This window comes from Accipiter gentilis, chromosome W (assembly GCF_929443795.1).
Source record: "Accipiter gentilis chromosome W, bAccGen1.1, whole genome shotgun sequence".
Taxonomy (NCBI): Eukaryota; Metazoa; Chordata; class Aves; order Accipitriformes; family Accipitridae; genus Astur; species Astur gentilis.
Window position 1 is genome coordinate 34101545 of NC_064918.1, and position 72089 is coordinate 34173633.

A 72089-nucleotide genomic window follows, 5' to 3' on the forward strand; every position below is an offset into this window, starting at 1 on the left:
CCCCATCCTCAGCTGGATAGGGGAGAGAAAATATAACAAAAGGCTCGCGGGTCGAGATAAGGACAGGAGAGATCATTCACTATTACCGTCACGGGCAAAACAGACTCAGTTTGCAAAATTAACTCAATTTATTACAAATCAACCAGAGCAAGGTAATGAGAAATAAAATGAAATCTCAGAACACCTTCCCACCACCCCTCCCTTCTTCCCGGGCACAACTACCCTCCCGGATTTCACCACCAAGCCCCCCCAGCGGCACAGGGGGACAGGGATGGGGTTTATGGTCATCAGACGTTATTTTCTGCCGCTTCACCTCCTCAGGACAAGGGCTGATCACACTCTTCCCCTGCTCCAGCGTGGGGTCCCACCCACAGGAGACAGTCCTCCACGAACTCCTCCAACGTGGGCCATTCCCACGGGCTGCAGTTCTTCACGAACTGCTCCAGCATGGGTCCATTCCACGGTGTGCAGTCCTTCAGGAGCACACTGCTCCAGCGCGGGTCCCCCACGGGGTCACAAGTCCTGCCAGAAAAACCTGCTCCGTGGGCTCCTCTCTCCACAGATCCGCAGGTCCTGCCAGGAGCCTGCTCCAGCGCGGGGTTCCCACGGGGTCACAGCCTCCTTCGGGAACCCACCTGCTCCGGCGTGGGGTCCTCCACGAGCTGCAGGTGGAGATCTGCTCCACCGTGGACCTCCCTGGACTGCAGGGGGACAGCCTGCCTCACCAGGGTCTTCACCACGGGCTGCAGGGGAATCTTCGCTCCGGCGCCTGGAGCATCTCCTCCCCCTCCTTCTTCACTGACCTTGGTGTCCGCAGGCTTGTTTCTCTTACATGTTCTCACTCCTCACTCCGGCGGCAGTTTCTCTCCGTCCCAACTTTTCTTTCCTTCTTAAAAATGTTATCACAGAGGCGTTACCACTATCACTGATTGGCTCGGCCTTGGCCAGCGGCGGGTCCGTCTTAGAGCCGGCTGGTATGGGCTCGCTCTCTCTCGAACACAGGGGAAGCTTCCAGCAGCTTCTTACAGAAGCCACCCCTGTAACCCCCCCCCCCCCCCGCTACCAAAACCTTGCCAAACAAAACCAATACAGAGAAAAATAGAGCTGTTCCCCAGCAGTAAGTAACATGGCAGTGCCACGCTGCCAGTGGGTACCCCTCTGAATTGCTGCTGTTGGCCTTGGGTGGGGGGCACAGCCTTCCTGTGGCAGGCCTACCCAGCAGCCAGGAGCATGCTGAGCAGAAGCTCACCCCATGGAGAGGAGCCTTCCTGTGTGGGTCCTCAAGCAGCTGGGCATGGCAGCTCTGCAGCCAGAGTGGAGGAAGGCCAGAAAGAGGGCAGTGGCCAGGCAGGACAGATAGCTCCCACACCAGGGACATGAGCACAGACAGGACTCCTAGCAGGTGCAGCTTGCTGTACTGGTTTTGGCTGGGACAGAGTTAATTTTCTTCATAGTAGCTTGTATGATGCTATGTTTTGGATTTGTGCTGAAAACAGTGTTGATAACACAGGGATGCGTCAGTTATTGCTGAACAGCGCTTGCACAGTGTCAAGACCTCTTTTGCTTCTTAGACTGCCTGATCAGCAAGTAGGCTGGGGGTGCTCAAGAAGTTGGGAGGGGACACAACTGGGACAGCTGACCCCAACTGACCAAAAGGATATTCCATACCACATGACACACTTTTCCTCTGCTTCAGCATAGGTCCTCTCCACAAGCTGTAGCCCTTCAGGGACAATCTGCTCCAGCATAAGTTCTCTACTGGCTGCAGTTCCTTCAAGAAACATCCAACTACTCCAGTAGGGGGTTCCCCACAGGCTACAGTATAAATATCTGCTCTGATGTGGTCTCTTTAATGTAACCAGCACCACTGCTCGAACCTTCAAGTTTACTCTAACTCCACCACCTTCCCCTTGGCTGCCAGAAGAAGAGCCCAAACCAACCTACCCATTGGCTAGAGCCAGTGTCTGTATAATCCCTCCACGCACTCCGATTTGCTGCTTCCTGGCTGCCCCTGCCTATCCCCGCTCAGGTGGAGCTTCAGTGGCCAGAGCTGAGCTAAGGGCCTGTGTTCTTATTGGCGTGCTGCAGTCGGTTGCTAGTTTCTGCAGGTCTCTTCTTCCTTCACTGTTCTTTTAGCTGCTGAAGCAGTTACACAATTAGATGCATTCTTTTGATGGGGCTAGAATAGCTCTCCTTGGGCTTTGTTTTCTCTTCTAAAGAGTGTGGCTGGGGAACTGCAGGTGTTGGTTGGGGTCATGCCATTACTCAGCACAATCAATTCCTCCGTCGGTCTAGGTGTTCAAGCGGTGGCTGCTGGGGAAAGTGCGGGGCCGTGTGCGCTCTGCCTGTCGCTCAGCGAGGGAGATGGAGGTGGTTGCGCGCTATCGAACGAGCATCAGGTGTAGGTACGGGTTCTTCTACCGCTCTCGTGGTGTACGCGCGCTGGTGAGCTCCCCTTTCCCTTTCTTCCCCACCACCTGCTGGAGGTGGTTGCGAGGCTCTTTCAGCGGCGCCTTAGTGCAGTGGAGGTTGTGGGACCAGCAACGCCGCCAGTTGCGGTTCGTGGATCCGCTTTCAAGTTGTGGAGGTGAGTTAGTTTCTTGTGATTCAAAGAAATTAACTCAATAGTTTGATTAACTGTTAAGTAGGTATTCTTTATTGGCAGCGCTGGATGCACGGGGGATCGCTTCACCTGTCGTGCACACCATCGGGTCTAATTGTGCAGGTTAAGTACATGCTCTACATACATATTCACTAGATTTCCGAGAAATGTTATACATATTCATTAGTTTCCCGGGAAACTATTAGCATATGCAAATGTCCTTTACACAGGCGCATTGAAGGTCTCTGGTGGTCTTCAGGAGTCCTCTGGTGGTCTTTCATAGTCTTCCTCACTTGTCCACTATTTGACCCTCCTCAGGTGATTCTGCGCAGTATGGTCTTTTACTTGTTTTGGTACATCAGTGTTTGTTAGTGTTCTTATTATCTAAGTTTTAATTAGTGGTGTAGAATCATATGGTTAGTTTAAGCTAAATTATCTACAAGGACGAAAACAAAGGCAGGAGTTCTTATCTTTTCTGGCCCTATCTATTCAAGCAAGGCCTCTACTTGTGCCTTCTCAACAAGATTGTAAGTTCATCAAACATTTAATTAAGTTTTGTGATTGTTCATGGTTCCTTCTTGCTCATCACTCCCAAGTACCAGTCTCAGACAGGCTTAATCCTTGACAAACACCAGTCTTTGGTATGTTAAGTTACAGAGAGACAATCATTAAGCAGTTAGTATTTCCTTCTCTATATCACTTGGCAGCTCTGACCATTTATTTCTTTTCTCACTTTTTTTATGTGCCCCCTTCCTGCACCTTCTCCATCACAGGGCAGGTGAGGGGAGATACCCACCCCCGATAACTGTTGAGCAGGCCCAGGAGGAAAGGCCAGGGTAGGTGCTGAGCCTTCCATGAGGCCCTTATTAAATACAGACACTTGAAGAGCTTTCAGTTTGTCCAGCCTTACTTAAATTAATTTCTTCAACTTTGGCTATTGATGGTGGGGTGATGTGTGCCTTAAAATTGCATTGGAATGCATAGTTTAAAAGTATTTGGCCAAAAGGTGATTATCGAAGCATGACTGCAGAAGCTAAAATAGAGCTGCTTGAACACAGACTAGTTTTAAAAGCATAGCTTTTCATTATTGATACACTGGTACAGTGAAGCACCAGGCTGATGCCTCTGAAATACAATAAGGGGCTTAAGTGTCTGTCAATGTGCAGATTGTTTTAGCAGGGCAGTTCTGTAGTGCAGTGTTTTTCCTGGAACATACAGAACATTATGTAATCGAACATAATCCCACATTTGTCAATCTGGGATTTTATGAAGGTTTTTCTTTGGTTTTGGTGAGTTTGTTTTTTTGGGGGAGTGGGGGTTTGGGGGTAGGTTTTTGGGGGGTTTGGTGGGTTGATTTTTTTTTTTTTTGTGAGAAGGAATGGCTAGATTTTTGCAATCTATTTTCTGTGTTCCCTTTCCACTTTCAAGTGTGACATAATGTCTGTTTTGAAATATACAAAGTAACCAGCAAAAGAGATCGTGATACAATTAAGAATGTTTCTGTATTAGCATAAAACCAAGTTAGGTTTTCTAATATTGTTAGAATTTGTGAGACTAGTAAATATATATATATATGTATAGCTTTTCTTTTAAAATCTGATGATTCCAAAATGAAATTTTGGTCATATCAGGCTAGTCAGTCTTTGTGGGTTGTTTTGCTCTTTGAGACATACTTGCAAGGTTAGAGTTACTTCACAGTATTTCTGGGTATGGTTTTTTTGTTATTAAATACACTTCATCTGTGTTCTTTTCCATATCTACTGTGTGTTCTTTTTAAATTCTTAGTTGAACCCTTTTATATAATATTTGGTTGGACACTTATTTTTTTGTTTGTTCTGCATGTTTTGGTTCTTTAACTGTTAGACTAGTTGGAAAATGTTTATGCCTTTCTGTTCCATGATAATATAATGCAGATGTTGAAATGACTATGAGTGTTTCAGTAGTGAACTCGAGCGTTCATTGAATTGTGCTCAATGAAAGGGTCAGGGGAAACTGTTAGAGTTTCTTACTTCAGCAGTATATAATGAAAAATTATTATCCAAAAAAAACCCCTCAACAATGTTAATATCTTGCCTGTTGCACAGTTAGAGCAACACCAAAGATTTACAAATTGACAGCTGTGTTTACAAGTTTAACTTTGTTCTAGATAAGTGTTTGCAAGGGTTAGGCTTCTGAGGCTAAGCTGCTAATATGGAGTGAAGTACTTGGTGACATAAATAATGGGAGCCACTCTTGTTATGGCTTGCAGAGGAAAGAGGACAGGAATGATTTCTTATATGAAAGAACAACATTTGTGTTATCATAGGAATCCCAAGATAACTATTTGAGGTATTTCTGATTAGACAGGTTTTGTTTGTTTGTTTGTTTGTTTCCCTCCCTCTTCTATCAGCTTTAATGAAAAGGTTAATTGCTAAAGAGTGGACTAAACCTACTGCCTGTAGGCACTTTTAATTTTGTCATTCTCTATGTTACTTTTTTTATTCATATGAGAGTTAGACATAAGTTTGATAAAGTGACTGCTTTCCTTTTAAAAACTTATCCTGCTGTACTGGTTTTGGCTGGGATAGAGTTAACTTTCTTCATAGTAGCTTGTATGGTGCTATGTTTTGGATTTGTGCTGAAAACAGTGTTGATAACACAGGGATGCGTCAGTTATTGCTGAACAGCACTTGCACAGTGTCAAGACCTCTTTTGCTTCTCAGACTGCCTGATCAGTGAGTAGGCTGGGGGTGCCCAAGAAGTTGGGAGGGGACACAACTGGGACAGCTGACCCCAACTGACCAAATGGATATTCCATACTATGTGACATCATGCTCAGCAATAAATGCTACAGGGAAGAAGGGAGGACATTTGGAGTTATGGCATTTGTCTTCCTGAGTAACTGTCATGCTTGATGAAGCCCTGCTTTCCTGAAGATGTCTAAACACCTGCTTGCTGGTGGGAAGTAGTGAATGAATTCCTTATTTTGCTTTGCTTATGCACGTGGCTTTTGCTTTCCCTATTAAGCTGTCTCTATCTCAACCCATGAGTTTTCACCCTTTTACCCTTCCAATTCTCTCCCCCATCCCACTGTGGGGGAAATGAGTGAGTAGCTGTGTGGTGCTTAGCTGCTGGCTGGGGCTAAATCACAACAGTCACAAAGGCTGGGTAATGCCACTTGGGTCTGTTTTGTTTCTTTGCCTGTCTTGGTACAATAGTAAGTTTTATGCATTTAAGTTTCTTGAACAGAATTTTATTTATTTTATATATATGTGTGTGTGTGTGCAAAGCTGTGTATCATTTTTAAGGGTTATATACATTTCTTAGTATACTTTTTTGTTTTTGCTGTTAGTAACTTTACCAACTTCCAGAACTGTATTTGCAGAACAGAACTGGCTTCTTGATTAGTACTGAATTAACAAACAGAAGTAGTGAAATAGGTATGTTTTTGTGATGTGTTGATCTCTATATCTGAAGATGTTACTGTAATGAGGGCAGAGATTTGCATCGTAAATGCTGAAAAGGTTTTAGATGATAATGGGAGTCTTTCTCTAACATACATTTTGAATAGATGAGTTAAAACCGTTCATCTGTACCTGTGGATCTGTCTCCTTAAGGTAATTTGTGGTGGGTGTTCTTTTCCTCCCAGTTTTAGTAACAGTTCAGGTAAAGCATTCATTGACCCTGTTTGTTATTAGAGTGATTTTTAACACAAGTTCATTTATGATACTTTGTTCATGTTCCATAAACTATATTTTAGACTTAATGAAATTATTGGTCTTTTAAGACTGATCTCAAAATGAGAATATTTGAACTGCTTTTGCCAAGGCTGGGCAATGCTAAATGAAGGTGTACTTGTGACTGTGGTTTTTCTGTGTAGTTTTTCTCCTCTCTCTCTCTCCCCCCTCCCCCCCATTTTTTTTCCCCCCTCTTTGTATCTTAATAGATGGAGAATACCTCTGGAATCAGAATCTTTAGATTCAATAGAGATAGTTTCTATTGGATTAAGTGGATGTTACATTAAATTTGCATTACAGTCTAGTATAGGAGAGAAATAGTACTTTAGCTATATTCATCAGCATAGGAAGTTATTTGCCGTATGTGGCAAACCCCCATTTTTAGCAGATTTAAGCTGTCTTGGGGTACTGTGCCCACTGCAGCTGATTTTAGTTAACAGCCTAGTGTTGCTTGAAATGTTCACTGTAGTACTACCCTGTGTGTGAATTCCATAGACCAGATTCCAGTCTTCTGAAACTATTATGACAAATATATTTTTTTTTTTTTTGTGAAATCATATTTGCAGTGCTGTTGGGTTGTTGATAGTGTGAAATGTGTTCATCTGATTCGTGTCAATATAAACAATGCTAGGACCGCATAATAAAATGTGACCCTCACTGTATATGTAATCTGTAACCATTTTGTTGGTCCTCGTATAACCGCAGGCCGGGAGGAGACAGATGATATGTATATAGTTCTTTTTTGCCATCCCAAAACTGGTTTTGTTGTTAACTGCACAGTGTTAAACAAGAGATCCTAGGGGAGAACTGAGGCATTTATCATAGTATTAAGCGAGGTTATGAACGGGGTGATCTTTAGTATGTATAAATAGAAGGTGTGTATAAATAGAGGGTGTATTGAAATGACAGTGTATGGGCAATTTGTTGTATGCATTTGTTGAGGGGGAGGTGTCTGTTGTGAACTTGTTTGGGTTCTGGTGATCGCAGCTAGTGTTGTGCAGGGTGTCGGCTGTTGCACAGGATGTCTGCTGTCTGGCCCAGGCAGTGGGGAGCCTGGTCGGAGATACATTGTATAGAAGACCCCTCAGCCAATGAGGAGAGTTCGAGAAGTTTCTAGGAGAACTAATGCACCTGCACAACCTGGAGGTGGAGAGTCTTTTAGAAGAACACACCTAGTATGAATATGTAACTAATGTTAGACTATAAAAGAAGCTGGGTTGTTTTTCACAGCACGCATCTTGGTAGAGCAGAGGCTCCCGCCGTGCCCAGCACTGTTTGCTTGCCTTTATTAATTTAATAAATTGTAAACTTTGATTGGAATCCTGTTTGAGACTAAATTCATTTATCACAATAGTTATAGTGAAAACTGTTATTTGCTTCTCAGTGCACTTGTCAGAAAGAACTAAGAAATTCTGTAGCTACTGTCCTATTGCTGGCATGAAAGGCAGCCTGTTGTTCCTGGGCATAACGGGCTATTTGTACCTCGCTTTCTGTGTAGCTTTTCTCGTGCATAAGACAGTCTAAGCCTTTTGCAAATCCCTGGTCCTTTTCAATAGACCTCTTCCACTGCAAATTAAGGTCAAGTTTAATGTCAGATAGTCTCACCTGATAGGGAAAAGATGAGCCATTACAAATTTGAGTGTCTACTTGTGTGGAGGCTGTTGTTTCTTTAGCTAGCAGAAATATAGTCATTTTTATTCAGGATCTATCATTCAAGAGATAATTTACTCTTTTACTGCTATCTCCTCTAAATTGGTAGTGTTGGCTACCCATATCTAAGAATCTGTGGCTTCCCTCTGTTTTGAAGAAAGCTAGAGACCTTGGATGAAAGCACTTGGCTGTAGCAGTCTCAGCAAAAATACTCTGTGAACTATGAAGAGCAGTAGTATTCTAAAAATCCTCATGTTTATCAGGCTGTCTTGTGTTGCTTGTGTTTACTGCTCTACAAGATACTTTATTAATGTGACATATGTCCATACCCTACCATAGGAAAGAGACTACTCATACATCCAAAATGAGGTTAACTGTTCTGTGATCTGTATTCAACAGTTCCTGCAACAGTGCCCTATGGAGCTTTTTTTTTTAAAAAAAAAAAAGAGAGAAAGAAATGCATGCAGGCATGAAAATTATGCTTCTCTACAAGTTAGAGGATTGACTTTGAGATCAGTTCTCAATATTGTCAAGTGTTACAGTTACAGTGTATTGGGTTTATGTGGCAAAGCTTTGATAATGGGGAGGCTGCAGGGGTGGCCCCTGTAAAAAGAGGTAAGGGGCTGCCCCCAGGTTGGACAGAGCCAGTTCCAGACAGCTCCAAAACAGACCCACTGCTGGCCAAAGCTGATCAGCAAAGCTGGTGGTGCCTCTGTGATAATGCATTTAAGAAAGGGTAAAAAAAAACCCAAACAAAAAACCAAAATCAACCCCCCTGTGCAGCAGTTGTGAGAGAGAAGAGCAAGGGGAAAAAATGTGAGAAAAACAATTCTGCAGATACCAAGATCGGTGAAGGAGGGGGAGGAGGTGCTCCAGGTTAACCCACCACATATAGTTAGAAATAAGATTTTTGTTGTTGTTGGATCACATAGGTATTTCTAAAACAGCATGGGACTGTGGACATCAGAAGTTAGCTTGTTTTGTTCCTGACTGTAAACTTGAATCTAGCATTGAAGGTGGTGCGTGAAACTATAAGAGTGTTTCTGTTTCCATGATCTGATAAGAACTGAACTTGAGACCTGTGGATAGAGTTGGGATGGAAATGTATAAGTTGACACACCTTAGCATCATTAAAGTAGTGTAAATGCTTATTTTAGCTGCGCTGGTGTGGCTAGCATGGGTCTTGGCAGATTTCATCACCCCTCCTCTCTGGGCGGGGGGGGGGGGGGAATATTGTTGACAAAGGAGATTGCCCTGCACCCCACCCCTGTTGTAAATTAAGAGGACAAAGTACCTGTTTGTCAAGGCAGCTGTATCTTTACCTAGCTTGCTTTGGGTGTATGTGCAGTTATTGTTTTGTTTTTTCTTCCCCACTCTATTAACCAATGGTTTGAATAGGTAGCGTGGCTTATATTGATTTGCAGAATATCTGCATTAGAGCATTTGGGTTTGGGATGTTTTTGTTAAAGCATAGCATAAAAATAGTTTTATCATTAAAAAGAATAATATCAACATAATCCCAATTCCTACTTGCAAGACAGGAAACCTTGGTTAATTTCTGGAGGGCTTGAAAAGACTCATGTCAGCCAGTGTGGGAAGAGTTTATGTCTGGATTTCAGTGCACTGAAGGCCTATAGTGCTCTGTAGGCCAGTAAATCATCTCATTTTGCTTCTTAAAAGTCTTGACCTTCATGCACCTTTCCTACTGCTCATAGTGTTTGCAGGGGCCCATAACTTATGCTTGGCCATACTTTCTCTATAGTTGGGAAACATTGTAGCAGGGGTTTTTTTTTTTTGTTTGGTTTGGTTTTTTGCTGCAGATCTCTTCATTGCCTTATTACCCTGCAAATGCTATAACATATTCTAATTGTTCTTTGACATGTATATTTGTCAAGGAGGTGAATGCTTCTGTTATTGCCTTAAGGGGAGGGACTTTATTTCCTCAAAAGAAACTCCAAAACTCATGCTTGTTATTGTTCTGGGTAAATTTTTTTTGTTTTGGTTTGTAGTGTGGTTTGGGTTTTTAGCTTTAACATCTGGCAGGGCTGTAGTTATCACTGTTTTTATAGCATGCTTATTTTAAAGCAGTTAATATCAAATAAACTATTATATAGAAATTTGCTTATATGTTTAAATACATTTTGTTAAATGTTTTCATGGAAATTGCTTATTTACTGGAGAGATGAAGGCTTTTTTAATATCAGATTTTAACTAGAAACTGATATCATTCTTTCTTCCTATTTCAGACTATAAGATGAATAATCTTTCCTTTAGTGAACTGTGTTGCCTGTTCTGTTGTCCACCATGCCCAGGGAAAATTGCTTCCAAACTGGCATTCTTACCTCCTGATCCTACGTACACACTGATTTGTGATGTGAGTGGTAGTTGCTGGACTCTACATCTCTCAGAGCGAGCAGACTGGCAGTATTCTAGAGAAAAAGATGCCATCGAGTGGTTCGTGACTAGAACAAGCAAAGGTAACAGGATTGCCTGTATGTTTGTGCGTTGCTCGCTTAATGCCAAAAATACTTTGCTCTTCTCACATGGAAATGCTGTTGACCTAGGTCAGATGAGCAGCTTTTATATAGGACTGGGTTCACGGATTAATTGCAACATAGTCTTATATGATTATTCTGGATATCGTGCAAGTTCTGGGAAGCCAACAGAGAAGAATCTGTATGCTGACATTGATGCTGCTTGGGTGGCTCTTAGAATAAGGTAAGACATCTGTGGCTGTTTTTATTTTTGTGGTAGGTGACCCTGGCCAGCAGCTAAGCACCCACCAGTGCGAGCTGCTTGCTCGCTCCCATTCCCCAGCAGGATGGGGGAGAGAATTGGAAGAGCAAAAGTGAAGAAAAACTCATGGGTTGAGATAAAAGTTTAATAAGTGAAGGGAGGGGGAACGCAAGTGATGCAAAGGCAATCACCACCTCCCACAGGCAGACTGATGCCCAGCCAGTCTCCAAGCAACAGCTACCTCAGAAAGGCTAATCTCCAGTTTTATTGCTGAGTGTGATGTCATATGCCATTGACTGATCTTTTGGTCAATTTGGGTCAGCTGTTCTGGGCTTGTCCCCTCTCAACCTCTTGCTCACCCCCCCAATCTATTCACTGGGGGGGAGGGCAGCAGCAGAGTGAGAAACTGAGAAGGCCTTGACATTGCACAAGCACTGTTCAGCTATAGCCAAAACATTGGTGTGTTATCAGCACCAAATAAATACAGTGCTGAACACAGACTTCTTAAATTTGAGAGCATTTTTTTCACCATGGCTTATTCCATTTAAAACCAAAATTGTTCTACAAATGCCCAAACTATGAAAAGATTATTTTTGAAAATACTATGTGACCATAACAATAGATATTCACAAAATTACCATCATATTGCATATTTAGTAATAGAAAAGCTGTGGAAAAACTGAATTTTAATATTGTACAGCTTATTATGGTTGGATCATCACAACTTGAGTATTTATTAATATCAGGGATGTGACTTAACGTAGAGGTATGTGTAGAGATTGTGCAAATCTTGGGGCCTGGTTGTCACAGTGAATTTTGGATTTGTTCCATGTAATTTTAACCATTTCTCTGTTACTTTGGAGGGGTCTATCCCTTTTCTGGGTTTTAAGTGCACACATTGTCTTGAATTTTTATTACATTATAACAAGGGCTTGATGCTTCCTTTTTAAAGCAGCATATATTTTAATCATATATTAAACCTCATACAACCAGAGGGGGCAGGTATTCAACCTCAGATATTATTCTAAAACACTTGTTCTGTGTAGTTAGGCTAGTTTTGGCATTTCTCTTGATGATAGTAGAAAGTTGGGATATAACTAGACATCTGTTCTGTAAACAAAGAGCTACAACAGGTGCATTGGTGACTGTGGTCTGTAGTTGACAGGTTATCTGGAAGATAGCTACCTGATGAAAGACCCAGTAACATTGGCTGCAAACAATGTTATGTTTTTGGTCAATGTGGACAACAATCAATTGTTTATATGTATCAGCAAAACAGAAGCAAAGTAGATGATGAAGCTTAATTGCTTGTTTATATCAGTTATATATCAGGCTCTGTTATATGAACTAATTAGTAATTATCATATCCCCCTGCAAATAACATCTGATTGAAAACATTAAAGGAAATGTGATTGCAAGTTGAATTCTCTCCTCTCTATTTCAACAACCCATGCTATATCTTCCCCAATCAAATAAGATTATTGATCAGAATAATATCCCATCTGAATATGCTCTTAATACATTCCATTGGAATATACCCTTTTCTGAAGAGCCTTTGGGGGAGACGGACTCTAAATACATGCTCCGTATATTTGCTTTTCCCTTTCCAATTCAGGAATGATTTCACCTCAAGCACATCTATTGCCTGCATTTGGTTTTGTGTCAAAAACATCTTTAGAAATATGTAATAGGGTGTACAAAGCTTGGATTGTTCTGCCCAGTTTGTGGATTTTGCAAACACAAACTTAAGGGTTTTTTCATTAATTAAAAAGTGGTTGGTACTACTAGTTTCCCCTGTGCTACTTTCAGCAACTTTCCAACTGGTAGACCTGGTCTTGTCTTTGTATCTGAATATTGAATGGAGAGGGGACAAATCTAGCACATGACTTTAGGTATACTGGCTCCTATAGTTTGGTTACCAGTCCATGGTATTCTCTTGAGCCCTGAAACACAGTGCTCAGCTGTGTTTAAATACTTGATTAATATGTGGACCAAAATACAGCCTTTGAGCATTTGCTGCAATATTGATTCCTTTTTCTAGCATAGCCTGTTTTGTCAGTATTACAATGATTACATAATCAACATTTATGATGTCAGTGTTCTACAAAAACAAATCTGTGGATTGTTTGCTGGATGGACATAAATATAGTTGTAACTCCTTTGAAATTCATGTTAATGGGATGAGAGAAGAGGAGGGCTCCTAGGCTTTCAAATCATGTCTCCCAGGTTATGTGATGGGACAAAGAAAGGGACAGAGAAATTATTACTGTGGGAGGTTGATCACAGCCATCCACAGCTCTCTACGTTCCCTTTTGTGAGAAATGGGATCATAGGACCAAGCATTAAAAGGTGTTTCTGGGCAATTGAAATACTGATGTGGATTTCATTTTACAGTCAACACAGCTGCTTGTGGTGGAGATGTGTTACTGTTTTATGTGGTATTTTGGAAGGACAATCCTGATGGCCTTTTGTAAATTGACACAACTTTCCACTGGGGACTGAAGACCTGAGATGAAATAGTCTGTGAACTAATATTCAGGGGGATGGTGAGGTTAGTACAACACTGTTTTCTTAAAAGTGGCTATAGTAACAGTATGTGAATATTGTCATTCATGTAGATGTATATCAAAAGCTAATTTGGTGGCCAAATGCTTCCTGAACATATACAGGTAAAACATTAATATCTCTTCTTTTCACAGCCTTGAGTGCAAAGGGCACGTGAGTATAAATATCCCCCCACACACACCCCCCCATGTGATTCTTGCAAGTTAACTTGTAGCCCTTGTGCTGGAGGCTGCTTTAATTTGTGAGGCAGCAGATCAGAAAAGGAAAAAAAACAGATGCAGCTTCTGAGTTATCCCCATTTTTCACCTGCTTCAAGTATTTTAATAGGAAGCAGTACTTAGCTATGTGGATGCTGACTCTGGAAGATGACAAGATAATTCATTGTCGTCATGTTTGGGAAAGGTGCACAGTGTTCCCATATTCATGCATGTGGGACTATATAAAAGCTGCAAGTGAGGACGTTCTTTTTGACTGTCACAGCTATGAAATGCTGAAATGCCAGTAGTCATTCTGGGACATACCCGTCTTCTGCTGCCCTAGTCTGTGAAGGCCTTTGACATCCTAGCAAGGAAGATGTTTAATCAGCCCCAGGCAAATGCAGGGTGAGGGGTGCTCAAACAGATACCTGAAAGCTTGCCAGAGTTGCCTTATGACCTAGATCTAACTTTAGGAAGCCAAACAACCTTGTCACTGTTGCTTACTGTGGACCCTGCCTGGATCCTGGGCCCTCTTACTTGCTTCACAGGTCTCCTATTTGCCAGATAGTCCAGCTTGATGCTTGCTAGCCAACAGATGCATGAATTCATGTACTTGCAGATCCCCTTGAATACCAGCATGGACCCTCTGCCTGTCTGATATCCCTACCTGGACCTGGGGCTTACTACTTGCAGGCTAGTCCAGCTTTAAGTTCTCTAGTGAATTGCAGATGGACACCAGGTTGAGGGAAGATGCAATCACTTCCCCCCTGCCCAGGTACATGGGCTTGTGACCTAAAGCTCTGCTCCAGTTGCTGATGCTGAGCCCTATACTTGCTTCATTCACCCTGTTCCTTCCTAGTAGCAGCTGGTTCTCAGGACACATGCCATTCCCACCCCAGTGGCTGGTGGCCAAGACTCTTACTCATTCCAGTGGCTGGCACTGAGACTTCTACTTGCTCCAGTTGCTGACACTGCAGGCCCAGGGATACTTACACCCCTGGTCTGACACAAGTTCCTGACCCCATATATGCTCACACTGGTCTCACCAGTAGCTGACACTTAGTCCTTGCAGTTAAGAAAAGTTTTAAGAAGATAGGACAGACTGCAGTGATCAGGTGCAGGGCTCAGTCAGACAAGCATACTGACCAGCCCCATTTTACACCCAACTGGCCTCTTTTATACCCTTTTCTGTCTGTTCCTCCCAGATTCCCTTCCCCTGCACGTTCTCTCATCAGTTGGCATAATTCCACTGCCCCCCCTCAAATATTCCAAGTCTTCTTGTTTCCCACTTATCAGTTACAAAATCTAGGTGTCCTCAAAAGCTGTGCCTGGAGTTTAATGGCCCATTAATTAGTAACTGGAGACTTTTGGTCTTTGGCATTGTCTCCATTATCCCTTGTCTACCAGCTTTGTGTCTTTATGTTCTTGTTTATGCCTTCCCCCTTTACTTATTTTACCCTTTTGCACTGAAAAGGTCCTTGATTAGATAGCCTCAATGAAGCAGAGGCTCTCACCTTCCACATACCCTTACAGGGAAAAGCAGTCTCAATTTAACATGAAGAGAAATCTTGCCAATAAACCAAATGTACCAGTACCTTTGTAAAGTTTAGAAAAGGCCAAACTAGTGTGAGAGGCTGAGATGCAGTTTGTTGATTAGTACATGTATGGACTATGGGGGGGGGGGGGGGGGTTGTCTTTTTTTTTTTTTTCTCCTGCCAGAAGCTGAAAACTCAGGCAGGAACATTCAGGGTTGCCTCCATTACAAGAAACCATCTATATCTAATCAATGTATATAAGCTCATAGAAGAGGATACTAGCTTTATCAGTGGCACTGTGTTAGCTTGGATGCTGATACTAGGGAGTGGTCTGATGGTACAGTTAAAATGGTATATTGGCTTGCTACTTCCTTCACCCTACCAGTGTGTTGTGGTTTAACCCCAGCTAGCAACTAAGCACCACACAGCTGCTCACTCACTCCCCCCCCCATCCAGTGGGACAGGGGAGAAAATCGGGAAAAAAGAAGTAAAACTCCTGGGTTGAGATAAGAACGGTTTAATAGAACAGAAAAGAAGAAACTAATAATGATAACACTAATAAAATGACAACAGTAGTAATAAAAGGATTGGAATGTACAAATGATGCGCAGGGCAATTGCTCACCACCTGCTGATCGACACCCAGCTAGTCCCCGAGCGGCAATTCCCTGCCCCCACTTCCCAGTTCCTATACTAGATGGGACGTCTCATGGTATGGAATACACCGTTGGCCAGTTTGGGTCAGGTGCCCTGTTTGTGTCCTGTGCCAACTTCTTGTGCCCCTTCAGCTTTCTCGCTGGCTGGGCATGAGGAGCTGAAAAATCCTTGACTATAATCTAAACACTACTGAGCAACAACTGAAAACATCAGTGTTATCACCATTCACACATAGCACTGTACCAGCTACTAGGAAGACAGTTAACTCTATCCCAGCTGAAACCAGGACACAGTGGCATGTCCTTTCTTGTTTGATCCTGAAGATGGCCAAGACAAAGGAACAGAAAACTAGTTGCTACCCCGTGGACACATATTTAGCTAACTGTAGGGTTTAGGGATTAATCCGTGCGGGGCCCGGATGACGGAACACCAATGTGATGATTAAAGTCGCCAGTTTATTGAGCTTAGCTAATCATTTTTATACAATTCTCTAAGTTGTTGAGAGACTTTGATTGGCTACTACATGCAAGCACTTGGTGTCCACACGCACAAGCATAAGCGGTGATTGGTTACATCGGTACTGTCCACGCGCACAAGCATAAGACATAATTGGTTGTGTTAATTAGAGCATACAAGACTTGTCTTAGTCCAATTGGTCAAGATAAGCCCCTGAATTGAGGTTGTTTGTGCCAAGTTCCCTTTATCGTGGAATGTGCACCTGTGTTTTCCTAATTGGGATCTTCTTCTATCTTCATATTTATTCTGTTCAAGGCCTTCTAAAGGCGCCTGGAACAATCTTGTGACCATGAGCTATTTTCAGGTCCAATAACTAACTTCCATATAACTGAACCCTACAGCTAACGGTCACAAGAGCATTCCAGATGCCTTTAGGAGGCCTTGAACAGAATAAACAAGAAGACAAAGAAAGATGCCAATTAGAAGAACACAGGTGTGTATTCTACGATAAAGGGAACTTGGCACAAACAACCTCAATTCGGCAGTTTATCTTGACCAAGTAGACTGAGACAAGGTTTGCATGTTTTAGTTAGTATAACTGTTGCCGAAAAACTCGGAATAAAGAACTTATCAACACCTATATAGTGTAGATAAGCAGACACTTCTTTATTGACGGCCGGGTGCGCGGGTGAGTCCTCTCACCAACCACGCACACCTGAACACCAAAATCATACACCTTATATTGAACTTATTCATACATATTCATTAGATTTCCGAGAAATGTTATGCATATTTATTAGATTTCTGGGAAGTTATTATCATATGTAAATGTCCTTTAGCAAGCGCATTGAAGGTCTCCGGTGGTCTTCTAGAGTCCTCTGGTGGTCTTTCATAGTCTTCCTCATTTGTCCACTTCTTGACCTTCTTTAGGTGATTCTGTGCAGTTTGGCCCTTGGCAGGTAACTAACTGTTTCTTGGCAGATAACTACAAGTTGCTTCATTCGACTCTTCTCAGTTTCCATTAATTTGAAATTCTAACATCTTATACATTCTTCTAGGTTATAATATACTCCTACAAATAAACACTATATCCAAATTATCTTAAATCTTAAGTGTTGAGAATGTCTTGGCTGGGCGAGGGCATGTGAGCAATTGAGCCTTTAGCTGGGAACGAAGCATAAGTTTACAAAGTGCTGGAGCAGACAAGGACACTGTGCCCTTGTACGCTGGGAAAAAGGAAGATAAGAAGAGCCTGACAAGCAACTCCTGGATGCCGAAGAATGAGATAAGTAACTGCTGGACATCTCGTGAAGAAGCTTGCACAGCCAATAGAGGATAAGATAGTGTCGCGTGAACCGGGGTATTCGACCAATTAGAGTATTGTATAAGGTGCGTGCACAAGCACATAAGGTATATAACTGTGCTAAAAGTTGTAGTAAATGGACTTCACTTGATCACATTGGTCTGTGCGTGATTTCCCCTGTGGATCCTCCGCAACATTTGGCGCCTGAACAGGAACCCTCAGGTCAGCACTTTATCGTCTCTATGGGAATTTCTGGTGCAGCTGAATCGACGAGGAAGTGGAGGAGCCGGCCGAGAGTGTTCCTGCTGCCCCGGCAAGATGGCATGAGCTTCAGCTAAGCTGGGAAGCACGACATGAGCTTCAGCTGAGCTGGGATGCGCCTAAGTTTGAATCTCGCCCTGAGCTGGGAAAATGAGGAGACGCGCAGAAGCTTGAATCTCACCCTGATTAGGTGAGTGGTCGGAGAAGGAGATGGGGTTGGACAAAAGGCAGGAAGCAGTCCTAAAGCTCCTTCGTTATTTTCTCTCTCAGAGAGGACTGAAATTCGTTAATTCTGTGTTAAAGGGGTTACTTTTATGGGCCTGGGAGAAAGAACTTATCCCGAATGTAAATGTCACATTTGAAGAAGTGACCTGGGATAATAGAGGCAAGGCACTGTGGGATGCTCCTAACTGCAAGGGGGGTAAGGTAAAGGAGATGAAAAAATACACAGCGCTCTGGAAAGTAATTTGAGACATGCTGGAGGCAATGAGGGCGGACCGGGAGGTAGCCGCCACTGCCCGCGAGGCGGTTGCCCCCTCTGCTGCCTCCACGGCTGCCGCGTCAGCCTACCCCACTGGAGTTGGGGGGACATTCTCTACACAACTATCTCCACCCCCCCGACATCCATTTCCATTAACGCTGAGACGCCTGCACAGACGCAGCCTTTGCCTATACCCAGCCAGGCCGTTGGCGCCGAAAAAATTCCCCTGTCTGTTACTCCGCAAGAAACAGGGGAATTAGAGGGGCCCGATTGTCACCCGACAGATCCGAACCCGACAGACTCGGGGGTGACTAATGCGGATAAACAGATTGCGGGGGTGAGGAAACCATCTCCATCGGGTAGTGCGATGGAAGAGCTAAGGGAGGTGGTGAACCAATTACAAAAACTGACAGTACAGTCGGAAGAGCTCCTAAGGGAAGGTGGTGAACGAAATACAAAAAATGACAGTACAGTCGGGAGACCCAGAAGTGAGGGAGAAACGTTCACCCTCCCGAAAGGATGAACCGAGAAGGCAAGAGAATGAAGATTCTGGCTGTGTACCAGTCCCGCTCCCTCTTTCCCCCTTCTCACCACCCCCTCCGGCACCTCCCTCGGCCCCTCCCCTCCCGCCCCCTCCCCCGCCCCGTCCCGCCCCCTTCTCCCCGCCCCCTCCCTCCGCTCCCCTCCCGCCCCCTCCCTCCTCCCCTCCCTCTCCGCCCCCCCCCTCCGCCCGTTTGCAGCGGCGCGTGTCGGCCAGCCGTGGAGCGGCCGCCGCCAGCCGCGGCCGCCGCCCGCCCCCGGGCAGAACCGTCCGCGCCCCCGCCACCGCCCGTTCATCCATCCCGCCTCTCGGGACCAGAGACGGGGAAACCAAACGCGCCCGCGATAGATGCGGAGCCGCTTGTAATAGCCGCTGCAGAAGAAAGGCAGAGACATTGGAGGGGAGTAATAAAAGATGCCATTATAGAAGGGACTATGCTCCAAGCATTCCCAGTTATTGCATCAAATGGACAGAAAAAATGGGAGGCGTTTGACTGGAAGGTCATTGAGAGATTAAGGAATGCTGTAAGTCAGTACGGAATCAAATCTGCGTTAACACACCAAATACTGCAATTCATTTTTTCTGCTGATATGCTGATACCTCAAGATATTAAACAGCTAGCACAGTTGGTTTTGACACCTGCCCAAATGTTAGTGTTTTTCCAGCAGTGGGAGACGTTCTGTGATAGGGAACAAGCAACACCACGACAACAAACAGATCCCTTATGGGGAGTAACCACGCAGATGCTGATGGGTACTGGACCCTTCACATCAGGGAACGCTCAGTTACAATGTGTCACTGAGGTTCATCATCTATCACAGATCTTGGCGTATCAAGCTTTTCTTACCATACCAGACAATATGCGCAGCCATGTTTTACCCAGGAGTATAACAAAACATTTGCACCGTTTATTAATAGACTGCATAGGGTAATCTATGACCACCCTGACATGAACGAGGGCATGAAAGAAAATATGTTCAAAATACTCACTTTTGAAAATGCTACTGAAAAGACACACAAAGCATTGTGTAATTTGCCGAAAAATGCAGACGTCGTTGATATGATAAAATACATGGATTGATCAGTGGTCTCACAGAAAGTAGCCTATGCTGCCACAGTTCTACAAGGAGCTACAAAGAAAAACAAGGCCAGTAAGACATCCTTGGTCAAGTGTTTTAACTGTGGCAAACGTGGTCACATTAGGAGCGAATGTACAGTTACTGCTAACAGTAAGTACTGCAACAAGTGTAAGAAAGATAACCATACCACCAAGAGTACAGGAAGCAGGGAAAATTCACACTGACCGGAAAGGCCCCTCACGCATTGACACAAATGCAAAGGGCTTGGGCTGCCAGCCCTCAGGCAGCCTCGCAACCACCAGATCCGCTACTGCAGGAAGCTCCGGAGTGGATGTGGAAACCGCAGTACACATTACGTTGGTGGATGCAGGAGTCCACTTGGTGGATAGCAACATAAAGGGACCATTGGGGTTTGGGCTTAGTGCATTTTTAATGGGGCGATCTTCAACAGCTCTAGAAGGAATTCTGGTAGTCCCAGGGCTTAGTGATGCAGATTATTGTGGGACTGTGAAAATTTATGATTCATGTTTTAATCCCTCCTGTTTCTATTCCTAAAGGTACCAGAATAGCACAATTAGTTCCATTCAGGTCGTGTGTTCCGAACCCAGGTGAAGTACAACGTGGATATGGTGGATTCGGCTCCACAGGGAAACCGCAGGTATACTTTGCCATGGACATAACAAAAGGTAAACCAGAAAAGGTAGTGCAATTGGAAGGGTCTGACGAAGTTATCGTCAAGAAACCAATGACAATCAATACAGGAGCTGATGTTACGATTATTTCACGATGCACTTGGACTCCATCATGGCCATTGATCAATCCAAACTTTGGTATTGCAGGGATAGGGGGCACACAAGCCAACGTAGTAAGTCAGCTACCGATTACCCATTTGTGTTCCCCGACGGTGAACACATTACGATGCACCCGTATATCATGACTACCCCAACTGAATTGTTTGGCCTCATAGGCCGTGATTTATTGAGCCAAATGAAGGCAATGTTAGTGACCCATCCTTTTTAGGAGCGGTCACTGAGGGGTAGCCAATCCTGAAAATTAGCTGGAAAACAGATGACCCTGTTTGGATTGATCAGTAGCTGCTAAATTCTGAAAGGCTGCTAAAAATACAAGGGTTAGTTGAGGACCAGTTGAGAGCGGGACATGTTGTCCCTTCTACTAGTCCATGGAATACATCAATATTTACCATTCCCAAGAAAAGTGGGAAATGGAGACTGTTACATGATCTCAGAGCTATGAATGCGGTGATGCACAGTATGGGAGCACTGCAGCCAGGTTTGCCGTCTCCAGTTATGCTTCCAGAAGAATGGGATTTGTCAATTATAGATCTAAAAGATTGTTTTTTCACCATTCCCTTGCACCCAGATGACGCTGAACGGTTTGCCTTTTCGGTACCATCGATTAACAAGGCAGAGCCCTATAAGAGATACCATTGGGTCGTGTTAACGCAAGGAATGCGCAATTCCCCCTTGATGTATCAGGTGTATGAGGCCTGGGCATTAAAGCCTGTAAGAAAGCAGTTTCCTCAGTCAATTATTTATCATTATATAGATGACATTTTGATAACAGGAAGGAACTTGCCACAGGATGAAATTTTAACTCAATTGCAGGACATCTTAAGCTATCACGGATTAATAATCGCTCCTGAAAAGGTGCAAAAGGCAGCATCTTGGAAGTATTTGGGGTGGCACATAGATGCTAGCAATGTTAAACCTCAGAAGGTTCAAATAACATGAGAAATTTCAACGTTACATGATGTCCAGAAGCTTGTGGGAGATATCCAGGGGGTGTGGAATCTTTGCGGTATCACTAATGACAATATGGCCCCTCTGGTAGAACTCTTGGGTACGAGCGCACTGTGCAGATGAGAAAGGGGAAATGACAGAGCTGACCACTGGGTTGCAGCGCCATGGGAGCCTCCTCCAGGGAATCGTTTTCAACAAAGCACGGCAATCACATGCGTTCTTGCACCAACCCGCTAGGATGTTAGCAAAGCAATTTGACTTACCACTTACTGATGCCCAAGGTATCGTTAAAGCATGCCCTGATTGTCAAAAGGAAGGGCTGGGCTTGGGCTGTGGGGTTAACCGATGAGGTCTTTTGCCATTGCAGTTGTGGCAAATGGATGTCACCCATGTCATGTGGTTTGGTGCAAAGCGTTCTGTGCATGTGTGTATTGATACCTATCCTGCTGCCATGTGGGCCACGGCACGAACTGGAGAAAAGGCCTTACATATTGAATGACATCTTCACGCTTCTTTTGCAGTGCTGGGTGTGCCTAAAGAAATTCAGACAGACAATGGCCCAGCCTATGGTTCTACAGGATTTGCTCGATTTTGTAATTTGTGGGGAATTCACCATGGTACCAGTATTCCACATCTTCCCACAGGACAGGCTATTGTCGAATGGGCCAACCAGACCATAAAGAACATGCTGCAAAAACAAAAGGGGGGAACCCAGGGCTTACTCCCAGAGGAACAATTGGCCAAAGCCTTATTTGTGCTAAATTATCTTAGATTGACAGGTGATCACAAAGACCCACCAATGGTAGTGCATCATGTTCTTTTACAGGCAGAAAGGACGCAACAAAGTACAGGAATCATGGTAATGTATAAGGACCCAGAATCCGGGAAATGGTGCGGATCAGCAGAAGTAAAACTTACTGGGAGATCCCGGCTAAGTGGGTCAAGCAATGGCTTCGCACTGATGCTAGACCCGGAATTGTCCCAGTGGCAACTGGCACGGCACTGGCGGGTGCTGGAGCCGCTGATCCGACAGATTCCAACTAATAGAGTATCACTTGTAGGGGACATAGAACAGCGTGCCTTATTGTATGTAGAACTTGCTTTAGGTAAAAAGTGTGTTAAGCATAATTTGATTAAACATAGTGTGATTACGGGAAGACAGTGTGGGGTAAATGTAAAAGTTAGTTAAAGCCAAAATCAGGGGTAAGGTCTATTTCCATTAATAACCTGGGAACGAGGTTGATTGTGTTTCCACAGATACAGGCCCACGATGGACTCCTGTTCGATTTGCACGACCATCATCATTTGGAGCATCATAGATGATGTGTCAATATGAATACTACCTCAGCCGAAAACTAATGTATAGGTCACCTTGGCTAACATAACAGGTCAAGATTCTCTGTGCATCGCAACTGTATCGTAAAGCCCATGAACCAATAGACAAGATGGCTATGACTCGTGCAGCGCGCCTGGCCAGCGAGCACATGTGTCGTAGATTGCAACCGAGGCAGACTTTTGGCACCCGCTGGCCACGTGTGCTAAACCCCGTTCCTCTGCAAATGTATAAATACCGGGATTTTCCGAAGAACATCGGGCTGGTGTACAGTGAGGCCATCGTTGCCTCTGTGGGGACGCCCACGGAAAGCTGGAACCTACCGATTGCTGGGCTGAGTTCGTGGAGCAAGATGGCACAAGAATGTATGGATGGTTCATCTTCCTCATAGTCTTCATGGTCTGGGTCATTAGGGTAACAGGTTGGCTCAAAGAATTATGGGCTTTGTTCTAGTTATTGTGATTTTAGCTATTGTAATAATTTTACCTTGTTCAGCTTGTTAAGAAAAAATGGCATCCCAAGTTATTAATCAAGCCTAGATTGCTCAAAAACAAAAGGGGAGAATTGTTGAGGATTTCTTGGCTGGGCAAGGGCATGTGAGCAATCCAGCCGTTAGGTGGGAACGAAGCATAAGTTTACAAAGTGCTGGAGCAGACAAGGACGCTGTGCCCTTGTACGCTGGGAAAAAGGAAGATCAGAAGAGCCTGACAAGCAACTCCTGGATGCCGAAGAATGAGATAAGTAACTGCTGGACACCTCGTGAAGAAGCTTGCACAGCCAATAGAGGATAAGATAGTGTCACGTGAACCGGGGTATTGGACCAATTAGAGTATTGTATAAGGCACGTGCACAAGCACATAAGGTATATAACTGTGCTAAAAGTTGTAGTAAATGGACTTCACTTGATCACATTGGTCTGTGAGTGATTTCCCCTGTGGATCCACCGCAACACTTAAGCTTTTTATCTAAGTTCTTAATGTTCCTACTAGATGATTTTGACCAATTCCTCCAGCCTTGGTACAGGGCTATACATAGGATTTCACAGCAGCTGTTGGTTGGTTGTTAAATGTTTTAAATGCAATAGATATATATAGTTTTTGCTAAAATATTTCTTATAATTCTATATTCCTATTAAAATCAAATATGATTAATTCTAACTTATAACAAATCAATAACAAATCAGTAACATTAATTCTAACTAATAACAAATCAATAACAAATCAGTAACATAACTGTCATATTTTCAGCCTGGCCGGTAACAAAAGACCACGCAGCCGCTCTCTCACTCCTCCGCCCCCCTCCGGTGGGATGGGGAGGAGACGGAGGAGAGAAAAGAAAAAGAAACTGGAACCTCGAGGGTTGAGATAAAGGCAGTTTACTGGGCCAAACACAAAGAGATTACAACAACAACAACGGCACTAATGAAAAAGTATACAAAAAGAGTGATGCACAGTGCAACTGCTCACCACTCAGGACCCGACGCTCCGCCACTTCCCCCACCGAAAACAGAGACCACCCCCCGGACCGCTCCCCATTTATATACTGAGCATGATGTCACATGGTATGGAATAGCTCCTTGGCTAGTCCAGGTCAGCTGCCCCAGCTATGCCCCCACCTCCCAGGTTCCTGTAAAAATTAACTCTATCCCAGCTGAACCCAGGACATTATCCACCCCTTATTCTATACCATCTACATCATGCCCAGATCTTACATTTTTTCCCTAATCAACCACTACAACTTTCCTTGTCTTATATATAAGTATATGGACTCCACCCCCCGACCTCGCACACACACACACATGGTGTTCCTTTAGCCTATGGGCTATCCCTCTAATGTGTCCATCGATTTTGGGGCTCTATCTGTTGTAACAGTTCTTCAGGATAAGAGAGAGATGGTGTGAGATGTTGGGCTGTTGTATGCTGCCTCTGGAACTTGTGGCTAGTACATTTGGTGCAACTCATGCCCTTGGTCTGCAGGTCGAAGATGTTGATCTTGAGGAAATTGCTGGGTGCCAGTTCAAGTTCTATCGCTGTTGTACTTGGCTCAGTTTCAAAAGTCCATCCTGTAGTCATTTGGATAATTCTCACAATAATACCCTTGATATGGCATATAGACACTATAGATACAATGACATGCATTGGCAGGTTATTTAGCAGTTAAATATCATACAGCCCAATTCACTGGCTATTCTCTCCCAAAATCAAATCTCCCTGAGGTACACATCGAACCTCCCCATCCTTCTGCATCACCCACCAGGTGTACCCAGGTCCTTGAGCAAAAACAACCCCTTGAATGGGTTTGCCTCTGCTTGAGGGAGGACTAACCCAGACTGTCTTTCCTAACATACTCCTCATGCGCACTACAGGGACTTTATCCCCTTCTACAGTATGTGGAACTCTTGGTTGGGCGGGGCCAGCCCGATTGGCGGATCCTCTAGTATTAACTAACCAGGTGGCTTTTGTTAAATGTGTATCCCAATGCTTGAAAGTTCCACCCCCCATCGCTCTCAATGTAGTTTTCAGCAGTCCATTGTACCGTTCAATTTTTCTGGAGGCTGGTGCGTGATAAGGGATGTGATACACCCACTCAATGCCATGTTCTTTGGCCCAGGTGTCTACGAGGTTGTTTCGGAAGTGAGTCCCGTTGTCCGACTCGATTCTTTCTGGGGTGCCGTGTTGCCATAAAATTTTCTCTTCAAGGCCCAGGATAGTGTTCTGGGCAGTGGCATGGGACACAGGGTATGTTTCCAGCCACCCAGTGGTTGCTTCCACCATTGTAAGCACATGGCACTTGCCTTGGCGTGTTCGTGGGAGTGTGATATAGTCAATCTGCCAGGCCTCCCACTGTTTATATTTCAGCCATCGCCCTCCATGCGACAGGGGTTTTTGCCGCTTGGCTTGCTTAATTGCAGCACATGTTTCACATTCATGGATGACCTGTGAGATAGTGTCCATGGTCAAGTCCACCCCTTGATCATGGGCCCATGTATATGTTGCATCTCTTCCCTGATGGCCTGAGGTATCGTGGGCCCACTGAGCCATAAATAGCTCACCCCTACGTTGCCAGTCCAGGTCCACCTGAGACACTTCAATCTTGGCTGCCTGATCTGTCTGCTGGTTGTTTTGATGTTTTTCAGTGGCTCGACTCTTGGGTACATGAGCATCTACGTGACATACTTTCACCACTAGCTTCTCTATCCGAACAGCAATATCTTGCCACAGTGCGGCAGCCCAGATGGGTTTACCTCTGTGCTGCCAATTGCCCTTCTTCCATTGCTGTAGCCACCCCCACAGGGCATTTGCCACCATCCATGAGTCAGTATAGAGATAGAGCACTGGCCACTTTTCTCTTTCAGCAATGTCTAACGCTAGCTGGATGGCTTTCACCTCTGCAAACTGACTCGATTCACCTTCTCCTTCAGCAGTTTCTGCGACTAGTCGTGTAGGACTCCATACAGCAGCCTTCCACCTTCGATGTTTTCCCACAATGCGACAGGACCCATCAGTGAACAGGGCATATTGCCTCTCATTTTCTGGCAGTTTATTATACAGCGGGTCTTCTTCAGCCCGTGTCACCTCTTTCTCTGGCGGCATTCCAAAATCTTTGCCTTCTGGCCAGTCCGTGATCACTTCTAACATTCCTGGGCGACTGGGGTTTCCTATGCAAGCTTGCTGTGTGATCAGTGCGATCCACTTACTCCACGTGGCGTCTGTCGCGTGATGCGTAGAGGAAACTTTCCCTTTGAACATCCAGCCCAGCACTGGCAGTCGAGGTGCTAAGAAGAGCTGTGTTTCAGTACCAACCACTTCTGAGGCAGCTCGAACTCCTTCATATGCTGCCAAGATCTCTTTTTCAGTTGGAGTATAGCGAGCCTCGGATCCTCAATATCCCCGACTCCAAAACCCCAGAGGTCGGCCACGGGTCTCCCCAGGTGCTTTCTGCCAAAGGCTCCAGGTAGGGCCATTCTCCCCAGCTGCAGTGTAGAGCATATTTTTAATATCTTGTCCTGTCCGGACTGGCCCAAGAGCTACTGCGTGAACAATCTCCTGCTTAATCTGTTCAAAGGCTTGTCGTTGCTCAGGCCCCCATTTAAAATCGTTCTTCTTCCGGGTCACTTGGTAGAGAGGGCTTACAATTTGACTGTAATTTGGAATATGCATTCTCCAAAAACCCACAACACCTAAGAAAGCCTGTGTTTCCTTTTTATTAGTCGGTGAGGACATAGCTGCTATTTTGTTGATGACGTCCACAGGGATCTGACGACGCCCATCTTGCCATTTTACTCCTAAGAACTGGATCTCTTGTGCAGGTCCCTTGACCTTACTTTCTTTTATGGCAAAACCAGCCTTCAAAAGGATTTGGATTATTTTCTTCCCTTTCTCAAAAACTTCTTCTGCCATGTTGCCCCATACGATGATGTCATCAATATATTGCAGGTGTTCTGGAGCTTCACCTTTTTCTAGTGCAGCCTGGATCAGTCCATGACAAATGGTGGGGCTGTGTTTCCACCCCTGGGGCAGTCGATTCCAGGTGTACTGGATGCCCCTCCAAGTGAAAGCAAACTGAGGCCTGCACCCTGCTGCCAAAGGAATGGAGAAAAATGCATTAGCAATGTCAATTGTGGCATACCACTTAGCTGCCTTTGATTCCAGTTCATATTGAAGCTCTAACATATCTGGCACAGCAGCGCTCAGCGGTGGCGTGACTTCATTCAGCCCACGATAATCTACTGTTAGTCACCATTCCCCATTGGATTTCCGCACGGGCCATATGGGACTATTAAAGGGTGAGCGAGTCTTGCTGATCACTCCTTGGCTCTCCAATTGGCAAATCAGCTTATGGATGGGGATCAGGGAGTCTCGGTTGGTGCGATATTGTCGCCAGTGCACCGTCGTGGTAGCAATTGGCACCTGTTGTTCTTCAACCTTCAGCAACTCCACAACCGAAGGGTCTTGGGAGAGACCCGGCAGGGTAGACAGCTGTTCAATCTCCTCCGTCTCCAATGCAGCTATACCAAAGGCCCAACGGTACCCTTTTGGGTCCTTGAAATACCCCCTCCTGAGATAATCTATACCAAGGATGCACGGGGCCTCTGGGCCAGTCGCAATGGGGTGTTTCTGCCACTCATTCCCGGTTAGACTCATTTCAGCTTCCAATACGGTTAGCTCTTGGGATCCCCCTGTCACACCAGAGATACAGATGGGTTCTGCCCCTTTATAACTCCATGGAATTAGGGTGCATTGTGCACCAGTGTCCACTAGAGCCTTATATTCCTGTGGGTCTGATGTGCCAGGCCATCGAATCCACACTGTCCAGTAGACTCGGTTGTCCCTTTCCTCCACCTGGCTGGAGGTAGGGCCCCTCTAATCCTGGTTAGAATATCCGTTACTCACTTTCTGCACACGTAAATCAGAAGTCCCTTCAAGGGGATCAGAAATGAGATCAGCCCATCTACTGCGTCTGGGGGACTGCTCACAGGAAACTGGAGCAGCAGTTTTCCAAGAAGAATCCTCTTTCCTGGTTGCTTTTTCTCGCAACTCCTGTACCCGTGCATCCAAGAATGAAGTGGGTTTTCCATCCCACTTCCTCATGTCCTCTCCATGGTCACGCAGGTAAAACCACAGGTTAGCCCGTCGAGTGTACTTTCTCTCTCCTCTCTCTTGGGCAGAGGAACGCTTACTCCCAATAACTGCGATGCGGGCCTGTACAGGTGAGGAGGAGGACAGATCCACTTTGAATTGCTGGAACTCTCGGGACAACTCCTCTACAGCTGAGACACAGGCCCGTAGGGAGGAAGAGAGACTCCCTTCGTATTGCTGGAGTTGGACAGCCAATTCATCCACCGTTTGTCCATAGCCTTCTCTCCAGGACATTACTGCCAATGAGTTGGCATAGGTTGGTGGTGCACTTTGTAGAAACTTCCGCCACATGGGTTGTGTGCATTGGACTTCATCTGGATCTGTGGGTGACTGCGCATTTTCTGGATCATTATAAATCACCTCCAGCACGGCTAATTCTCTCAGGTACTGGATACCTCTCTCCATGGTGGTCCACTTGCCTTGGTGACATGTAACTTCATCCCTGAAGGGGTATCTTTCCTTTACACCTAACAGAAGTCGCCTCCAGAGGCTGAGGACTTGTGTTTTTCTCCCAATCGCCTTGTCGATGCCCCCTTCCCTAGACAGAGATCCCAACTGCTTGGCTTCCTTACCCTCTAATTCCACACTACTAGCCCCGCTATCCCAGCATCGGAGCAGCCAGGTAACAATGTGCTCACCTGGGTGGCGGCTAAAATCTTTTCGCATGTCACGCAACTCACTCATGGATAGAGATCGGGTAATTATTTCAGGTTCTGCCTCTACCTCCTGTTCTCGCGATGACCCTGGTTCATCTTCATCTCTCGCTAAGCGAACTGATTTCTTTGTGTGTTTCTTTTTCTGTACAGGGGCGACTGATACTGGCACAGGTTGGTTCTCTGGTTTAGCTGAAGTGTCTGTCACCGGGGTAGGGGTAGTCACGGTACCTGTTGTCAGGGTAGGGGCAGCCACGGTGCTTGTTGTCGGTGTAGGGGCAGCCACAGTGTCTGTTGTTGGGGTTGGGGTAGCCACGGTGCCTGTTGTTCTGTTTTCCATCTTTTCTCCCTGAGGGTGCTGCCTAGTATCAAGCAGTGTTTGGTAGATACTGGCCAGGGCCCAGCACAGTGAGGCGAGTTGTACGTCTTGGGAATAGCCACAGCATTTTTCTTTCAAATATTCTGTCACGTCATGAGGGTTCTGTAGTTGTTCGGGAGTGAACTTCCAAGTCACTGGCGGTGAGAAGTTCTCTAGATACTTGCCCATATCCTCCCACATGCCGTGCCACCCATGAGTATCCAGCTTTGGGGGAGATCTCTGAGTGGTACTCTTAAAGAGCCTTTTTGTAGCCCTAAAGAAGACCTGAAACATATTCGGGAGGCATAGCACTAACAGCACACTGGCTTGCGCATCCCAAGGATATTCTCAAAATCTGTTGTAATTAGTCGGAAGGAGAAAAGGGAGGTGAACGGACGGGGGGAGGTATCCCCCCCTAATTTCCCCATGGATTGGGTGTAATTACCAATAAAATCCGACAGAAGGTGCCCAAAGTATGGAAATGTTATCACTGCCTCATACAGATACCAGCTTAACCTCATGACCAGTGATGTAATCATTTCATAAGTCGACATTGCCCAGTACAGCAAAATGATAATCCCAATCACTCTCCCAGAGATGAGATATGCAATTACAGGCAATACATAGAGCATATAAGAGCTTACAAAATGCCACCATGTAAACAAATGAAACAACATTGTGACTAACATCTATATATCTAAGAAATGCGTTTGGCAAATTTGTTTCAACACGCTCTGGCCAGATCTGTCGTTATCTCAACCCTTCTGCCCCACGTTGGGCGCCAAAAAGGACTGTCGTGGTTTCAGCCCGGCTGGTAACAAAGGACCACGCAGCCGCTCGCTCACTCCTCCGCCCCCCTCTGGTGGGATGGGGAGGAGACGGAGGAGAGAAAAGAAAAAAAAGAAAACTGGAACCTCGAGGGCTGAGATAAAGGCAGTTTACTGGGCCAAACACAAAGAGATTACAACAACAACAACAGCACTAATGAAAAAGTATACAAAAAGAGTGATGCACAGTGCAACTGCTCACCACCCGGGACCCGACGCTCCGCCACTTCCCCCACCGAAAACAGAGACCACCCCCCGGCCCGCTCCCCATTTATATACTGGGCAGGATGTCACATGGTATGGAATAGCTCCTTGGCTAGTTCAGGTCAGCTGCCCCGGCTATGCCCCCACCTCCCAGGTTCCTGTAAAAATTAACTCTATCCCAGCTGAACCCAGGACAATAACCAATTATGTCTTATGTTTATGCGCATGTACAATGTTGATATAACCAATCATGAAGTGTAACTAGGCACGTGGACAGTGCATGAATAATGTGTGTAACCAATATTAAAATACCTAAACGCATGTATGGATGTAACCTATGTATAAAAATGTCTGATGCTCTAGTAAAGGGACTTCAACTATGTTCATATTGATCTATTGTTGAGTCCATGATTATGCTCCCGCAATTGGTGCCCGAATAGGGACACCCAAATTCTGCACTACGTTTGGAGAATGAATGGCAGGATAAGAGGATGATGGGAGGATCCCAACTGAAAGACGGGCTGCCCCGGCTGGTGTCCCCATAGAGGCAGATAAGACAGCACTGTTATTTTTTTTGCCCGTCGAGGTGAGGACTTGCCCGTAAAGGAGGTGAGCGGTTGGGGGAGGAGATGGGGTCTACGCTTTCCAAAGAAGAAGAAGTAGTAGTTAAGCTCCTCAAACATATACTCTCAAAGAGAGGCAAAAAAATATGATAAAGCTTGTTTAAAGCGGCTTTTACAATGGAGCAAGGACAGAAACCTTTTAATTAGTGCGGGTACAGCTTTCGAGCTTAGTACCTGGGAAGCTATCGGAACCTCCCTATGGGATGAAATTAGTGACGGGTCTAAAGAAGCTAAAGGTCTTGCAACTTTATGGAAATTAAGACATGATGTCTGATGCTCTAGTAAAGGGTCTTCAACTATGATCATATCGATCTGTCGTTGAGTCCATGATTATGCTCCCACACTACCCTATTTCCCAAAGAGATTAGTTCAGTTCACTAAGGTAGTTGGCAAGCCCCAGTGAAGGGGAACAGGTGGTGGAAGATGCAAATAGGAAAGTGGTTTTGTTCTCCTTGACAATATATTAGCTTAACAGGAACATTAACCTGCATCTTTAGTGTACTGATAGGTCAGAAGTTTGTGAGCTCTCAGATGCTCTATGTAGATGCTGGCAGACTTGTGTCAATAGAGGTACATTTAGTTCTACATAAATACTGTTCTTAAAGTTCAATGTGTTTTTGATGAAGGCAGTCCTAGGTGCATAAACATAAAGAATGAATTAGGTGTTGAAAGGAGTTGAAATCTCAGTTGCTGTGAGAAGGAAGAATGTTGTGCATATCCTTTACACTGCAGAAAATATCTGCCTAAATTTTATGCCAGATACAGTCTAGGGTAACTTGTCCCTGGCATTGCTTTCTTTGAGAACGTACATCTGTGCACAACTACTTTCAGATTTTTTTTGTTCTAAGGTCTGGTCAGGTGAGCACAGCTTTAAAAACAAACAAAACAAAACCAACAACAAAACACCCCCAAAAATGAGAGTCTCTCTATCCTGGCACAAGATACCTAACATTACTTGAGTGGATAGTAGTGTTTTCATTTGCATTGTTATGATCAACGTAATGAGTTTTCAAAGATATCAACAGGTTTTGCAGCATATATTTTGGGCTCCTGTTATCTGAAATTCAACTTAGAGTATAGCCCCTTAACTGTCACTTTTTCTTTCTTGAGGATGCCTTGTAATTCTAAGGCCCTGTTTAAGTGACCAATACTGATGTCACTTTTTTCTGTTGTGTAGTGGGTTGAACTTGGCTGGTTGCCAGGTGCTCACTAAGCTGTTCTATCACTCCTTCTCCATCAACAGGACAGAGTAGAAAAAACAGAACAAAAAGCTTGTGGGTTGAGATAAGGACAGGGAGATCACTCACCGATTACCATCATGGGCAAAACAGATTCGACTTGGGGAAATTAAATTCATTGCTAATTAAACAGAGTAGGATAATGAGAAATAAGAACAAACCTAAAAACGCCTTCCCCCACTTCTCCCTTCTTCCTGGGCTCAACTTTACTCCCAAAACTAACTCCTCCCCCCAAGTGGTGCAGGACAATGGGGGAATGGGGGTTGGGGTCAGTTCATAATGCTTCATGTCTGCTGCTCCATCTTCCTCATGCTCTTCCCCTGCTCCAGTATGGGGTCCCTCCCCCAGGAGACAGTCCTCCACAAACTTCTCCAACGTGGGTCCTTCCCAGGGGCTGCAGTTCTTTACAAACTGCTCCAGCATGGGTCCCTTCCACAGGGTGCAGTCCTTCAGGAATGGATGGTTCCAGTAAGAGGGTCCTGGTTTCAGCTGGGATAGAGTTAACTGTCTTCCTAGTAGCTGGTACAGTGCTATGTTTTGAGTTCAGTATGCGAAGAATGTTGATAACACTGATGTTTTCAGTTGTTGCTCAGTAGTGTTTAGATTATAGTCAAGGATTTTTCAGCTCCTCATGCCCAGCCAGCGAGAAAGCTGAAGGGGCACAAGAAGTTGGCACAGGACACAAACAGGGCACCTGACCCAAACTGGCCAACGGTGTATTCCATACCATGTGACGTCCCATCTAGTATAGGAACTGGGAAGTGGGGGCGGGGAATCACCGCTCAGGGACCAGCTGGGTGTCGGTCAGCGGGTGGTGAGCAATTGCCCTGCACATCATTTGTACATTCCAATCCTTTTATTACTACTGTTGTCATTTTATTAGTGTTATCATTATTAGTTTCTTCTTTTCTGTTCTATTAAACCGTTCTTATCTCAACCCACGAGTTTTACTTCTTTTTCCCGATTTTCTCCCCCATCCCACTGGATGGGGGGCAGTGAGTGAGCGGCTGTGTGGTGCTTAGTTGCTGGCTGGGGTTAAACCACGACAGAGGGTACCCTATGGGGCCACAGGTTCTGTCAGAAAACCTGCTCCAGTATGGGCTCTCCACAGGCTGATGCTTCCTTCAGGGCACATCCACCTGCTCTGGCGTGGGGTCCTCCACGGGCTGCAGATGGATATCTGCTCCACTGTGGACCTCCATAGGCTGCAGGGGGGCAGCCTCCCTCACCATGGTCTTCACCGTGGGCTGCAGGGGAATCTCTGCTCCAGCACCTGGAACACCTCCTCCCCCTCCTTCTTCACTGACCTTGGTGTCTGCAGAGTTGTTTCTCTCATATATTCTCACTCTTCTCTCTCTCATCTGCCGTTGCACAGCATTTTTCCCCCTTTCTTAAATATGTTATCATAGAGGCGCTACCACTGCCTCAACAATGATATACATTCATCACACAATCTTCACAAACTTCACTTACATCAACAAAAAGAATTCCCCATGCTAAAATCCAAATAATATCAACACAATACTGACAATGGTGGACAATTTATGCACACTCTACCCCTTGTCCCTTCACAATTCTGATGACAACAATTCCTCACAATTATTTTGCTCTCTAGCAATTTTCAGTCCGTGTTTTGTCTGCCACCTCTCCCAATTACTTTTCTTGTATTGAATTCTTTATGCCCCTTGTTGGGTGCCAGGAAGGACTGGCTGCCAGGTGCCCACCAAGCTGCTCGCTCTCTCCACCTCCTCAGCTGACAGGAGGGAGAAAAAAGAAGATTAAAAACTTGTGGGTTGAGATAAAGGTAGTTTAATGAAGAAAAGCAAAGGCTGCATGAGGAAGCAAAGGAAAACAAAAAGATTTATTCTCTACTTCCCATCAGCAGATGATGTCCAGCCACTTCCTGGAAAGAAGGGCCTCTACATGTATTGGTTGCTTCGGAAGATAAATGCCTTAATAACGAATGCCCCCTCTTCCTCCTTTCTCTTAGCTTTTATTGCTGAGCATGATACTATATGGTATGGAATACCCCCTTAGTCATTTTGGGTCAGCTGTCCTGGCTGCCTCACCTCCCAACCTCTTGCCTGCCCCCAGCCTACTGGCCTTTGGGGCAGGGGGGTTGGAGGAACAGCCTTGATGCTGTGCAAACTGTATTGGGTTCACATGGCAAAGGTTTGGTAGTGGGTGGGTTCTGTGAGAAGCTGCTAGAAGCTTCCTCTATGTTCAATAGAGCCTATGCCAGCTGGCTTCAAGACAGACCCACTGCTGGCCAAAGCTGAGCTGATCGGTGGTGAGGCAGGCTGTCCCCCTGCAGCCTATGGAGGTCCACAGTGGAGCAGATATCCACCTGCAGCCCGTGGAGGACCCCACATTGGAACAGGTGGATGCACCCCAAGGAGGCTGTGACCTTGTGGGAAGCACACCCTGGAGCAGGCTGCTGGCAGGACCTGTGGCCCCATGGAGAGAGGAGCCCACACAGCAGCAGGTGTTCTGGCAGGACCTGTGGCCCCATATGACCCCCATGCTAGAGCAGTCCATTCCCAAAGGACTGCACCCTATGGAAGGGACCCATGCTGGAGAAGTTTGTGGAGGATTGTCTCTTGTGGGAGGGACCCCACTCTGGAGCAGGGGAAGAGTGTGAGGAGGAAGGAGTGGTAGAGACAGTGTGTGATGTACCGACCACAACCCCCTTTCCCCATCCCCCTGTGCCACTCAGCAGGAGGAGGTAGAGAAGTTGGGAGTGAAGTTGAGCCCAGGAAGAAGGGAGGGGTGGGGGGAAGGTGGTTTTAGATTTCATTTTATTTCTCATTACCCTACTCTGATTTGACTGGTAATAGATTAAATTAATTTCCCCAAGTCAAGTCTGTTTTTCCCGTGACGGTAATTGGTGAGTGATCTCTCCCTGTCCTTATTTTGACCCATGAGCTTTTTGATATATTTTTTTTCCTCCTGTCCAACTGAGGAGGGGGCGTGATAGAGCGGCTTTGGTGGGCACCTGGAGTCCAGCCAGGGTCAACCCACCACAGTGAGCACCACTTAGCAGTAGCCAAATCATTGGTGTGTTACTGACACCACTCTAGCTACAAATACAAAGCACATGGGTATAAGGGCTTCTATGGGGAAAGTTAATTCCATCCCAGCCAGACCCAATATATTTTGATTTGATGCTTCTTCATTCTTTGCCAGCAAGTTGGCTGACTTGGTAAGAAGGGCTTTAAACTAGGAACTGGGGGGGGGGGGGGGGGGGGAGGCAGAGAGTTACCAGCAGCCCTGTGTGGGAGTGATGGACAAGATTGACAAGTAAAGAGCTGGAGTTGATGAAATTAAAGGGAATACATAATCAACAAAACAGGGCTTAAGTGGGATCACCTCCAGTATTTGCATGTAAGCAAGGAAGTGTCTACAAGGCACCATTATGGGAAACACCCCCCCACACACACACACACACATTCTGGGAAATGGGCATGCGTGGTGCCTCTCTGAAGTGCTGCTATGCTAATGCATGCAGCATGGGGAATAAACACAAGGAATTGGAGCTCTGTGTGCAGTTACCAAGACTACAGTCTTGCTGAGATCACAAAGACATGGTAGGATGGCTTGCATGACTGGAGTGCTGCAATGGAAGGATACAGGCTCTTTAGGAAAGATGGGCTGGGAAGATGAGGAAGTGGAGTTGCCCTTTATGTGAGAGAACAGCTGGAATGTATGGAGCTCTGTCTACGGATGGATGATAAGCAACTTGAGAGCTTATGGGTAAGGAATAAAGAGCAGACCCATATGGATGACATTGTATTTGGTGTCTGCTATAGGCTGTCTGATCAGGAAGAACAAGTGGATCCATCCTTTTACAGACAGCTAGGAGCAGCCTCACCTTCACAGGCCCTGGTCCTCACGGGGGACTTCAACCACATTGATATCTGCTGGAGGGACAACACAGCAGGGCATAAGCAATCCAGGAGGTTCCTGGAGTTCATTGATGGCAAATTCCTGACTCAAGTGATAGAGGAGTGTTGTGGATTAACCCTGGTATCCAGCTAAGCACCACACAACTGCTTGCTCACTCCCCTATAAGTGTGGACTTATCCATGTACCACAGCCCCTTAGGGGTGTACCTGCTCCAGTGTGGACTTATTCATGGGCCACAGTCTCTTCAGGGGTATACCTGCTGCGGCCTAGACTTATCCACAGCCACAGATGCCTTGAGGTGTATCTGCTCCTGCATGAACTTATCCAGAGATCATAATCTCTTTGACTCGAGTTTATACTGGGGTTCCAGCCTGTCCAGTACAGCAGCACAGAAAAAGCAGTGATGCCCTGGCAATCTGCCAGCCCAGGCACATTGCCATTGCTGTTATAAAAATGTTCCCAGGCACAGTAGAGTAAGATGATAAGCAGTACAGCAGCAAAAACCAGCCACTAACAAGCACTAGACTCTAATATACAGTAAGGCAAGGAAGCCCCATGGCAAGTACATGAGCCTGCCAATTAATACCTAAACAATTATAACGGCTATAAATTCAGTCTAGCACACTCCAATAAAATCTGTTGTTATCTCAAATCCTTTGAGACCCATGCTGGACACCAAAATGACTGTTGTGGTTTAACCCCGGTAGGCAGCTAAGTACCACACAGCTGCTCGCTCACTTCCCCCACAGTGGGATGGGGGAGAGAATCAGAATAGTAACAGTGTGAAGTCATGGGTTGAGATAAAGACAGTTTAATAGGTAAAGCAAAAGCTGTGTGCTTAAGCAAAACAAAATAAGAAATTCATTCACTGCTTCCCATTGGCAGGCAGATGTTTAGCCATTTCCAGGAAAGTAGGGCTTCATCACACGTAACGGTTACTTGGGAAGACAGATGCCATAACTCCAAGCATCCTTCCTTCCTCCTTCTTTTCCCTGGCATTTATTGCTGAGCATGATGTCATATGGTCTGGAATATCCCTTTGGTCAGTTGGGGTCAGTTGTCCCAGCTGTGTCCCCTCCCAATTTCTTGTGCACCACCAGCCTACTTGCTGGTGGGGTAAGAAGCAGAAAAGGCATTGATGCTGTGTAAGCACTAAAGCATCCTTGTATTATCAACAATGTTTTCATTGCAAATCCAAAACATAGCACCATACAAGCTACTGTGAAGAAAATTAACTCTATCCCAGCCAAAACCAGCACAAAGAGCCAACAAGGACAGGTGCTTTGCTGGACCTCGTACACCTCCTCACCAACAGGGAGGGGTTTGTTGAGGATGTGAAGGTTGAAGGCAGCCTTGGCTGCAGTGACCATGAGATGGTGGAGTTCAGGATTCTGAGGGGAGGGAGCAGGTCAAAAAGCAAGCTCACAACACTAAGATTCAGGTGAGCAGACTTTGGCCTCTTCAGGGATTTGCTTGGAAGAGTCCCATGGAATAAAGCCCTGGAGGGAAGAGGGGTCCAAGAAAGCTGGTTAATATTCAAGGATCACCTCCAAGCTCAAGAGCTGTCCATCCCAATGAGCAGAAAGTCAAGCAAAAATGTCAAGAGGCCTGCATGGATGAGCAAGGAGCTCCTGGCAAAACTCAAACACAAAAAGGAAGCATACAAAGGGTGGAAGCAGGGGCAGGTAATGTGGGAGGAATACAGAGACACTGCCCGAGCCTGCAGAGAAGCAGTTAGGAAAGCCAAAGCCCACATGGAGTTGAATCTGTCCAGGGATGTCAAAGGCAACAAGAAGGGCTTCTATAAGTACATTGGTGACAAAAGAAGACTAGGGTACATGCAGGCCTGCTGCTGAATGAGGCAGGAGACCTGATTACACAGGACATGGAAAAAACTGAGGTACCTGTTGTGGTTTAACCCCAGCTGGCGACTAAGCACCATGCAGCCACTCGCTTGCTCCCCCTCAGCAGGATGGGGGAGAGAACTGGAAGGGTAAAAGGAAGAAAACTCGTGGGTTGAGATAAGAACAGTTTAATAATTGAAATAAAATAACATAAAATAATAATAATAATAAATTGTAGTGGAAAGGAAAATAACAAAAAGAGAGAGAGAAATAAACCCCAAGAAAAACAAGTGATGCAAATGAAAAACAATTGCTCAGCACCATCTGACTGATGCCCAGCCTGTTCCCAAGCAGTGGCCCCTCAGCCAGCTTTCCCCCTAGCTTATATGCTGAGCATGACATCATATGGTATGGAATATCCCTTTGGCTAGTTTGGGTCAGCTGTCCTGGCTGTGTCCCCTCCCAGTTTCTTGTGCACCCCCAGCCTATTCACTGGCAGGGCAGCATGAGAAGCTGAAAAGTCCTTGACTTAGTGTAAGAACTGCTCAGCAACAACTGAAAACATCAGTGTGTTATCAACATTATTCTCATCCTAAATCCCAAACACAGCACTATACCATCTCCTAGGAAGAAAATTAACTCTATCCCAGTTGAAACCAGGACAATATCCACCCCTTATTCTATACCATCTATGTCATGCCCAGGTCCCACACTTTCTAATATATCCCAGTTAATCACTACCACCTTTCCTGTCTTTTGATATATACACACAGATATCATTCCCTTAGTCTATGGGCCATCCCTCTAAAATATCTGTTGAGTTAATTTAGTCCATGACTTTGGGCTCCATCTGTCATAACAGTCTTTCAGGGCAGGTGTTGTGGTTTAACCCCAGCCAGCAACTAAGCACCACACAGCCGCTCACTCACTCCCCCCCCCCCAGTGGGATGGGGGAGAATATCAGGAAAAGAAGTAAAACCCATGGGTTGAGATAAGAATGGTTTAATAGAACAGAAAAGAAGAAACTAATAATGATAATGATAACACTAATAAAATGACAACAGCAATAATAAAAGGATTGGAATGTACAAATGATGTGCAGGGCAATTGCTCACCACCTGCCGACCAACACCCAGTTAGTCCCCGAGCGGCGATCCCCTGCCCCCACTCCCCCCAGTTTATATACTAGACATGACGCCACATGGTATGGAATACCCCGCTGGCCAATTTGGGTCAGCTGTCCTGTTTGTGTCCTGTGCCCCTTCAGCTTTCTCACTGGCTGGGCATGAGAAGCTGAAAAATCCTTGACTTGAGACTAAACACTACTTAGCAACAGCTGAAAACATCAGTGTTATCAACATTCTTCGCATACTGAACTCAAAACATAGCACCATACTAGCTACTAGGAAGACAATTAACTCTATCCCAGCTGAAACCAGGACATATGACAATAATAATAACAATAAAAGAATTGGAATATAGAAAACAAGTGATGCACAATGAAATTGCTCACCACTCACTGACTCTGGAATGATTGCTGGAGGTGACTTATCGATATGACACACACCCCCCTTCAAGGGAAGGTTCTGTCAGCCTACTGCCCTACTTCTGATTTATATCACATGTGTCCAGTTCTGGGGTACTGACTTGCAACACCATGTCCTTTGGGTGAACTTTGCTCATTATAATACCAAAACACACCTCCATCCCAAAAGCTACCCACCTCCAAGGTGTGACCACCCCCCAGTGAGCATGCGCTCTGAATTTTTTCTAGCATATACCTTTAAAGGCAAAGCGAGAGAACTTCATACCAATCAAAGTAAAGATATGTATGACTAGAGTCACTCAAGCTCCTCCTAAAAGGAAAAATAGGAAAAAAAGACCCCAAAAGAGGAAGACTATTAGGGAAGATACCATCATATACAAGTTGGGAGGACATCGCTGACTTCTGGGATCAGTCGACAGGCTGAACCTCTCTTCCCCCCAATAGGGATGCCTATTGGGTAAGATTCGAACCCTCAGCTGTACCGAGTGCTTCCCCGGGAAACTTAGAATTCTTTAGAGCTCTTTTCTTTCATAATTTAATACGCTTGTAGTCAACCGTATTATCATTTGCACGTGCTTTGCAGACAGTGTATTTCTCACCAGCAATCCAAAAGAACCTGTACTGTTGCTTTAATAAACTGTGCTGATCATTAATCTAGTCATGATAGTTTGTTAACGCAACCAAACTCCCTAAGTCTGGAAATTCTCATGCGTTGAACGTGGCTAAGCCGAGAGTGCAGTACACTATTAAGTGCATCTGTCATTGTGATAGTTCAGCATATTGAACACAACCCGACTTATAGCTCTGAATTGGACATTACTCAGAAACTAAACCTAGCTGCCCCCAGCCCCTCTGACATCTGAGGATAAGACAGAATGCAAGGGGGTTTATTTTCTGCCAAACTTCTTTACCCTTTAATGCAACACTGACCGATGCCCAGTTAGTCTCCGAGCAGTGATCTGCCCCCCCTGGGCCAACTCTCCCCAGTTTATATACTAGATGTGACATCACGTGGTATGGAATACCCCTTTGGCCAGTTTGGGTCAGCGCGAGCGGCGGAGGAATGCACAGAAGACGACTCAATATGAGTGATGGAAGTGATTCAACTTTATTTGCACAGATAGCTCATATTTATACAGCTTACGATAATTATGCCTACTAGTCCTATTATGATTGGTACATTGCTAATGTTTATTCATTATTAAAACACACCCACTTGTGGTTTGCAGCTATGGATGTTCCGCAATTTTCTCATGGGAACTTCTTCAAAGTTGTTTATGAAACTCTGCCAAGGTCACAGTGTCCTTGTCTTTCTCCTGATATCAGCAAGACCAGCAGTTTTGGCTGAAGGCCTAGTCTTGCTGCCCACGCTAACATCCCTTCACACACCACTCTGCTCGCAACAGCCTTTCCATAGACCCATGTCCTTTCTCATTAAGCCAATCCCCAACAGGTCAGCTGCCCTGGCTGTGTCCCCTCCCAACTTCTTGTGCCCCTCCAGCCTTCTTGCTGGCTGGGCATGAGAGGCTGAACAATCTTTGACTTTAGATTAAACACTACTTAGCAACAACTGAAAACATCAGTGTGTTATCAACATTCTTCTCATACTGAACCCAAAACATAACACTATACCAGCTACTAGAAAGAAAATTAACTCTATCCCAGCCAAAATAAGGACACAGGGCCAGCTCGATTGGCAGATCCCCTAGTGTTGACTAACCAGGTGTCTTGCTAAATGTCTATCCCAATGTCTGAATGTCCCAGCACCCATTGCTCTCAGTGTAGTCTTTAACAGTCCATTGTATTGTTCAGTTTTCCCAGAGGCTGGTGCATGTTCGGGGATGCGATATATACCCACTCAATGCCATGCTCTTTGGCCCAGATGTCTAAGAAGTTGTTTCGGAAATGAGTCCCGTTGTCCGACTCAATTCTTTCTGGGGTGCCGTTTCGCCATAAGACTTGCTTTTCAAGGCCCAGGATAGCGTTCCAGGTGGTGGCATGGGGCAAAGGATATGTTTCCAGTGGTTGCTTCCACCATTGTAAGCACATGGCGCTTGCCTTGGCAAGTTTGTGGGAGTGTGATATACTCAATCTGCCAGGCCTCCCCATATTTATATTTCAGCCATCACCCTCCATACCACTGTGGCTTTAACTGCTTGGCTTGCTTAATTGCAGCACATGTTTCACATTCATGTATAACCTGTGCAATAGTATCCATGGTCAAGTCCACCCCTCGATCGCAAGCCCATCTATATGTTGCATCTCTTCCCTGATGGTCTGAGGTGTCTGTCATGGGCCTACCAAGCTATAAAGCTAAATACTAGGAAGAAAAGTAACTCTATCCCAGCCAAAGCCAGGACAGTACCAAATGCCTTCTTAGCCTCAGTCTTTACAAGCCAGACTGGCCTTCAGGAATGTCAGGCTCTGGAGACCAGTGGGAAAGGTTGGAACAAGGAAGATGTACCCTTGGTGGAAGAGGACCTGATTAGGGAATACTTAAGCAAATCGTACATATATAAGTGCATGAGCCCTGATGGTATGCATGCATGAGTGATGAGGGAACTGGCAGATGTCATTGCAAGGGTGTTCTCAATAAAGTTTGAATGATAATGGTGATTTGGAGAGGTGCCTGAGGATTGGAGGAAAGGCAATGTCACCCCCATCTTCAATAAGGGCAAGAAAGAGGACCAAGGGAATTACAGGATGGTCAGCCTCACCTTGATCCCTGGGAAAGTGAGCAGCTAATCCTGGAAACCATTTCCAGGCACATGGAGGACAAGGAAGTCATCAGAAGTAGTCAGCATGGAGAAGTCATGCTTGACCAACTTGATAGCCTTCTATGATGAAATGACCTCCAACCAGGGTCAACCAACCACACATGGCTGGATGCTCCCCCTGAGGAAGAAGGAGCGACAGAGACAATGTGTGATGAACTGACCCCAACGCCCATTCCCTGTCTCCCTGTGCTGCTGAGGGGGGAGAAGGTAGAGAATTTGTGAGTGGGGTTGAGCCCAGGAAGAAGGGAGGGGTGGAGGGAAGGTGTTTTAAGATTTGGTTTTATTTTTCATTACCCTACTCTGGTTGATTGGCAATAAATTAAGTTAATTTCCCCAAGTCGAGTCTGTTTTGCCCGTGATGGTAATTGGTTGAGTGATCTCTCCCTGTCCTTATCTTGACCCACGAGCCCTTTGTTATATTTTCTTTCCCCTATCCAGCTGAGGGAGGGAGTGATAGAGTGGCTTTGGTGGGCACCTGGTGTCCAGCCAGGGTCAACCCACCACAGGTCCCTTCCACAGGGTGCAGTCCTTCAGGAGCACACTGCTCCAGCATGGGTCCCCCGCGGGGTCACAAGTCCTGCCAGAAAACCTGCTCCAGCATGGGCTCCTTTCTCCATGGGCCCACAGGTCCTGCCAGGAGCCTGCTCCAGGGTGTGCTTCCCACAGGGTCACAGCCTCCTTGGGGCACATCCACCTGTTCCAATGTGGGGTCCTCCACGGGCTGCAGGTGGATATCTGCTCCACTGTGGACCTCCATAGGCTGCAGGGGGACAGCCTGCCTCACCATGGTCTTCACCACAGGCTGCAGGGAAATCTCTGCTCTGGTGCCTAGAGCACTTCTTCCCCCTCCTTCTTCACTGACCTTGGTGTCTGCAGAGTTGTTTCTCTCACATATTCTCACTCCTCTCGTCCAGCTGCTGTTGCTGTTGCACAGCAGTTTTCCCCCTTCTTAAATGTTATCAGAGTCTGATTGGCTCAGCTTTGGCCAGTGGCGGGTCCATCTTAGAGCCGGCTGGCATTGGGTCTGTCGGACATAGGGGAAGCTTCTAGCACCTTCTCACAGAAGCCACCCCTGTAACCCCCCTGCAACCAAAATCTTGCCATGCAAACACAATACACTGGCTTTACTGGGGCTGTGCAAAAGGGACCAATTTGAAAAGTCCTCTGTGGATGTGGGTGTTCTCGTCTGATTCTGCTGTGCTGGCATTTCCAGTAAGGATGCATGCATCTATTGTAAGAGAGGTTGCAGCCTTTCTGTAAGCTTAAAACAGTTTGTTGTCTGTCCTAGGAATATAGCCATTTGGCAGTCATTAAACTTATCCTGATGCTATGTATTCCTTCATATTTAATGTACTTCCAATCCCAAATATATAAGAAAAAGGTGCTACAGGTACTGACTGTAGAAGTGTGTCTAAGAGTGTTTTGCTAATATAGATTGATTTATCAGTAGTTCATTTCTGCTGTGAATACTGCATTTGCCAGTATAATTATCTGCTTACAGGCTTTTTCAGTACTGCTGTGTTACTTGGGAATCCGCATTAGTGCAAAAAAATATATTAGATCTGACTTATATATGTGTCAATTTCATGTTTCACAACTCAGTTGTCTACCTCAGCTAATTACATGTGGTAGGTTGACCCTGGTTGGGTGCCAGGTGCCCACCAAAGCCACTCTATCAGTCCCCCTCCTGAACTGGACAGGGGAGAGAAAATATAACAAAAGTCTCGTGGGTCGAGATAAGGCCAGTTTAGTAAAGCAAAAGCAAAGGTTGCACGCAAAAGCATAGGCAAACAAAAGATTTTATTATCTACTTCCCATCAGCAGGTGATGTCTGGCCACTTCCTGGGAAGCAGGGCTTCAATACTCATCATGGTTGCTCTGGAAGCCAAACGTAAAATAACAAATGCCCCCCCTTTCATCTCCCTTTACTTAGCTTTTATAGCTGAGCTGATGTCATATGGTATGGATTGGGTCAGCTGTCCTGGCTATGTCCCCTCCCAAGATCTTGCCCAGCCGCAGCCTTCCATTGAGGGGGGCAAAAATGTTGGAGAGACAGCCTTGATGCTGTGCCAGCACTGCTCAGCAGTAGCCAAAACGCTGGTGTGTTATAAACACCTTTCTAGCTACTGATGCAGAGCACAGCACTACGAGGGCTGCCATGGGGAGAATTAACTCCATCTCAGCCAGACCCAATACATTACAGAAAAAGTGAGAGTGGTTTCATCTATGTATAAGCGGCTTTGACTTTAATTTTCTAGAGCTTACTGGGCTGTCTCAATTGTGGTTTAGGTTTGATATTCCTCTTCCTACCTATGTGTCAAAGCAACTGTGATAAAAAAGAAGCATCACAGCTATTACACAGAATGCATAATATTCTTGTTACTGATTGGTTATTGATTATGTTATTTGTTATTGACTAGTTAGTAGCTTTGATTTATTATTGATTTGGTAGTAGTTAGAATAGCTCATGTTTAATAAGAATATGAAATGGTAAGAAGCAGTTTAGCAAAAGTACCTCTATTGTATTTTGCATATTTAATTAACAACCGACAGCTGCTGTGAAACCCTCTGTATAACCCGGTACCAAGGCCGAAGGAATTGGCCAAAATCATTTAGTAGGAACATTTAGAATTTAGATAATAAGTAATAAGAACATATAAAAACTTAGGAACATACAAAATGTGCTGTATACAATCACAAAAGAATAAGTATTGTCTAAAATTAGTTAACCAGAGAAACTTTGACCGATTTGTTAGTTTTACAGTGTTGTCTTAAGAAACTAAGAGAGATTGTTATGGACCTTAGTTCTGTTGCTTAGAAACCCCACTTTGGTCAAGATTCCAGTTAATGGAATTAAGTAAAATCAACCAATGAATGTTTTAGCATAAGAATATTGATGAAGTGGTGTGACTGAGAACCAATGATTAGAAAGGTTAAATTTAAGAATTAACATTGAATGTATTTTATGTAATCAAATACATGATGGCGAAAGTCGTACTGCGCAGAATCACCTGAGAGGTCAACTATCGGACAAGGTGAAGAAGACTATGAAAGACCACCAGAGGACTCTAGAAGACCACCAGAGACCTTCAATGCGCATGCGTAAAGGACATTAACATATGCTAATGACTTCCCAGAAATCTAATGGATATGTATAACCTTTCTCGGAAATCTAATGAATATGAATGAATAAGTTCAATATAAGGTGTATGATTTTGGTATTCGGTGTGCGTGGTCTTTTGAGAGGACTCACCCATGCACCCGGCCGTTAATAAAGAAGTGTCTGCTTATCTGCACTAAATTGGTGTTGATAAGTTCTTTATTCTGAGGTTTTCGGTAACATTCTAGCTACTGTCTATATAGGGATCATTTACATCCCCTGTCCTGGTTTCAGCTGGGATAGAGTTAATTTTCTTCCTAGTAGCTGGTACAGTGCTGTGTTTTGGATTTAGGATGAGAAGACTGTTGATAACACGCTGATGTTTTCAGTTGTTGCTAAGTAGTGTTTAGTCTAAAGTCAAGGATTTTTCAGCTTCTCATGCCCAGCCAGCAAGAAGGCTGGAGGGGCACAAGAAGTTGGGAGGGGACACAGCCAGGGCAGCTGACCCAAATTGGCCAGCGGGGTATTCCATACCATGTGGCGTCATGTCTAGTATATAAACTGGGGGGAATTAACTGGGCGTCAGTCGGTGGGTGGTGAGCAATTGCATTGTGCATCACTTGTTTTGTATATTCCAATACTATTATTATTATTGTAATTTTATTATTATTATTATCATTATTATTTTCTTCCGTTCTGTTCTATTAAACTGTTCTTATCTTAACCCATGAGTTTTACCTTTTTTTTCCTATTCTCTCCCCATCCCACTGGGTGGGGGTGGAGTGAGTGAGCGGCTGTGTGGTGCTTAGTTACTGGCTGGAGTTAAACGGCGATATCCCCATAAATTGCTGAGCAGGGTTACCAGCTTTTAGCTTTTACCAAATATCAGAATAGTAAAGCTGACCAAATTTTTGCATGTTTGACCACTTTCCACTTGATAACCATCGAGGTTTTAAGTAAGGCTCTAATCCTTTTTTTGTTGCAGGTCCGCTAGTGTTATCAGTAAAGGTATACAACTAGTATACAAGTTGTAACTGCATTCACAAATCCATATTTTAAAAAAAATAAACCCATATTTCAGTATCATTCAGGGCACAAGGCAAAAAAAGTACTGCAAAACCAAAGTAAATAATTTTCCTTTTATTTTAAGTCAGAAATGTTATAAAACATATTTACTTGTTCTACCAGCTCCTGTTTCATAGTTTATCCTCTTTAGGAAATTTTTATCTACAGAGGGGCTTTTTTGTCTAGTTTTGTAGAAACCAATCTATTTCATTTTAAATGACGTTTCTGTTAATGTTTTTAATTTTCTAGGTACAGAATTCTCCCTGAAAATGTTATTATATATGGCCAAAGTATAGGAACAGTACCATCTGTGGATCTTGCTGCTAGGTATGTAAGTGCTGCTGTAGTTCTTTATTCTCCGCTGACCTCAGGAATGCGAGTAGCTTTTCCTGATATGAAGAAGACCTACTGCTTTGATGCATTCCCAAAGTGAGTTGTGGGATTTTTTGTGCATACGTTTTTTCTATTACAGAAGTTGTAGAATAGGGAAACAAGTAATATGGCAAATACTCTGAATTTTCTTTAAACAGTTTAAAAACAATAATTGGAGAATAATCAGAGTGAATGAAAAAAATGAGAAACATTTGAAGTTTACAAAACTTTGTAAATCTTTTAGATTTTTCATATGATGCATCATTTCAGTGGGCACCTACGTAAAAGTGATTAGTTTTCCTATACATAAGCCTTAAATACTAACAAGTAGTTCTCTTGCAGTGAATTGTTACTCTGGGTGACTATAAATAATGTTTTGCATGTATTTCTCTAAGTAACAAAGACTGGGAAAAATAAATAGATCTTAACTGAAGTAAATAGAGTCCTGTCATTTTTATAACATAAATATAATTTACATGATTGCTACTAAGGCCACTAAGTACTTCTTTGAAATCAGTAAGCCTTTTAGAACTTAGAAAAACTTTGTGGGCAACATATTTTTAAGCATTGTAGAAATGCAGTATTTCAATAGAAAGAACCTAGAAGTTTATCCAACTTCACAATAAACAATTTGCAAGTTTGCAGATGTCTGTTCAGGCTTACTTTTGGCTGTTTAGTGTAAGAGCTTGTTTTTGGAGTATTGCGTGGAAATTTCACCAGTCACTCCAGGACAGTGCAGGGAGGGGACGAGAAGATAATGTTGACATTTTTATATTAACTCATAGTAAAATAAACTTTGTAAGACACCTTTCCCTTGAATGCATTTTGCTTGAATAAAACTATGAAAGATAAACTTAATTATAAGTAGCCTAATTTGTAAACAAAGTAATATTCCAACAGTGCACACTGTGCTTGTAATTTTAAGGCCTTATGCAGCTTAATTGTTCTGCTTATTTTTGTGATTGAGAGTATTGTATAATTAAATGTATTATCAAGTATTGTGAAGACTTTGGTTCAGATCTGTTGATTAACAGTAAACAAAATTCCACACACTTGCTGTTCGTTCTTTTTTTCTGAAAAGAAATAGCAACTGTTAATTGTAAATCAAAATAATAAGCAACTCCTCATTTACTCTAGGAAATCAAAGAGCTAATGCAGTAACAAACTGTTATTAGTTACTGGAAGATTTCTATATTGGTATTTCTTGGTCTGATTACCCTCCTATCCCTGTGTCAATTCGTACTTCTTTCTGCAGTCAGCTGTTCAACATATAGGTTTTCTGTTGCAGAGTTGCATTATAAACATTCTTCTGTAATGAATTCAAGTTTATCTTTCATTGAAATCATCAGTGACTTCTTGTCTTGTGCTTCCTGGATTGTTATTTGAATATAGAGGAATTTAAGATTATTCTCAAACAACTGGCTTTTTTGTTTGCTTTTTTATCAAGTACAGATCAATGTGTTCTGAACTTCAGACTAGTATTGAGGCACAATAATATTAGACTCGTAATTTTCATCTTAATCCAAGATTTTGCAATTGGAAACACACTTCAGTGGATATGTAACTCAGGTTTATTACATCATATTTTATATACAATTTGATTTTGGTTCCTTACTACCTTTCAGACACTCTGATTTATATGGAAATCCTGAGCCTTTTTAATGAATTGGATCTGTTTCCAGAACCCTCTTCAGAAATTCACAAATAAAGAGTGTGGAATTGCGATGAAAAGTGATATAGATTGTCTGGTAGTATTGCAAATTGCAGGCAAACAATCAAGCGTCACCACTAGAACTATCTGATTTCTGAATTGTATGCTGGGGAATGCTATGGCACCCTGTAATTGAAATAACAAAAAAGGTGGCATGGCCATTTTGCTGCTATTGTTTCTGTGTTTTGTTGAGACAGAACAAAAAAGGCCTAATAGTGTTTTGCCTTCAGTAGATGCAGCTGTGCTAGATTACACTGCTGAGTAAAGATTCTGTTCTCTTAGGGACCACTTATGAATGGTTAATTATTACCAGTTTGTTCTGATTCATATTCTACACCTAAATTTTTTTAGATAACTTGTTTACTGAAGGAATTGAAATCGCTTTTATGCATAGCCTTGTATTTTGTATCATATTATGGCAACAAATCTTTTATTGACATAAAGCAACTCCGAGCTATTTCAACTAGAAGGAAAACATTTCACATGGTGGTTGACTTGTCCTTAAACCATCATTTTGGTGAAATCGACAATGGGCTGTTGTTTTACGTTATAAATACAATTGTCTCATGATAAATAAGAGTTGATTGAGCATTCATTAATAAGACAATGTCTGATTTCAGAGAAAAGAGCATTTTGTGAACCATGTAGACTTATTCCTTTTTTCTTTAATAGCCAAATATTTGACACTAAACTGTCTTTTCAGTTTTGGAAAGCTGGCAAATCAGCTTTAAAAACAACTTAATTTATGTAAAATGTGAGGTGAATTTCTAAAGGCGTGGTCTTTTGGGTCATGTTTTGATCTTGTGCTGTCTCATACTCCCAGCTACAGATTTAAAAACAAACAAAAAAGTCACAGCAATCATCTCCCTTCTGCTTACTGTCTGCCTGCAGGGGCCAAGTGATTTAGTGCATGGTCAATTAGCTACTGTTACTGACTGGTTTCAAACCTGCTTCCCTTTTCAATTTTTTTTAGTGAAAAAAAAGCATGCCTTTACTTTTGAGCTTTTTTAATTAAATGCCATTGTGCAGTGATGTAGTCATTGCCTCCTGTTGTAGAATATTACAGGTGCTGCAGATGATACAAATTTTCCTCAGTGTACAATAGGCATTGTTAGTGAGTATTTGGATCAGCCAAAAATATGAAATTGAGGAAAAAATTGTTTGAGAAGCAGAAGAGGAAGAGGCATCCTGAATAAGTATGATATGGAAATCCTTCTTTAAATGGTTGGCTGTAGGAATATTTGTGCACCATCATTGTACACTAACTCAAAAGTGGAGGAGACTGTTGAATTACAAAAATTATCATTATTTAGTACTCCTTACTATGGATGCTTCATCTTTCAGCAGCAGAAAGACAACAAAAAGACTACTATAGAAAAAGCCCACATCTGGCTATCTTAATCCTGAGACCATCAGTGCTTAATGTGCTATTGCTGGGACTGACTCTAATACCAAAATTCATACCACAGGCAGTGTCATCAGAGCTCACATTGGTATCCTACTACAAAAGGAAGATTGAAAAGCTAAATGGAGCATAGGTATGCTATCCTAAAAAGAGAAATGCTTGAAAGATATCCTAAACCATCTCAAAGATGGATATGTTGCACTTAGGACAACTATTATGTACCATGTGACAGGCTGCTTCTCTTTCACTTAAATAGTTCAGATAACAAAGTCTGACTCTTTTTATTCTTGAAAAAGTTAACATGAAAATTGAGTGTAAGTATCCCTAGACTGAAATTTCATCATGAAATAGCTTTAGAACTCTTCACAGATTGTATTGGGTGTACATGGCAAGGTTTTGGTAGCAGGGGGGGCTGCAGGGGTGGCCTCTGTGAGAAGACACCAAGGATTGCCCTGTGCCAGACACAGCTGGTTCCAGCCAGCTCCACAACGGACCCACTGCTGGCCAAATCTGAGCCAATCAGTGAAGTTGGTGGAGCCTCTGTAAAACATACTTAAGAAAGGGCAAAACTGCCACACATAGAGGAGGAGAGAAAAAAAAAAAAAAAGGTGAGAAACAGCAGTGCAAGCATCAAGGTCAGAGAAGGAGGTGCTCCAAGTGCCAGAGCAAATATTCCCCCAAAGCCTGTGGCAGAGAAAACACCAGAACAGGTATTCACACAACAGCCCATGGAGGACCCCACACAGGAGCAGGTGGATATTTCCTGAAGTAATTACAGCCCGTGAAGAACCCACACTGGAGCAGGTTTTCCTGACAGGACTGCAGCCCATGGAAGAGCCCACACTGGAGCAGATTTCTCCTGAAGGGCTGCAGCCTGTGGAGAGGGCCCACACTGGAGCAGGGTAAAAATGTGAGGCAAAAGGAGCGGCAGAGAGGAACCATTATGTACTGACTGTAATGCCCCCTATTCCCCATCCCCCCTGTTCCACTCGGAGGGTTGGGTGGGTAGAGGAGTCAGGAGTGAAGGAGTGATTTTGAGCCTGGGAAAGGGGGGAGGGGGGAAGTGTTGTTTTAATTTTTGTCTTTGTTTCTTACTACCCAAATCTATTTTAACTGGCAAGAAATTAATATTCCCCAAGTTGAGTCTGTTTTTCCCATAACAGTAATTGGTAACCAATCTCCCTGTCTTTATCTCAACCCATGAGCTTTCCCATCTTATTTTCTCCCCCTGTCCTGTTGAGGAGGCAGATTGAGTGAGCAGCTAGGTGGATGTCCAGCTGCTGGCCAAGGTTAACCCAACACACAGATACAGAACTTTTTAACCAATTTGTGTTGAGCAAAAATTAATTGTAAAAGAACCATAGAAAGAAACAGTGTTTTCCTGTGAAAAAATTCTACACCATACCTCCTTTAATTATTTTCTTCTTGCATTTCTCAGGTACAATCTCTTGTTGATTCTGTGAAAGTAGGCAACATTTTAGCATATTTCTGAAAAAGTGTCAAGGAAAACCCTTCAAGAAACAGGATAGTTCTTAAAAACTTATTTTTCTGCCAGAGAGGAAGGAGTCTTAAAGAAGCATCTCAGCATCAACTTTTCTCTAGAGGCATTAATAAAGTATCTTAACCTAATAATCTATTTCAAAATACTTAGAAAACCTCAAAAGGGTTTTGTGGTTGATAAAAGGCATTATACAAAGGATTGTGATTTTTATAATGTGTCCCATTTCCAAATTTTTCTTGCTTGCAGAGAGCAAATAGTTTTCTAAACTCCAGCACTGAAGAGAAGACATCAAAGAGAAATTATCCAAGATGAGATCATCAATTTACCTTCCTATTATGCTAGAATAGAACAGAACAGAATAGAACAGAATAGACTAGACTATTTCAGGACCTACAATGATCATCTAGTCCAACTGCCTGACCACTTCAGGGCTGACCAAAAGTTAAAGCATGTTGTTAAGGGCATTGTCCAAATGCCTCTTAAACACTGACAGGCATGGGTGAAGTTATGGGGAAAAAGTGGGTAAATAATGTAGGAAAAACTGGGAAAAAAATATACTGTCCTGGTTTCAGCTGGGATAGAGTTAATTTTCTTTCTAGTAGCTGGTATAGTGTTATGTTTTGGATTCAGTATGAGAAGAATGTTAATAACACACTGATGTTTTCAGTTGTTGCTAAGTAGTGTTTAGTCTAAAGTCAAGGATTTTTCAGCTTCTCATGCCCAGCCAGCAAGAAGGCTGGAGGGGCACAAGAAGTTGGGAGGGGACACAGCCAGGGCAGCTGACCCAAACTGGCCAACAGGGTATTCCATACCATGTGATGTCATGTCTAGTATATAAACTGGGGGGAGTTGGCCTAGGGGGGGTGGATCGCTGCTCAGGAACTAACTGGGCATCAGTCGGTGAGTGGATTTAGGCTCCAGTCATTTCGATGGATGACAATAATAATAATAGTAAAAGAATTGGAATATACAAAACAAGTGATGCACAATGCAATTGCTCACCACTTGCCAATGTTATCAAGAGGTCCAGCCTGCTCGATTTAGTCTGAGACATCCTTCAGACTTGTGCCCCTTCTAGCCTGAGAACACCTAAAGGCTGGAATATTTTTATGAAAGCCATAGCTGAGGTGAATGTCTCATCTTCTGTCATGGTTACTACAGCAAACTGGGGTCTCCTGGAAAAATTAAAAGTGTTAAATTAAATTTAAAGACCGAGAAGCACCACACACCACCTAAGAAGTAAAAGATACCTAAAGCCCAGTAGCTTACCCTATAAAGTTTCCTTTAGAATATTCATAAAAACTTTCAACTTTGTTCTCTGTATGGGGGGAGTAGTTAAAGAACACAAACACACAGCCCTTCAGTTACGTTGTAAGTCTTATTTACAGAATACATTTATGAAAATCATTACAAGAAATGCACATTTGGATCTTTTGAAAAATATTTTGAGTAGCCCTGGTCACAGGAAAAGCTCCATATTCATTTTTTATAAAATGCATCACAATCTGATCGTTTTGAACTAAATCATTAAATACAGTTTTAAAAGCTGTTTAAAGGGTACTCCCCTTGTTATGATTACATAGGAAAAAGACATAGTGGTATCTAGAGGCTGTAGAGAGAGGATGCTGCAGTTGCTTCCTCTGGAAAGCAATGCCCAATGCATTGTGCTTTAAAAACAACACAATGCTTTTGGGAAAAAGAATGTTTATTGGGGGATAGCCATATGAGTCAAAAAGCTCTGCATGGCTCTGAACTGCCAGGAAAATTGCTAAATGGTTGTTGTGGTTTAACCCCAGGCAGAAGCTAAGCACCACACAGCGGCTCACTCATTCCCCCCTCAGTGAGATGGAGGAGAGAATTGGAAGGGTAAAAGTGCAAAAACTCATGGGTTGAGATAAAGACAGTTTAATAGGTTGTTGTGGTTTAAGCCCAGCCAGCAACAAAGCACCATGAGGCCACTCGCTCACTCCTCCCCCCCGGTAGGATGGGGAGGAGAAAATATAACGAAAAGCTCGTGGGCTGACACAAAGATGGGGAGGGATCATTCACTAATTATGGTCATGGGCAAAACAGACTCGACTTGGGGGAAAAAAACAAAATCAATTTAATTTGTTACCAATCAAATCAGAGCAGGATAATGAGAAATAAAACCAAATCTTAAAACACCTTCCCCCACCCCTCCCTCCTTCCCAGGCTTAACTTTATTCCTGATTTTCTCTACCTCCTCCCTCCCAGTGGTGCAAGGGGATGGGGAATGGGGGTTACGATCAGTTCATCACACGTTGTCTCTGCCGCTCCTTCCTCCTCAGGGGGAGGACTCCTCACACTCTTCCCCTGCTCCAGTGTGGGGTCCCTCCCATGGGAGACAGTTCTCCAACTTGAGTCCTTCCCATGGGCTGCAGTTCTTCACAAACTTCTCCAACATGGGTCCCTCCCATGGGGTGCAGTCCTTCAGGAACATACTGCTCCAGCACGGGCTTTCCCATGGAATCACAGTCTTCTTTGGACACAGCCATCTGCTCCGCTGTGGAGTCCTCCACAGCCTGCAGGGTAATCACCTCTTCCAGCACACCTCCTCCCCCTCCTTCTTCACTGATCTGCATAGGTGTTTCTCTCACATCCCACCCCTCTCTCTGCTGCAGGTTTTCCCTTCTTAAATATGTTATCCCAGAGGCACTACCACCATTGCTGATTAGGTTTGCCTTGGCCAGAGGCGGGTCTGACTTGGAGCTGGGGAAGCTTCTAGCAGCTTCTCACAGGAGACACCCCTGCAGCCCCCTCTCCTGCTACCAAACCCCTGCCACATAAACCCAATATATAGATAAAGCAAAAGCTGCACATGTAAGCAAATCAAAACAAGGAATTCATTCACTACTTCCTGTTGGAGCGGCGGAGGAATGCACATAAGTCGACCCAATATGAGTGATAGAAGTGATTCAACTTTATTTGCACGGATAGCTCATATTTATACAGTTTGCGATAATTATGCCTACTAGTCCTAATATGATTGGTACATTGCTAATGTTTATTCATTACTAAAACACACCCACTTGTGGTTGGCAGCTACGCGTGTTCAGTAACTTTCTCATGAGAACTTCTTCAAAAGTTACTTGTGAAGTTATGCCAAGGTCACACCGTCCCTGTCTTTCTCCTGATAACAGGGAGACCAGCTGTTGTTTTTCTCCCAATATCAGTAAAGCCAGCTATTTTCAGCCAAGGCCTAGTCTTGTTGCTCAAACTGACATTCTTTCACACAGAACTCTGCTCGCACAACTTTTCCACAGGCCCATGTCCTTTTTCAGCAAGCCACTTCCCAACAATTCCCCCTTTTTCTTTTTGTGCGAGTAGAGCTTGGTGTGTCAGCTTTGAGACTCCTCTCATCATGTACCCATACGCAATTTTAACTATTACACAGATTAATATCAATATACCCAACCATCGTAAGGCTTCCTTAATCAATGACATTAGCCGTGGTGTTATCCCACCAAATATTGACTCTAACACCCCATCAAACCAACTAGTTTCTTGCTGGATCTTTGTGTATGTTTCTTCAGCCAATTTATCTGTTTGTGAATAGATTGAGGTAAAATTTTAACACCTGCTGTATTGCCCTTTGCAAAGATCTGTGAACACAATTAATTAAACACAGTAAAAACAACATTATACCTAATAAAATACATAAGCACACAAAAAGAGGTTTGATTAATAGCTTTAGCTAGTGACACCCAAACATTCTTACTGTCCCATGGCGTTAACCGATGTGGATCAATCACCGGTGTCACTGTCATGCTGCTTACTACAGTCAGTGTGTTCCATATCAATCTCAGCATAAGGTTTCAAATTTATGGGTAAATCAGGAACGTATCTGCCAGACATGGAGGATGTGATTTTTTGTCCAATTGCTGTCAAGGCTTGCCGTCCCGGTGCACTTAGTTGTCTTGTAGAAGTTAAGCTATCGCTGCCCCTCAATAAATCCAGCAGCGGCTGTAAGTCTGTATTTGTAATACCACAACAAGGTCGAATCCACTGTAGGTCTCTGTTTAAATCTTTCTCCCTCTTTTTGTTTTTGAGCAATCCAGGCTTACTTAATAACTTGGGATGCCATTTTCCTTAATAAGCTGAACAAGGTAAAACTATTACAATAGCTACAATCACAGTAACTACAATAATGCCCATAATTCTTTGAGCCAACCTGTTACCCCTAATGACCCAGACCATGAGGACTATGAGGAAAATGAACCATCCATACATTCTTGTGCCATCTTGCTCCACGAACTCAGCCCAGCAATCGGTAGGTGCCAGCTTTCCGTGGGCGTCCCCACATAGGCAACGACGGCCTCACCGTACACCAGCCCGATGCTCTTCGGAAAATCCCGGTATTTATACATTTGCAGAGGAACGGGTTTTAGCACACGTGGCCAGCGGGTGCCAAAAGTCCGCCTCGGTTGCAATCTATGACGCATGCGCTCGCTGGCCAGGCGCGCTGCACGAGTCATAGCCATCTTGTCTATTGGTTCGTGGGCTTTACGATACAGTTGCGATGCGCAGAGAATCTTGACCTGTTATGTTAGCCAAGGTGACCTATACATTAGTTTTTGGCTGAGGTGGTATTCATATTGCCACATCATCTATGATGCTCCAGATGATGATGGTCGTGCAAATCGAACAGGAGTCCGTCGTGGGCCTGTATCTGTGGAAACACAATCAAACTCGTTCCCAGGTTATTAATGGAAATAGACCTTACCCCTAATTTTGGCTTTAACTAACTTTTACATTTACCCCACACTGTCTTCCCGTAATCACGCTATGTTTAATCAAATTATGCTTAACACACTTTTTACCTAAAGCAAGTTCTATATACAATAAGGCACGCTGTTCTAAAAACCTGTCTGAAGGACTCAGTGTCCGCTAGTAATACTCTATTAGTTAGAATCTGTCGGATCAGTGGCTTCAGCACCCGCCGGTGCCGTGCCAGTTGCCATTGGGACAATTCTGGGTCCAGCATCAGTGCGAAGCCATGGCTTGACCCACTTAGCCGGGATCTCCCAGTAAGTTTTACTTCTGCTGATCCGCACCATTTCCCGGATTCTGGGTCCTTATACATTACCATGATTCCTGTACTTTGTTGCGTCCTTTCTGCCTGTAAAAGAACATGATGCACTACCATTGGTGGGTCTTTGTGATCACCTGTCAATCTAAGATAATTTAGCACAAATAAGTCTTTGGCCAATCGTTCCTCTGGGAGTAAGCCCTGGGTTCCCCCCTTTTTGTTTTTGCAGCATGTTCTTTTAGGGTTTGGTTGGCCCATTCGATAATAGCCTGTCCTGTGGGAAGATGTGGAATACCGGTACCATGATGAATTCCCCACAAATTACAAAATCGAGCAAATCGTGTAGAACCGTAGGCTGGGCCGTTGTCCGTCTTAATTTCTTTAGGCACACCCAGTACTGCAAAAGAAGCGTGAAGATGTCATTCAATATGTAAGGCCTTTTATCCAGTTCATGCCGTGGCCCACATGGCAGCAGGATAGGTATCAATACACACGTGCACAGAACGCTTTGCACCAAACCACGTGACATGGGTGACATCCATTTGCCACAACTGCAATGGCAAAAGACCTCATCGGTTAACCCCACGGCCCAAGCCCAGCCCTTCCTTTTGACAATCAGGGCATGCTTTAACGATACCTTGGGCATCAGTAAGTGGTAAGTCAAATTGCTTTGTTAACATCCTAGCGGGTTGGTGCAAGAACGCATATGATTGCCGTGCTTTGTTGAAAACGATTCCCTGGAGGAGGCTCCCGTGGCGCTGCAACCAATTGGTCAACTCTGTCATTTCCCGTTTCTCATCTGCACAGTGTTCTCATACCCAAGAGTTCTACCAGAGGGGTCATATTGCCATTAGTGATACCGCAAAGATTCCGCATGCACTGGATATCTCCCACAAGCTTCTGGACATCATGTAACATTGAAATTTCTCATGTTATTTGAACCTTCTGAGGTTTAACATTGCTAGCATTTATGTGCCACCCCAAATACTTCCAAGGTGCTGCCTTTTGCACCTTTTCAGGAGTGATTATTACTCCGCGATGGCTTAAGATGTCCTGAATTGAGTTAAAATCTCATCCTGTGGCAAGTTACTGAGGTAACTGCTTTCTTACAGGCTCTGATGCCCAGGCCACATACACCTGACGCATCGTGGGGGAATTGCGCATTCATTGCGTTAACACGACCCAATGGTATCTCTTATAGGGTTCTGCCTTGTTAATCGATGGTACCGAAAAGGCGAACAGTTCAGCACCATCTGGGTGCAATCTTTTAGATTTATAATTAACACATCCCATTCTTCTGAAAGCATAACTGGAGATGGCAAACCTGGCTGCAGGGCTCCCATACTGTGCATCACCACATTCACAGCTCTGAGATCATGTAACAGTCTCCGCTTCCCACTTTTCTTGGGAATGGTAAATATTGATGTATTCCATGGACTAGTAGAAGGAACAACTTGTCCCGCTCTCAACTGGTCCTCAACTAACCCTTGTATTTTTAGTAGCCTTTCAGAATTTAGCAGCTACTGATCAATCCAAACAGGTTCATCTGTTTTCCAGTTAATTTTCAGAATCGGCTACCCCTCAGTGACCGCTCCTAAAAAGGATGCGTCACTAACATTGCCTTCATTTGGCTCAATAAATCATGGCCTACGAGGCCAAACAATTCAGTTGGGGTAGTCATGACATACGGACACGTCGTAATGTGTTCACCATCGGGGAACACAAATGTAATCGGTAGCTGACTTACTAAGGTGGCTTGTGTGCCCCCTATCCCTGCAATACCAAAGTTTGGATTGATCGATGGCCATGATGGAGGCCAAATGCATTGTGAAATAATCATAACATCAGCACCTGTATTGATTGTCATCGGTTTCTTGACAACAACTCCATCGGGCCCTTCCAATTGCACTACCTTTTCTGGTTTACCTCTTGTTGTGTCCATGGCAAAGTATACCTGCGGTTTCCCTGTGGAGCCGAATCCACCATCTCCACTTTGTACTTCACCTGGGTTCGGAACACACGACCTGAATGGAACTAATTGTGCTATTCTGGTACCTTTAGGAATAGAAACAGGAGGGATTAAAACATGAATCATAATTTTCACAGTCCCACAATAATCTGCATCAATAAGCCCAGGGACTACCAGAATTCCTTCTAGAGCTGTTGAAGATTGCCCCATTAAAAATGCACTAAGCCCAAACCCCAATGGTCCCTTTATGTTGACTGCGGTTTCCACATCCACTCTGGAGCTTCCTGCGGTGGCGGATCTGGTGGTTGCGAGGCTGCCTGAGGGCTGGCAGCTCAAGCCCCTTGCATTCGTGTCGTCGCGCGAGGGGCCTTCGCAGTCGGTGTAAAGTTTCCCTTCTTCCTGTATTCTTGGTGGTATGGTTATCTTTCTTACACTTGTGCAGCACTTACTGTTAACAGTACCTGTACATTTGCTCCTAATGTGTCCACGTTTGCCACAGTTAGAACACTTGACCAAGGGTGTCTTACTGGCCTTGTGTTTCTTTGTAGCTCCTTGGAGAGCTGTGGCAGCATAGGCTACTTTCTGTGAGTCCACTGATCGATCCGTGTATTCTATCATATCAACGATGTCTGCATTTTTCGGCAAATTACACAATGCTTTGCGTGTCTTTTCAGTAGCATTTTCAAAAGCGAGTATTTTGAACATGTTTTCTTTCATGCCCTCGTTCATGTCAGGGTGGTCATAAATTGTATTCTCCTGTTTCACCTGGGTAAAAGCATGGCTGTACATATTGTCTGGTATGGTAAGAAAAGCTTGATATGCCAAGATCTGTGATAGATGATGAACCTCAGTGACACATTGTAACTGAGCGTTCCCTGATGCGAAGGGTCCAGTACCCATCGGCATCTGCGTGGTTACTCCCCATAGGGGATCTGTTTGTTGTCGTGATGTTGCTTGTTCCCTATCACAGAGCTTCTCCCACTGCCAGAAAAACACTAACATTCGGGCGGGTGTCAAAATCAACTGTGCTAGCTGTTTAATATCTTGAGGTATCTGCGTATCAGCAGAAAAAATGAATTGCAGTATTTGGTGTGTTAACGCAGATTTGATTCCGTACTGACTCACAGCATTCCTTAATTTCTCAATGACCTTCCAGTCAAACACCTCCCATTTTTTCTGTCCATTTGATGCAATAACTGGGAATGCTTAGAGCATAGTCCCTTCTATAATGGCATCTGTTATCACACCCCTCCAATGTCTCTGCCTTTCTTCTGCAGCGGGTATTACAGGCGGCTCCGCGTATATCACGGGTGCGGTTGGTTTTCCCGTCTCTTTTCCCCATTTCCTTTAACAATTCTAACATTGTCTCTTTTTGTTCTATTATTAGAGTAGCCAAGTCCTTGTTTGCATTATTTGAATCAGGGTGTATGCTAGGTATAATTTGTTCATGTTGAACGGTGGTATCTGAGGGCTGGTTTTTCGTAGGCAGATTTTTACTCACTCCCTGATTCTGTAGGGTTTCCTTTAATCGTACGGTTAGGGAGGCTTGGGAACTGTCGGATGGCTGATTAATATCGGCAGTCCCAGGGAGTGGAGCAGAAGTCAAGGGCACGAGAGTAGGCGAACAAGCTCCAAAAATTCTCTCTCGCTGCATTATGTTTTTCTCCCCGCTTTTCCCTTTCGCTTGCGGTTGGAGAGAGAGAGCAGCAAAAGCAGACGCAGACGCTTTACGATCTGCTTTCATTTCTTACAGAGTTGTATTAATCAATTTCCATAAAGTTACAAGATCTTTAACTTCTTTAGACCCGTCACTAATTTCATCCCATAGGGAGGTTCCGATAGCATTCCAGGTACTAAGCTCAAAAGCTGTACCCACACTAATTGAAAGGTTTCTGTCCTTGCTTCATTAGTTTTTTAGCTGATTTATCATCATCAGTTACCATATCCCATAATATGTCTCCTAATCTACGCCATTCACTCTCCTTAAATAATAAATCCGGATTCTTAAAGCATCCCTTAACGCGACCCAGCGCGACTAACCCCGAAATTTGCTTAATGCAGTTTACTCCCCGCTTTTCTAAAAAGCACTGTAATAATTTTAGGGCTACCTCTTGATCCATTGCCGGCCGGCTTCTTGATACTCCTGGGTGCTACCTTGATTAAGGCACCTCGGTTAAAAAGTCTTTGCAGCCTTTTTCCAGTAGCCCTCACTGACGGCGAACCCCTTTTGGACGGTCCAGGCACGAGAGTTAACACACCAACCAAGACGATCAGCGTTCGGTTAATCTTTTGCCCCCCGGTCGCTGCTACCGGTGCTTCTCAGTGTCCGTCGCTCCAATTCCCCTTTCTTCGGTCCCCGTTTGGGCACCATTTGTTGGAGCGGCGGAGGAATGCACATAAGTCGACCCAATATGAGTGATAGAAGTGATTCAACTTTATTTGCACGGATAGCTCATATTTATACAGTTTGTGATAATTATGCCTACTAGTCCTAATATGATTGGTACATTGCTAATGTTTATTCATTACTAAAACACACCCACTTGTGGTTGGCAGCTACGCGTGTTCAGTAACTTTCTCATGAGAACTTCTTCAAAAGTTACTTGTGAAGTTATGCCAAGGTCACACCGTCCCTGTCTTTCTCCTGATAACAGGGAGACCAGCTGTTGTTTTTCTCCCAATATCAGTAAAGCCAGCTATTTTCAGCCAAGGCCTAGTCTTGCTGCTCAAACTGACATTCTTTCACACAGAACTCTGCTCGCACAACTTTTCCACAGGCCCATGTCCTTTTTCAGCAAGCCACTTCCCAACAACTTCCCATTGGCAGGCAGATGTTTAGCCATTTCCAGGAAAGTAGGGCTTCATCACACGTAACGGTTACTTGGGAAGACAGATGCCATAACTCCAAGCATCCTTCCTTCCTCCCTCCTTCTTTTCCCTGGCATTTATTGCTGAGCATGACATCATATGGTCTGGAATACCCCTTTGGTCAGTTGGGCTCAGCTGTCCCAGCTGTGTCTCCTCCCAACTTTTTGTGCACCCCCAGCCTACACTCTGGCCAGGTAGTGTGAGAAGCAGAAAAGGCCTTGACTCTGTAAGCACTGCTCATCAGTAACTAAAACATCTCATTCCTGTATTATCAACACTGTTTTGGTCACAAATCCAAAACAGCCCCATACTAGGTACTATAAAGAAAATTAGCTCTATCCCAGCCAAAACCAGCACAAACAGTGCTCTCCAGGTTGGTTATGTGGATGCATATTCACAATCACACTTGCTGGTCTTGGAGAAACATGGGCCCTAGGGAGCCAGTTGCTCAGGTAAATGCCTAGAAATGTTTCTCTGGTGTAATGGGTTAGCTGAAAAAAAACCAGGAGCTGTTTGGCATCCATCCTCAGATGTCACTGAAGAGCACATGACTCTTCCAGTTTGCTTCAATCTCATTGTACACAATCATATTAACAGTGGTGGTGAAGGCCCCTGCAGAGCATACTTCTGCTCTCAGGTTTCCTGTTTTAATTAGGGAATAGTGATCAGTACATTCTTGGTCTGGAAACAAGTCAAAGATGAACAGAGTATACTCATGGGTGAACTCTTCCCTGTTAACCAGCAGGGAATGGGCTTTCATATGACTGCCAATCGTCTAAACGAGCTGCATGTATTATTCCGCAGAGCAGCTGCAGTGGTTTTTGCCAGGGTTTGTTCATCCTCTACATAGAAGGCCACAAAATTTATACTAAAGTTGAAAGGTTTCTTAGCATAATTGCTGCTAAAAGCGTCATAATCTACAAACCCAATAAAAACAAGCTTGGGCAGTTGTCCCAGGAACAAATTTTTCTGATGGCTGACATGGCTGCCCTCTGGTATGCTGAACACTTTCATACTGTGATGGGTTAACCCTGGCTGAACACCAGGTGTCCACCAAAGCCATTCTATCACTCCCCCATCCTCAGCTGGACAGGGGAGAGAAAATATAACAAAAGGCTTGCGGGTCGAGATAAGGGCAGGAGAGATCATTCACTATTACCGTCACGGGCAAAACAGACTCAGTTTGGGAAAATTAACTCAATTTATTACAAATCAACCAGAGCAAGGTAATGAGAAATAAAACAAAATCTCAGAACACCTTCCCACCACCCCTCCCTTCTTCCCGGGCACAACTACCCTCCCGGATTTCACCACCAAGCCCCCCCAGCGGCACAGGGGGACAGGGATGGGGTTTATGGTCATCACATGTTATTTTCTGCCGCTTCACCTCCTCAGGACAAGGGCTGATCACACTCTTCCCCTGCTCCAGCGTGGGGTCCCACCCATGGGAGACAGTCCTCCACGAACTCCTCCAACGTGGGCCATTCCCATGGGCTGCAGTTCTTCACGAACTGCTCCAGCATGGGTCCATTCCACGGTGTGCAGTCCTTCAGGAGCACACTGCTCCAGCGCGGGTCCCCCACGGGGTCACAAGTCCTGCCAGAAAACCTGCTCCGTGGGCTCCTCTCTCCACAGATCCGCAGGTCCTGCCAGGAACCTGCTCCAGCGCCGGGTTCCCATGGGGTCACAGCCTCCTTTGGGAACCCACCTGCTCCGGCGTGGGGTCCTCCACGGGCTGCAGGTGGATATCTGCTCCACCGTGGACCTCCCTGGACTGCAGGGGGACAGCCTGCCTCACCAGGGTCTTCACCACGGGCTGCAGGGGAATCTTCGCTCCGGCGCCTGGAACATCTCCTCCTCCTCCTTCTTCACTGACCTTGGTGTCCACAGGCTTGTTTCTCTTACATGTTCTCACTCCTCACTCCGGCGGCTGTTTTTTCTCCGTCCCAACTTTTTCCTTCTTAAAAATGTTATCACAGAGGCGTTACCACTATCACTGATTGTCTCAGCCTTTGCCGGCGGCGGGTCCGTCTTAGAGCCGGCTGGTATGGGCTCGCTCTCTCTCGAACACAGGGGAAGCTTCCAGCAGCTTCTTACAGAAGCCACCCCTGTAACCCCCCCCCCGCTACCAAAACCTTGCCAGACAAAACCAATACACATACCTACCCAATCTACTGGGTATTTAGTGTTTGCCTTAATTAACGCTTCAGCATGTCCAAAACATACCCCAGGTGCTGCCTACACTTGTTTCTCATTTTGAGGCATAGGTAATAACCAATTTGCAGGCCTCTGCTACCAGGGAGTTCATCAAACAAAAGCTGTCAAGAAAAACAGTGCATCAGGTTAATTTTTACATCCACACCATTCAGCAAAAGCTTGCCTTGAAAGAACAGATTGCTGTGGAGGGTTGCCAATAGCTTACTCTTCCTATTCTGGGCCATCAGAGCTGAGCATTGTCCAACCCCCTGATTACTGATTCCATCCAGCATGACTGCTTCCTGCTGCCTGGCTGTGTCTTTGTAGAACAGCCCCATGGAGAAATGTGTAGACAGGCTGTAATGGCTGTAATTGAGAAGCAGCTCAATGAAGGCACAGTAAGGGTAGCAGTTGTTGTTCTGGTTTATCAGTCAGTCCACCAGCATAACATCCAGCTGGCTGAAAACAGTGGCCAGTGGATAATTCATGAAGCCCACAGGCTCCCTAACACCAAGGATGGACCTGTCAGTTTTTACAATCTTTCAGCAAAGATACAGCGGGGTGTTGTTCAAACCTATGTAATCTTCCCCATTCCCAGCTATGAAAAAGTCCAGAGGTGCAGACTGCAATAGTAGAAAGTGGAGGCACCTCAATAAACAGGCTTTTCACAATGGTGGTCTGCATTGGAGACACTTCAAAGAAATCCAGCTTGGATTCGGTACATTCTTCTGAGCAGCCATGAACAAAAGCTATCCCTTTTAAAATATATGTCTTTTTCTAGTGGCAGAATGGGCCCTCTTTCTCTGGGTTTTCTGTTTCTTTCGCACCATTTGTCCTGGGTTGTTCTTCTCCTTGTCCTGGTCAGACTGTTATGTGGCACGTCCCTTCCTTTTTCTTTTAAAGTGCTGGGGCAGGCCTTCCCTCAGGGGTGTGACATGGCTCTCTTTCTTTTAATACTTTTTCTTTTAATACAAGCAAGCCCTGCCCCTTCCTGATTTGCCAGTGTTTCCAGCTTGTCTAGGACAGCCGTGGAAACACATCCAAACATATTTCTTGCAATGCCTTGAGCAGCACTTTTAACATGTGATATTACAATTTTCAAGCCCCTTTTCAAAAGCAGAACAGACTTTCTAAAGAGATTATGGAATATACCTCCAACGCTCACCCCATACATCACAGGAATTCCTTGAACACTAGAAGGCCCATTGCCAGCCTGGGGTCTGTAATAATTAATGTACAAGGATAGCTCCCCATGATTCTTCACTACTGTTACAATAAAAGAAAAAAATCAGTTTTGTACTTGTTACAGATGCACAACTAACCAAATCCAACAGGTGTTAAAACTCAGATTTATTCTTCAGCAAAAGTTAGTTAGAAGTCCGGTAACATTTTATAAAACCACAGGCTCAATGGTGTAAAGAGAATTAATACTACACGGCCAACTTAAGAATCCCCAAGATTTAAAGTGATGGCTCAAAACGCGCGTATCACTCCCCTAAAAGCTGAGGGCTCTCTCCCTCGAGGAGTTACCTTGGGCAGTGCCCCAGCCCAAGGGGGAGTCCCCGACTGCAGACCCGCTGCTCCGAGGAGGACTGCCAATGTGTCCTCCGGCGGGACCCCGTTTATACCCCTGTCGAATCTGACCTGTGGTCATTTAATTCTATTGGCTAGGAGGGTCACCTCAGTGTACCTGGCACATCTCAATTGGCCAGTTCAAATTTCAACCTGCAGCCTCCAGGGTTTCCTTCCCCTTCTCCCTTCCTGGAGAAGTTTCTTTTCCTTCTGGCAGGATGGGGCGGGGGGCGGGATGTACTGCCACAATCCACCCCGTGACCACAGTCATGATTCGACTGGTTTCTTTGGAGTGGTGGTACAGTCACGTCTTGCCTCCAAAGTTAAAACGGGGTGCAGTTTGGCGAGTTTGATGCTCATTGTGGGTTATTGTTCCCTTCTGGTCTAGAATGAAAGTGGAATATCGAACACAGGAATATTCAGTGTATGGACAGTTTAAAGGAGTATACTTAACTGTTAGTACAGGCTTCACTACCAAGCGTTTGATAGAACTTATTCCAATATAGATTACAGTAGTCATAATTACAAGCATTATTAAAGATTAGAGAAGGCTGGTCACCCACCCTGTGAAAGAAAATCTGAACATATCAAAACTTTTCCCAACCAGTTGGTCCCTGGTGCAGAAGCAATTGCCTCTGAGTCTCTTGCTGTATTCTCTCGTTAATTTAGTCTTGAAGCCACATTGACACATTTGGGGTGAACACAGCAGTTGTCCAGTGACATGTTCAGAACTTTACATATACCCTTCTCTTTCTTTGGCATCTAATCCAATACAGCCCACTTTTGATAGTCATTTCACCAATATGTTATAAATGATTGTTTGAGAGTCCCTAAATTGTTAGATGTAGCGTTGGCTAAGGTTGACAGCTGTAAACTCAGTTCTAGGGTCTTCTATCGGTGTTCCTCGAGTACCATACAGTTGCCCCCGTGGAATTTCAGGGCATAGTGTAGTACCATTCCAACTCTACCCCGTGATCCCATGGGTTAGTTGGAGGATATAGTCACATCTGGTGTTTCGTACTGAAATTAGCATTTACTGCACCTGGTGAGCAACTATAAACAACACGAGTATAACCTCCTCCCCCATCCAATCTGAACTTCCTACTACAATTGTTACATTGCTCTCATGCGAGCTCAAGGATTCGTGATATATTAATGTCCATCATTTTGCCACGACATTATCATCCAGATCTTCACCATCCGCACCTGCTACCGTCATCACTGCCAGTAGAAGCACTGAAATGGCTAGTTTCTTCATGGTCCTGTAAAAAAGCACAAACTAGGCCTCGATCTTAAAAACTGGTCACAGGGTTAGAAGTCCGGGATTATCCACTGGGCACTGATGTGGTGAGTCTTTCCACTCCCATGAGATGGTCTCAGAGGACCAATGTAATCAACCTGCCACGTGCTCCAAAGAGCCTTGCCTTGTCTGATATGCTGGGCCAGAGCTTGGTTTGGGTGATTAGCCTTAAGCCGTATTTGGCATTGCAGGCAAGCTGTGAGAATTGCTTCACAGGTTTTCATAGACACTGGCCAACCCCAAGATCGGTATTCATAATAGAGATCTGCTTTCCCTGAGTGGCCTTGCTTGATATGCAACCATTCTGCTAGTCTATCCCAATCTTCCTTCTCTCTGGTGACCATCCTGATTTGGGCCAGGTGGTCCACCTGCTGATTCCATTTCGCAGCTAGGGTTCCATCCCAAGCATGTCCCTTCACCCATCCCACCTTTAAAGGTCAGGATCTCCATATTGCCAGGAGACATTGCCAGTCCTCTGTCCTCCACACTTTCGCATGACCTACTTCCCACTTACTAGATTCTCACTGACATATCCACTCTGTAGTGCCCTTAAAGGTCACATAAGAGTCAGCATAGACGATGGTAGCACCATTCTCTACAGCTAGTAATAAAGCCTGCAGTTCTCCTACTTGTGCACTACCTTCACCCTCTTCCTCGACTGTCTTCCCAGTATCAATCTCCAATGCCACTGCTTTATATTGCCATTTTGATCCCACTCGACAGGCAGATCTATCAGTGAACCACACTCCCTGCACATCTGAGCCTGCCACAAATTCGGGTGCCTCCTCAATTGGAGAAGGTTTATATGATTGACCCAGCAAGGCTGGGTATGGGTTTACAGGTTGCTGTAGTTTGAAAACCTTAACCAGACCCTCCTTTAGTGGGAGCAATTGGCTTATTCCTTCTAGGCATACATACCATTTCCTAACTGTGGCCTTTTGGGCTACTCCCTCGGCAGGAGGTAACCCATTGAGGACTGAATTTAAGAGAGGGAAAGGACCCTGTACTATAACATCCTGTGAAGTACGCAGCTTTTCAGCCTCTTTAACTGCTCTAGTGAGGGAAAGAGTCCCTTTCTCCCAATCTGAATATCATCGCTCCATCTCTTTAAATGCAGTGGAAGAGAATAATAACGGCCTGGCTGGTCCCTGTGGCCCCTTTTGAAACATGCCACAGTATGAGGCATGTTCAGCAAATCCCCATTCCACCCTTAATGGATCTCGTGGGTGCAATGGACCTAGTCTCTGATAAGCCTTAAGCTCATCTTTCATGGTGTTAAGGGCTTCCATATGTTGCAAAGTCCAATCCCATTTTCTATTCTTTCAGAGCAAGTCATAGAGAGGGTGGGCAATCATTGAGGTAATACTTGGGATGGCAGAAGTTAATGGTGGGGTATTACTATTCAATCTCCTATAATCAATTGGTAGTCGCCACCTCCATCTGATTTACGGACTGGCCAAACAGGAGAATTATAAGGGGAATGTGTGTGACTGATGATCTCTCTTTTCTCCAGATCATTAAGTACTCCTGAAATGCCCCGTTTGGCGGCGGCTCGAAGTGGGCATTGAGGGACACGGGTTACCTTAGATTACGGTAGTGCAGGAGCAACCTGCAATGTTCTCACATGAATAGCCTCTGCCTCCCTGCCCCCAAAGCTCCACGCCCTACCATTAGGTAGATACCATTGTCTGCCTGCCAGCACATCAAATCCCAGTATATTTCCCTCATAGGGGTTTCTATTGGCTAGGAGGGTCACCTCGGTGTACCTGGCACATCTCGATTGGCCAGTTCAAATTTCAACCTGCAGCCTCCAGGGTTTCCTTCCCCTTCTCCCTTCCTGGAGAAGTTTCTTTTCCTGCTGGCAGGATGGGGGTGGTGGGTGGTGGGGGTGGTGGTGGGGAATGTACTGCCACAGTACTTACAAGTTAAAATTGTAACCATAGGAAATTGTGTTAGGTACAATGAATCATGATAGGTATAACCATAGAAGCCTCATATATTTTCTATCAGATTTTGTGTTTAAGAACTAACATTATGATTGAAACAACAGACAAAAGTGTAGCCAGGGGACTAGCTAACAGAGGTAATTACAAAAGTGTAGTCAAGTGATTAACTAGTATTTACTCATAAGTTTTGCAGTTCTTTGCTCTTATGACTAAATGTTCCTGTACACTAGATGAGAACAATGTTGAAACCAACCACATGTGATTGAAATTGCGTTAAGCTTCAAGATCAAAGAACAAAGATGAGAACAAAGACTTCAAGGACAACCAACAGAATCTCAAATGGGTCGGTGGTCGTAAAAGCAGCCCTTTGACTCAAATGGATCCTTCATTGCGCATGATCGGATGTAGGCAGTACTATGATAATCAGTTATAATAACTTTTATGCATATGTATACTAATCTGATTAATATGTAATTAGTTACTCCATATAACCTGTTTGTGCTGAAGCAGTGGCATGCACACTAGGTGGAACTATCCCCTGTGCATCCAGTGCTGCAACAAAGTGCCTGCTTCTTAACATCACATTGGTGTTAAGGAGTTTTATTCCAGATTTCGGTAACAATAACACTACTACCATTTTGGTGTGGTTTCTTAAAATAACAGAGACTTCCATGACAGAAGATGCAGCTTCACAATCACCTTCCTGAAGGATAATGAGACATGCTTGTTCTGGTTGGCCTTTATTTCAGTGCTGATCATGTCAATGTATTGGCAGTTTACAGGCACAGTGTGATTTATCATGTCACCATAATGATCTCGTCGTTATTACTGGCAGTCAGAACACTGCTCAGTAACTGGACTGAAAAGTCCCCAACAAGCTGGTGTTCCATAAGATCTGTGTAGAGGTAGAGCAAGTTAAAAAGTCCAGTGATGTCTGCCACAAAGGGAAATTTCTTAGCAGCAACACCCAGAGAAGCCCCCAAAATATGTGCTAGATCCCATGTTGTAGAAAAAGTGTAAGACTTAATCCATTTCAAACTTTGATTTCATTATGACGGGGTCATAGACCAGGCCCACTGCTGGAGAGTAGACAGCTGAAGCTTTATTGTGGGGGTTAATAAGATGGTTTATATGTTCCATCAACATGGAGAGGGACAGATAATAAATAACCTTTCCACAAAATATACTGCCACGTTGTCCTGGTTTCAGCTGGGATACAGTTAACTGTCTTCCTAGTACCTCGTACGGTGATATGTTTTGAGTTCAGTATGCGAAGAATGTTGATAACATTGATGTTTTCAGTTGTTGCTCAGTACTGTTTAGACTATAGTCAAGGATTTTTCAGCTTCTCATACCCAGCCAGCGAGAAGGCTGGAGGGGCACAAGAAGTTGGCACAGGACACAACCAGGGCACCTGACCCAAAGTGGCCAACATGGTATTCCATACCATGTGACGTCCCATCTAGTATAGGAACTGGGAAGTGGGGGGCAGGGAATCGCCGCTCGGGGACTAGCTGGGTGTCGGTCGGCAGGTGGTGAGCAATTGCCCTGCGCATCATTTGTACATTCAAATCCTTTTATTACTACTGTTGTCATTTTATTACTGTTATCATTATCATTATTAGTTTCTTCTTTTCTGTTCTATTAAACCGTTCTTATCTCAACCCACGAGTTTTACTTCTTTTTCCCGATTTTCTCTCCCATCCCACTGGGTGGGGGGGCAGTGAGTGAGCAGCTGCGTGGTGCTTAGTTGGTGGCTGGGGTTAAACCACGACACATGTCTTGCCCTGCAGCACTATTTCAAAGATGGCATCTTCATTAATGTTATTCCAGCTGTGTAGGTACTGTATTTCTGCCAGCCTTACCGCAGTATAGCAAAACTATCTCAGTCATCATCACTGATTTAGCACATAAGGATCTAGTGTGCTGCTGCTGGTGATCAATTCTGGTTAATACAAGAATCATTTTCCTCTTGCTCATGAATTTCCCTGCTATTAAGTTCTTACCCATAGAACATGTCTAAGTGTTGCGAAATTCCATGCGGGGACGGACGACAGGACAACAATATGATGATCAAAGTCGCCAGTTTATTGAGCCTAGCTGATCATTCTTATACAATTCTCTAAGTTCCTAAGAAGCTTTGATTGGCTGCTACATGCAAGCATTTAGTGTCCACGCGCACAAGCATAAAATGTGATTGGTTATATCGACACTGTACATGCGTATAAACATAAGATGTAGTTGGTTATACTAATTCTGTACATGCGCATAAACATAGGACATAATTGGCTATATTAACTAAACCACGCGAAACTTGTCTCAGTCTAATTGGTCAAGATAAACTGCCGAATTGAGGTTGTTTATGCCAAGTTCCCTTTATCGTGGAATGCGCACCTGTGTTCTTCTAATTGGCATCTTTCTTTTTTTGTCTTCTTGTTTATTCTGTTCAAGGCCTTCTAAAGGCATCTGGAATGCTCTTGCGACCATGAGCTACTTTCAGGCCCAGTCACTAAGTTCCATATAATTGACTCCTACATCTCCCCCTTTTTTGTCAATTAACACAGCCTTACTTGATCTATCAATTAATTTTTAAACACATTGCAACATACAAGGATGGACCATCTGTACAGTCTTGTGCCATCTTGCTCCACAAACTCAGCCCAGCAATCAGTAGGTGTCAGCTTTACGTGGGCGTCCCCACGGAGGCAACAACAGCCTTGCCGTACACCAGCCCGATGCTCTTCGGAAAATCCCGGTATTTATACATTTGCAGAGGAACGGATTTCAGCACACGTGGCCAATGGGTGCCAAAATCCGCCTCAGTTGCAACCTATGACGCATGCGCTCGCTGGCCAGGCGCGCTGCACAAGTCATGGCCATCCTGTCTTTGTGATGTTCATGGGCTTTGTGATGCGGTTGAAATGCACAGAGAATCTTGACCTGTTATGTTGGCCAAGGTGACCTACACATTAGTTTTCGGCTGCAGTGGTATTCATATTGCCACACGATCTAGGATGTTCCAGATGATGATGGTCGTACAAATTGAGCAGGAGTCTGTCGTGGGCCTGTATCTGTGGAAACATAATTATAACCTCATTCCCAGGTTATTAATGGAAATGAACCTTCCCATTGCCCTGTTTCTAGATTCTTAACTAAAACCATGACCTTACCCCTAATTTTGGCTTTAGCTAACTTTTCTTGTGGAGAGAGATTCCCTACTCCCCTTTTTGTGTTTCGTCAATTAACACCTGCTGTATTGCCCTTTGCAAAGATCTATGAACACAATTAATTAAACACAGTAAAAGCAACATTATACCTAATAAAATACATAAGAATAAAAAACTGTTCAGGTAATGCCAATGACACACAAAAAGAGATTTGATTAATAGCTTTAGCTAGTGACACCCAAACATTCTTACTGTCCCATGGCGTTAAACGATGTGGATCAATCACCGGTGTCACTGTCATGCTGCTTACTACAGTCAGTGTGTTCCATATCAATCTCAGCATAAGGTTTCAAATTTATGGGTAAATCAGGAATGTATCTG

The 72089-nt window shown here is 44.4% G+C and overlaps 1 protein-coding gene across 1 annotated transcript; it reads left to right on the top strand.

Moving 5' to 3' along the window:
• The first annotated feature begins 10222 nt into the window (after positions 1–10222).
• LOC126035583 (alpha/beta hydrolase domain-containing protein 17B-like) lies at positions 10223–47084 on the top strand. Its single transcript, XM_049794228.1, has 2 exons — positions 10223–10686; positions 46901–47084. Exons 1-2 carry the CDS (start codon positions 10223–10225, stop codon positions 47082–47084), a joined length of 648 nt encoding a protein of 215 aa, XP_049650185.1.
• The last annotated feature ends 25005 nt before the right edge of the window (positions 47085–72089 follow it).

Excerpts from the sequence above, each read along its gene's own strand:
- LOC126035583 (XM_049794228.1), top strand. The coding sequence starts at position 10,223 with ATGAATAATCTTTCCTTTAGTGAACTGTGTTGCCTGTTCTGTTGTCCA. Across the intron at positions 10,687-46,900 it reads TGGGTGGCTCTTAGAATAAG|GTACAGAATTCTCCCTGAAA; the intron begins GTAAGACATCTG and ends TTAATTTTCTAG.